General features: G+C 38.5%; 2 protein-coding genes and 1 long non-coding RNA gene across 8 annotated transcripts; 1 reads left to right on the forward strand and 2 right to left on the reverse strand.

Moving 5' to 3' along the window:
* Nucleotides 1-3,792: 3,792 nt before the first annotated feature.
* Nucleotides 3,793-6,286, reverse strand: LOC137036464 (uncharacterized). The gene is made up of 3 exons (XR_010897202.1): nt 6,127-6,286; nt 5,709-5,781; nt 3,793-4,543 (listed from the first exon to the last, which is right to left on the reverse strand). It is a non-coding gene; the product is annotated as an uncharacterized lncRNA (long non-coding RNA).
* Nucleotides 6,287-11,285: 4,999 nt separating this feature from the next.
* On the reverse strand, nt 11,286-39,409 carry fhip1b (FHF complex subunit HOOK interacting protein 1B). Its single transcript, XM_067408664.1, has 13 exons — nt 39,176-39,409; nt 24,775-25,243; nt 23,853-23,991; nt 22,186-22,448; nt 20,914-21,144; nt 18,099-18,344; nt 17,774-17,941; nt 17,566-17,645; nt 16,911-17,080; nt 15,484-16,788; nt 15,196-15,374; nt 14,574-14,736; nt 11,286-13,399 (listed from the first exon to the last, which is right to left on the reverse strand). The coding sequence occupies exons 2-13, from the start codon at nt 24,901-24,903 to the stop codon at nt 13,089-13,091; spliced, it is 3,384 nt and encodes a 1,127-aa protein (XP_067264765.1). The 5' UTR covers nt 24,904-25,243; nt 39,176-39,409; the 3' UTR covers nt 11,286-13,088.
* cnga4 (cyclic nucleotide gated channel subunit alpha 4) lies at nt 39,281-48,253 on the forward strand. 6 transcript variants are annotated; one of them, XM_067408668.1, is made up of 10 exons: nt 39,281-39,358; nt 40,472-40,607; nt 40,924-41,050; nt 41,194-41,289; nt 41,473-41,574; nt 41,861-41,967; nt 42,791-43,460; nt 46,106-46,265; nt 46,449-46,614; nt 47,371-48,253. In XM_067408668.1, exons 4-10 carry the CDS (start codon nt 41,213-41,215, stop codon nt 47,988-47,990), a joined length of 1,902 nt encoding a protein of 633 aa, XP_067264769.1. In that variant the 5' UTR covers nt 39,281-39,358; nt 40,472-40,607; nt 40,924-41,050; nt 41,194-41,212; the 3' UTR covers nt 47,991-48,253. The 6 variants fall into 6 exon arrangements, with proteins under 6 accessions (XP_067264769.1, XP_067264767.1, XP_067264771.1 ...); XM_067408666.1 differs by lacking the exon at nt 39,281-39,358 and adding an exon at nt 39,384-39,519; XM_067408669.1 differs by lacking the exon at nt 39,281-39,358 and adding an exon at nt 39,554-39,712.
* The last annotated feature ends 10,261 nt before the right edge of the window (nt 48,254-58,514 follow it).

The raw sequence follows: 58,514 nt of genomic DNA on the forward strand, positions 1-58,514 counted from the left end.
TATCTGCTATGAAAGTGTGTCTTAAACCACTGTTGAAGGTCATTCATTGCACATGAAAAGGGATGTGTGATGAGAACCTTAGTTAAATTAATTCCGGCTTCAGTCACACACAAAGACAAGGCTCTGCTTCCTGACAAGGAGACACCACATCCTCTGAGAGCATAAACAAGGGAGAGGAAAACATTTCTACTGAATAACAAACCATTTTTAGGGCACCGGAAGGATATCATGAAACATATTTCTATTTTTTTTTTTTTTTTTTCTGCATGAAATGAGTTGACAACTGTCTGCATGCTTATGTAGACCCTCCTAGTAAAGTAAACAGTTGTCATTTTGATTAGAGTATAGTCATCCTGCTCTTTGTGAAGAAGCCAAAAGAATGTGTTAAGCCTAAATTCAAACTGTAAAGATGTATCAGACTGGGTGTGTTTGTTAGTCAACATGCCCTTCAAAAGGCTTTCATTCATTCATCAAGTCATTATAGAACTCCGAGGATTCTTGAACTAGTAGGAAAAACATTCATAATTATTTTAAACATTCCAGTGGTTCTGGCTCACTTTTTAAGATTTCAGAGTCTTACCAAGAATATTTCACATTCAGTAGTTACATTCCTGTTGCTATTCTAAGTGTAAGCAGATTAATAGTGAACAGAAATGCTCAAACAGAAAGCTTCTTTAATGTTATATTTTAAGAACAGTAAAAGACACTAAACTATATGTAAATGTATATATTTTAGAAAGCATAAAATGTATAAATTTGATCAGGAGACTTGTCCATTATATGCATGTATTATGAATGGTTTCATTTACTTAAGCAGTTTTATTTTTAATTCCATTCTTCATTCATGAAAGATCCCAAAGCATTAAAAATGCATTAACACACTCTAAAAAATGCTGGGTTGTTTCAACCCAAGTTTGGGTCAAAAATGGACAAACCCAACAATTGGATTAAATTTTTTTATGCATTTTTTTAACCCAACGGTTGGGTTTGTCCATATTTGACCCAAATTTGGGTTGAAACAACCCAGCATTTTTTAGAGTGCATATTCATGTATCTTTACTGCCTCCTGCTGGTAAGGTTCCAGGTTGTCAATAGTATATACCTGTATAATTATCACAAAGTCATGTACTGTATTGTTAAAGAAATCGCAATAGAAGCAACCAGGGATTCAATGTCAATGCACAAACACAGGAAAATCTACATTTCTACGTGCAAAGGTCAGTCAACCTACTGCATTCTATCTGAGTTTTCAATTAAAAAAGTAAATAAAATATTTCCATGCCCTTTTGTGACAAAATGTGTGAAGTGTTTTGTGAAGCTATTACCCAGGTGTCAGCAAACATTTTTAACATCATGTATATATAAAGAAATACACATCACCTCCATCCCAACAAAATATCCCACAAAATAATACTCTGGTCAAAAACTGGTCACAAGTAAGTATGCATACTGAACTATCAAATGGGTCATGCAGCACAGTACACATGTACAGCTTCATTGCAACTAAGAGTGTTAGCTTTCCCATAGAGCTTGCTATAGGACAGGATGTATGACTAGGATTGCATTAAAAGGTTAATTGGTATGTATGGGATTTCAACGTTTTTTTCAACAATAAACAACTAACTTGTATTCATCTCTACTGTTATTGCTTATTGTAGGTTGTCAACCCTTGCTATATACCATGCAATATGATATTGCACTGGCAGCAAATAGTAAATTAAATATATATTGCCAAATACTCATCACATTCAGTGACTTCTTTCTTTTGAATCTTGAGCTTTGTGGTAACTATTCATTTGTACTGATAAATTTTAATGCAGTGGTGCATGCTATCTGACACAACCAGGAGATCATGGGGTAAAAGTGCCAGTCCACGAGGGCTGCTCAGTCCATCAGAAACAATCACTCGTCCTGCCCCATCAGAAGGATAAAGCAGCACTCTATGTTTTTCTCCCCAGTCTGCCACCAACACAGCCCCATCCTTATCAATGCAGAGGCCCCAGGGACAGGAGAGTACGGGACCTAAGCTGGAACAAACACCCAGGATTCGTAGGGTGTCCCATGCTGGTCCTAATATCTTCACACAAGGCTCCTGCCCCATTTCACTGCCTCGCTCAGACACTGCAACCAGACCAGAGTGCAGGCATGCTGCAACCAGATAAGGCCTGTGGAAACCAGTCACCACAGTGCGTTCCAATCTGGAACCGGTTTTAGGTTCAAGTTTCAGTGCAGTAAGAGTACCCTTTCGTATATCTGCAACTAGGAATTCATCTCTTTGGGTGACTGTCACTCCCCTCGGTGCTTCCAACTCATCTCGAGGCACTCCTGCAATGTAGGGTCCCCCTCCAAATGTTTGAAGGAGACGCCCATGCCGACTAAGGATCAGGAGAGCCCTCTCAGCTGCACAGCTCAGAGCAATCAGACCCTTGGCATTAACGGCCACATCAAAGTAATTGCGGCAGCGTCGCGAAGAGCCTCCTAAGTCGCTACTTGGTGAAGTCACTTGTTGTAGGACGTTGCCATGGGCATCAGTTACCTGGACACGAGCATTCCCACAATCCACAAGGAACAGTTGACCTTGCGGTGTCGCGTGGACACCACTGGGCAGCGTGAGATCAGCACGTCCTGAGCCTTGTTTACCAAACTGCCGGACAAGGCGCACCTCCTCTGGTGCCAATGATTCCTCATCCTCCTCTAACACTCGGAGGGCTGGCTCACTCTTCTCTCCCCGCAGTCTGTTCTCATTTAGAGAATTCTGCCGTCCGGTAAGGAGGTTCATTCTTTTCTGAGATGAGTTATCGATAACAGACATAGAAAGCGAACGAGACACTCTACTGGAGCAAGTAGGATGTTGTTGGGTGTTCTTTTGAGAGAAGTTACCATGACTGGGACAGGATTTAGTCCGTGACACCTCGCTTCTTTTTTGGAAGGTGGAGCTTGAGGACATATGAGTCTTAGAACCAGTCCATATGCTTGATTGCTGTGTTCTGGTTTCACTGAGGGGTCTGTTACAGTAGGAAAGGTCAGCAGCTGATCTGGAGAGGCGAGCAGTAGGACGCAAGGAGTTGGAGAAATCTCGTGGGGAGCTGACAATGAAAGTGTACCCAGAATCTACACTGTCTGCAGGGGATGGTGCACGGTTTTGTGGGTGGTCATCTGAGGATGCACTTAATTGGGAGCAAGACCTGCCACGATAGAAGTGGTTGTTGCTGCCTTGACTAGAGATTATCTCTCTGGGGCTTTGTGGTGATGAGTGTGTGCCATACCGTGATGTTTCTATTGATGATCCAGTCCTTCTGGCATGATTTTTATGGTCAAACTGATTCAAGAACCAGCCACCTTGTTCTTGGTGACCTTGCTCTGGAGACGGAGACAGATCTTTTTGCCTTCTTGCTCTCTGTGAAGCAAATTGTGTGATTGGTTCATTTTGTATACAAGCAAAATCCTCACCCTCTAACTCACCATGACTAAGTGATGGCACAGCTAAAAAGAGCTCATCTCCTTTGCATTCAGATGAAGGTGATTCACACTCATCCTCCTGTGATGAATCATGTTCACATGGGACCTGTTTAGGGGACCTGTGACGCAGTTGTGGGGACTGGCGTTTTACTTCTTCTCCTGATTCATCATCACTTCGGGCTGACAAACGGAGCTTCCGGACAACCCTCAAGTTCCCACAACTAGTTGATGAGTGCCTTGGATTAGGCCCAGGAGATAGGACTTGGTTCTGCCCAGGACTTGTTCCGTCAGGTGTGCTCTGGCCTCCTCCACTAACATGAGCCCCACTGCGTGCTTCAGTGGCATGGAGGGAACACATTTGCCCCTGCTGCCCACAGCCTCCAACAGGAAGCTGAACATTGTGATCTTGCACTTTGATCTCACCAAAGGTTACAGCGTTTGGTTGGGCACTTGGTTTAAAAGATACACGTTTGAGTGTAAGTGAGACTTCCCAAGGCTGGATCAGTTCTGTAACACCCCTAAGAAGCTGGTCCCGCTTCAGATCCCCCTCTCGATCTTTACTACCATCACCACCACAACTTTTTCTTATTAACTCTCGAAGTTTAATGACTTTATATAATCGCTGGTCCACTAATCTTTGTCCAACCCTTATGGCTGCTCCATTCTCCCTCTGCACCTGTTCCAGTCTGCGCTGTAGATCCCGGTGATCCTGTTCTACCCTTTCCAGTAGACGGTGCTCTTCCCTTTGTGCTCCAAGTAGTGCACGCTCCACACCTCGACCTACTGTCTGCGCTTCAGTCACTTGTTGCTCCCGTAGTCGCCTGAGGTCTGTTTCACATTTTGCCAAATCACATAGGGCCTGGGTAGCCCAGCATGGTAAGGAAAACGAAGATCCTACAGAAGTAGGCTTTGTGTTCTCATGACCTTCTATGTCTGACTGTGCTGATGGGCTTAGAGGAGGCTGTGGAGATGTACTAGGGGATGTCTTATTGCTCAGTGGAGAGCCAGCGGACATCTTTGCAGAGAATTTGTAGAAGCTATTTGCAGAGTAACTTGTAGACTTGTATCAAGGCCTATTTTTGACCTGTTAAGAGAGGTACAGAAAAAGAGGGATTAATACTAAAGACATCAAAAAAATTAGCTTCATTGCACTAAATTGTATTTAATATTAAAGCAATTATCATAAAAAAGATTATTATGGTAATCACATTAATTTAATTTCAATTTAATTATGTAACAATTGTCTACGGAATTCATCAAACGATCCTATCTCAGGTGAAAGAATCAATCTTATTTTTTTGGATATTAATTTGATCAATTGTACTGTAAAACAGGTTGCACATCAACACTCAAATTTTACAAACACACAAATTAGCAGATAATTTTAAAACTTTTAAGGAAGGAATGTGCTGATACACGTTCAATGTGATACTCAATTATTACCTCAACTATTACCTCAATTATTGCAAACAAAAGGCCTTAGGAGAAAAAGTTTTCATCTTACCCTTTTTAAATGTTATATCTAAGATGTTTCTTGGCGATAAAAAACAACACTCAGCCCATTGTTTCAGGCTGTTGTACTGACTGAAAGTAGGAAACCTTAAGCAGCTTACTTTGGTAATTTGATATGGTTTGCTGTCTTGCAGAACAGTTGCTGAACACATTGGAAACGAGACCAGAGAACAAAGAATGCACATTTTGTTTGTCTTCTCTGACTGTCTTTATATTATCAATGGATCAGCTATTATGGAAAATTTAGATGATTATGCTACTGATTTTTTATTTGCAGTTTATTATTATTATTTCTACTTATTACTTTGCCTATTTAAGAATTGCAAAGAAAACATTTCTTTCCCACTGACTGTACTGGTGTGTATGTGATAAAAAATAATAATAAAAATAAATTAAATAAAAACTTTGACCTTGACTGACAGATGGAAAGCTGAGAAACTCTGACAGAACTGAGGAATTGAGGGAACCAAGGGATGGCTAGAGAGACTGCTGGAAAACACACAGAGAAAGTGTGGCAGACAGAAAAATGCAAGCAAAGGAGAGGGAGAGACAGATAGAAGAAAGAGAGTCAGAATATTTCTAGCACTGAGGAGATAATTAGCATTTCAAATTCAGGGAGGCAGGCAGTGAACGAAAGAGGACAGCATATATGTGGGAGGCAAAAGACAGACTAAAACGAAAAGAAAAAAAAAATGTCATCACAAAACTGAGAAGTGCACTTGCTCTCCATTTCTCACTTGTATTCTCACTCTGCAGTCTTCTTTCTCAGATCTTCAGGCCCAGTGTGACATCAGGCACAACGCTCTAATACTTAATTCATGATGAGGTACAAAGTAGTCGAGTCCAAAGTGTGCATGTGTAGTGGAAGGAAGAGATATTGCAAGTAAAGAAAATTAGGTTATTATCAGAGGACATGAATTTTCATGCTGTGAATACACCGTTTGATAGCAGCATGTACTTGAGATGCATTTTAAGCATAATGCAGTTGCTCTAAGAATAATAATACATCTTACACACTATAAGTGGGATAAATGGGAATCTACAATGAACTAAAGAAAGTTTAACAACAAAATTTCCTCCTGTGTAATCTAGTACAATATTTTTCCCCCTCACACTTCACATTCATGTATTCATACAATTTGAGACAGAACCTACTTTGTGTAATGCTATTTTAATGGCACTTTTCCTGATTGGTTCTGTTCGAGAGACAGTGCTATAAAACAGAGGAGGGATATAGATGTCAGCAAGAATGCCAAGCAGAAAAATATCTAGAATAATGACATAAGGGACTGTTCACTGTCACCCTATTTGCCAAATCAGCAAAGTTGCCTCTGTGTGTAGTTTTGTATAAAAAAGGCCTAAAGTCTGACAAACAAAAGCTAAAGCTTTTTAAGCACTGGTGATATTCAAGTGATTTTTACATTTTATTTTTACTATTTGGGTGAAGATGTATAAATCTTTGAAAAAAGAGAAGTTGACTAAGGTTGCCACAGTCAAGGTAAATTAATGTAATGTAATGTAATTTTGTATGCTAATTTAGAAAACTGGAGAATACACCACTGCATTACAAATTTGAGCAGTCATTTGCATAATTGTAACAATACATGCTAAGTCATCTGATATGGTGCATGTGTTTATGTGTTCTCCAATGTCTTGTCTGTAGGTATCCTCTCATATTACTTCTTACATTATCTATGAAGGGTTGCTGCAGATACACTCTGCGTATTGGCTTTGCACAAGAAGGACAGTGAACAAAAGTAAAAGCAACTATTTTTAGTGTACAAACAACCATTACCAAACAAAATCTTTATCTTTAGGCAAAAGCAATCAAGTAAAAGGACTATTCCACTAAACAAACTGCAAACTGGCAGTGCCAGATAACAACATAAATAATTTCCATCTTATTATTTATAACAAAATAAACATGGTAACATTTTACAGTAAGGTTCATTAGTTAAACATTAGTTCATGTAACATGAACTAACCATGAGCAATACATTTATACTGTATTTATTCATCTTTGTTAACATCAATGAAAATACAGCCGTTCATTGTTTGTTCATGTTAGTTCACAGTGCATTAACTAATGTTAACAAGATTTTAACAATGAAATTAACATTAACAAAGATTAATAAATGCAGTATAAGTGCAGTTCATTATTAGTTCATGTTAACTAATGTAGTTATTATTGAACCTTATTGTAAAGTATTACCATAAACATAACGTAAGCAGTTCACAATTCTATTCATTAACTGCACTTTAAAAGCATTGTGAAACATTTAAATCCGTTGTATTTATGATAATTTACAATTTAATTGGTCATTAAAAGAAGAAAAATTAAAGTGTTGTTCAACCCAAAACCAACCAGGAAAAAAAAACTTGACTGTTTATTACGAATCAAAAGTGGTCTTCAATGATAAAAATTAAAGTTGTCTTACCTGTTTGTCTTTCACCTACTCTTTCACCACTGCCCTCCTGTCTCTCACGCAGTTTTTTTTCCCTCTTGCTAGTTGTCCCACTGTTGCTAGGAAACAGTACACAACTAATTCAATTAACTACCAGTAATCTTGGTGTCTGCAACGTGCCATTAAAAGAATTTCAGGCACTTAATGGAATCTGCATTGAATTTGAATGGCTATCATCAGTTAACAGTCTACACTTCTCCTGCACTTTATATGTTCATTTCGATACAGCAAAAATATATATTTCAAATACAGTGCCATTATTATTTTAAATTAAGTTTCATGTACTTTATAAACTTTAATTAATCATGCATTTATTTACATAAAAATTAGCAATGAAGTACTTATCTTTGCTCATGGAAATACAAATTTTCTCTTTTTTTCTTCGCTCTGTGAGTCACATGTCTAATCAATAAAAGGGCAATCATGTGGGAGTTTGAGGACCTTTGGTTGTTTATCAAAGTGTGCTCTTCACACTGTACATCTATGAAGTCATTTAACTAATCAAGACTTCTGATACAGCCCAGAGACTGTACAGGTCCATGGAAGAAACTGGTTGCTTCTACAGGTAGTTTATGCTTTATGCATATGTATATGGCACCTCAGGAAGCCAAAGATTGCAGAAATCTCTTGTATTATCTAAAGTCAGGGTTCATTAGTTACACTTAATAACATAAATAATCATGTACTAGATTACTTCAACATGAAATTATGGTTAATGAAGGTCAACAAGTTTATGAGATACAGCTGCAGTCACATATGAACAATGGCCACTTTAATTATCAAACGTACAAGTGTTATTAATTAACATGTATAAATAAATTAGCACAATTACAATTCATGTGAAGGGGCAAACCTTATCACTTTGATCAAATTCAGCTCCATCCAATTTTGTTCATTTTGAAACTGCAAATGGGTTTGAGAGCAAAAGTTGCAAAGGTGTGATGACTAAAATGGTTTAATTCACACGTCTTTGTTAAGGAACCCATCTGATCCAGTTGATCATACATGTCCTAAAGTGTAGCTCATAAGGTGGTTATTGTATGACTTTAGTCATAGCCATTGTTAGCATTTCAATAGATACTGATTAGTCTATGCCTTCATTCAACATTACATTATAGGTTGAATTACTTATTTCAGGTAGCCTATAGTACATGAATCTATAAATGAACCTGCAAGTGTTCATGAATACCAGAATTTCATATACACTACTGTTCAAACGTTTGAGGTAATGTTTTTGAAAGGAGTCTCTTTAAAGTAAATACAGTAAAAAGTTAAAATATTTTAAAATGTAATTTATGATGGCAAAGCAGAATTTTCAGCATCATTACTCCAGTTTTCAATGTCACATGATCCCTTAGAAATCCTTCTGATATGCTGATTCAAGAAACATTTCTTATTACTATCAATGTTGAAAACAGCTGAGCTGCATATTTATTTATTTAGTGAAAATGCTATACTTTTTTTTTCTTACTGACCCCAAACATTTGAACAGTTAGGGTGTACATCAAAAAAAAAAAAAATAATCTGGTGGGCTACTTGGAAAGCATGTAGGAAGTTAGACAAAAGAACATTTTATTACAATTGGGTAACAATGTTGTGCTTTTGCATTTAAAAAATAACTTTATTCTGCACTTATGTCTTAAATGTACTGGAAAAGTTTACTGTCACAGCATGAAAATGATGCAAAACAAAAGAAATACCTGAAAAACGCTGACGTAGACCAAATCTTGTGGTTAGAATCTTTGGATATCTTTACAACAGGGATTTTGTGGCATGACCCGGTGCTTATGAAAGACATGCAGTCTTTCTTTCCTTCCTATATCCTCTGTCTATGTTCCTTTTTACAGTGAAGAGGAGCAAGACTTCTATCAGAAGATGAAGAAGAGACAATAAATATAGTGGAAGGAACAGAACCCCATTAATGAGCATGGAGGCTCAGAGTGAACTGGGTCAATGTTCTGACAAGATAATATTTAATGTTTCTTCTAATCTGCAGCTTAAAACAAGTCTATGCACCATCAAAAGTGAACTTACTCAGTGTCATTTATTTTCGAAGACCAGATTCATCAAAGAAAAAATATTCTGATGAAGCCCATGCAACAGATCAGAGAAAGGATGAAGTGTATATTCAGGAAATGTGATTGTTTTGTTCATATTTCACATATTTTTTGACCATTTTGTCTAATGTATTCGCAATCAATTACATCATTTCAAACCATAAATAACAACACAGGATCTTGTCTACATAAACTCATGAGAAATAAAGACCAAGAAGCCAAAGGTATTGCCAGGTAAAACATTTATAAATTAATAAAAACATTCCCTTTTAGTGTTTGTTTGTCTTTGAAGGTTTGTATCGTTGATTTAAATCTCCATTCAGTTCCACTTTCCTCCTCCATTTTAAATATAGAAAAATATTTTGACAACATTCATTATTTTGCATGAGTTTCCATACAGTCCAGTAGATTATTGAATAGATACGGGATAAGTAAATTATTGAAGTGGGGTTCCAGATTGCAAATTTAGTTTGTTTGTTTAACCATCTTCACTTACTCTGAAACACAGAAACCAGTTTGCATAGATAACAAGTCGCAGAAGTCCTTGTCAACATCAACGCTTCATTCAAACAAATGGACAGAGTAAAATAAAAAGAGGAAACCAATTACAAAAAAAAAAAATAATAATAAAAAAAATCATCAACTTAAAAATTGTGCAATGTATATTGATCAAACAAACACTTTCCCAATAACAAGCTATCACAATCATTGAGCTCCTGATTTTTCCAAAATTCAAAATCATAAACATTTGAATATAAGTATGTATAAAAAGAAAAACATGCTATCTGCACCACATCAGGCATATAATTACATCCTCAAAACAAAGGGTGTTTCTTGTGCATTGGTATCTTATGACACACACAACTTGTTTAGGCCTATTTGATTTCTAACTTAGAACCTGTGTGTAATATCCACTGTCTCCATAGAGATAACTGAACACTAACATATACGTACCATTTCATCCTTCAACCTCTAGCTCTTTATCTTCCTTTTTCATCTTTCTCACCCACACAGACATTAGAGTGTTTCAGGGATGTGAGCACAAAGTATTTTTCTTGACACTAACACTGCCTAACATTATCCTTAAATATGGAATTTACATGCTAAACATTTCAGATATTGACAAAAGCAGAGAACCATCACACTAATGTCCCACACAGACCTGTGGACGGGTGGAGGGATGGGGAGGGGGGATGGATGGATTGACAATTCAGCAGCTAGAGGTAATCAGAAAAAAGTTTGACTTAAAGGGTTAGTTCACCCAAAAATGAAAATTCTGTCATTAAGTACTCACCCTCATGTCGTTCCACACCCGTAAGACAGTCTTATTTTTGATGAAATCCGATGGGCATATGACTCGTCCATAGACAGCAATATAATCAACACTTTCAAGGCCCAGAAAGGTACTAAAGACATCGTTAAAACAATCGACGTGACTGCAGTGAACACTTTGTGCGCAAAAACAAAACAAAAATAACGACTTTAATCAACAATCTCTTCTCTTCCGTCATTATCCTTATGCAGTGGCCGCAGTAAAGCACAGTGAAGGCTTCCGTATGATGCTGACGCAGGAGCCAGCCAATAATGAGTCAGAGTTGTGACGTAGAACCTGGAAGTGCTGGACGTAAACAATGTAAGAGAATGCCACAGAAGATATTGTTGAATAGTCGTTTTTTTTTTTTTTTCTGCACAAAAAGTATTCTCATCGCTTCATAAAATTAAGGTTGAACCACTGCAGTCACATCGACTGTTTTAACAATGTCTTTTGTACCTTTCTGGGCCTTGAAAGTGTTGATTATATTGCTGTCTATGGACCAGTCATATACCTCTCGGATTTCAGCAAAAATATCTTAATTTGTGTTCCGAAGATGAACGAAGGTCTTTCGGGTGAAGGTCTCAACGACATGAGGGTGAGTAATTAATGACAGAATTTTCATTTTCATTTTTGGGTGAACTAACCCTTTAAGTTGTCTGCTATTATCTATAAACTGATTGAAAATATGCTTTAAATGATATTTGATTGAACAGAATCATTGAAACTAACACAAGTGAAGCAGCAAGAATACCGCATGGAACGAAAATTAAGTAGCCTAACTGAGGTAATGTGCATATGGCTTGTACATGAAAAAAGAGCTCTTGAATGGATGATTTCAGATCAGCTTTTTTCTCTCTAACACACTTTTTCTAAGACATTTGGAACAAGGGGCAAAAACGATACCGTAAAATAATAATAACACACACACACGCACACACACTGTTAAAAACAAACACGCATGCATGTCCTTAACTTCCATTCTAAAAATTAAAGTGTCTGAAGTATTTTGGCAATAAACAAATCAAAAAGTTAAACGTCTTGTGGCAGTTTTTCCCACTATGCAGTATGCACACTTTACGGCTGATATCTTTCATACTCCATAACACTAGCAAAAACAAGTAATGAACAGAAAGAAAGAAAGAAAAAAAAAAAAAAAAAAAACTTTGTTTCAACACTAAGATGGCTTATGATTCACATAACTTGGATCACTCCTTAAAGGGACAGGTAATTATTAAGCAAGCTTCTCTTTGCTCATACCAGTCAAAAATTTAAGACATAAGCACCTAGTCAGACGCCAAAAGGGACGCTAACATCCAGTATAGGAGGAGATCTTTGTGGGCAGAAAAATCAGTGCCTTTCCAGAAACTGATGATATGTAATGTCATGCTGGGTGAATGTACCATATGCATTTCCAAAAAACAGCCAGAAACTCACCCTAAAATCTGTCCTAAAATAGGAGCTGCTGCACAGAGAATGAAAACTAAAATTTTAAAACACAAACTGTCCATCAATGCTAAATTTTATAGGGACAGAGGCTAGGGAAATGAACCCTCTACCCTATTTACAAGCTCTAACGTCACTCTAGCTGCTGGACTAAAAAAAGATGTGTGCTAGAGATTGGCAGAGCATGTTGGGTATTTTGTCAATTGTTGATTTTTGTCAGAGATGTATACATAAAGAGGCAATTTCTGCTGCAATACTGAGGACTTGTTGCCTCATCCTTTAAAAAAGGCCAGATGATTATTTCTGATATATTCTGGTGTGATCTTACAGACCTATACTCTATAAAAGACAAAATAACCATTCAACATTGCTAAAATGTAAATGGCACTTGTGCACCCATAAAAGTTTAAAAGAACTGTGTGTAGTGAGTCTACATTAGCTAGTCTCTGAAGTGACAGAAACGTAGGGAGTGCAAGTTTACGGCCAAATTCCTCCAGCTTAAAGGATGCAAGTCTCTGAGTGTACAAAAATCATTATGCACATAGATATTTTATATAGACTATATACAAGATTTATATGCACAATTTCCTAAAGCTTAATGGATAAATGGTCCTGTACAATTAAAAAAAAACAAAAACATTATGAACATGAGATTATTAACAAGAGATGACCTCTCATCACCTTTATGAGCAATTGATTTTCCTGTCTCTTTGAGTGCATCGTGTCCCTTGAAAAAAAAAAAAAGAAGACTGTTTGCTTGAAAAAGCTCAGGGATATATTAGTCTACAGGTCAGTGCCAGGAACAGTGGAAATTTGGAAACAAATTTTGTCCTGGTGTTATTCCTCAGTGCCTTGACTGGGTGGGAAGGGTAGGGCTACGGCATGCTCCTGTGCAAGAGCTGCGAGCTCTTTGAGAAACTCGGAGAAAATGACAGCACAGTAGACTGCATTTTTCACCCTTAGTGCCTCTGCCTGCTTCTCCAGGCCAGAGGCCCCACCGGCCGCGCCACCCCGGAACAAAGCACTGTGCAGGGACTGCCCTCCATCTCTTACGTGGGCCAAGGCCAACTGAGCTGCATGTCGAGCTCTCGTAGGACTGTTGGTGTGCCTCAAGATAAGATCGCCCAGAGATGGCTTTCGGCTTTTAACTGTGGGAGAGAAAGAGACATGAAGAGAAGGAAAGGAAAAAAAACAAGTTAAGATGCCTTATGCATTATTATACCTCTTCAGAATTTTACAAATGAGTTGAAAGGTATGTGAACCATCCCCATTAACCTGAAGACTGAATATAATAACAAAAATCCACAGGGTATCTACAGAGATTTTAAAATTCAAATTTCAAAATTTAAAATTCAAAATCTATACACTGTGACAGGTGGCCAGAGAGAAGCCACCTGAGAAGAGTTTATGTTGAAAAAAAAAAAAAAAAAAAAAAAAAAAAAAGATCTTATGCATAATGCAGGGCTTTTAATTATAAACAAGCCCAAAATAAACATGACTCTTATTTTGAAATGTATATGCTTTACTACTTCCAGCTGCTTATAAAAAAAAATAGGGAGACAAAATATGCACTCTTACAACAATCTACAACATATTACAATATAAAACCATAATGTAAACACTGTCATAATTCACCAAAAGACCATAAGCAATCATTTGGCATAAATGCGCGGTATTTGTCGGTATCGGCCAATACTAAGCTGGCATTCTGATGTAGAACCCGGAAGAGCTGCACTATGTTTACTACATGAACCGTGTAGGAGAAAGACATGAAAGAGAAGACAGACCTGCTGAATAAAGTCATTATTTTTGTTTGTTTTTTGCACACAAAAAGTATTCTCGATGCTTCATAACATTAAGGTTGAACCACTGTAGTCACATGGACTATTTTAACCAAGTCTTTAGTACTACCTTTCTGGTCCTTGAAAGTAGTAATAATGTTGCAGTCTATCAGAGGTCAGAAGCTCTCGCATTTCATCAAAAATATCTTAATTTGTGTTCCGATGATGAACGAAGGTTTGGAACGACATGAGGATCAGTAATTGATGACAGAATTCTCATTTTTGGGTGAACTAACACTTTAAGGCCTTAAATTTAATTAAACTTTAAAGTTAAGACAGTTTAAGGGCCCACGGGAACCCTGAATTCAAATTATTTTCAAGGTTTATATTGTGATAATGACCAACTGATTATTCATTATCCTTTACACAAGCAAATGTCACAAAAACATCACATCAAACATCTCAAACACAATAAACTCATTGATTTCAATGATTTCTCATTTTTGTTTCTGAGAGATTTCATTGCCTCTCATTCACCTACTTAATGAGTCTGATCGACGGAGGCTGGGCACTCCCATGGGTGAGTCGGACCAGTCTAACTTTCCTCTCGCAACCAGAAAGCGGCGAGCCTTTCTTAACATGGCAGGGAAATCTTCGTGCGTTGCTGCAAATGCCTCTATGCGATTTTTTACTGATCCCAGCACCTGAGGAGTGGAAAGAAAAGGAGTAAAGGTAAAATCAACATCTTGGATATTCCTTTTGATGCAATGGATTTAAGTTTCAGTCAAATTGTAAATTAATTACTTACTCAAACTATACCCAAGAACAATAAACATATTAAAATTATTTAATTATAAAAGAACAAAAAACAAACAAACAAAAATGCCAGAGGCAGTTAAATCAAAATAAAACAAGCAGTTTTTGAGATTTTCAGTCAACATAAAACAGAAAAAAATTGTGAGGTGAAGACGCTTATGAAAAAAGACTGTTTAAAACCAGGATAATGTTTTAAGAGAGTAAATAAAATCAGTTTTGATTTCCTGGTTCTGATCAGAAAATGTAGAAACCAATAAAAAGCGCAACTAAGAATGCTTCAATCACTGCATATTTCAAATCAAGCAGTCATGCTGATGGATTTGTCATATTTGTTCTTAATGCATTACCTGTATGAGTGATTTAACGCTGGGCTGAAACACCATGTTGGCGTTGAGGAGGAAAGAGCGTAGGAGTGGCTGAGGGTAACAGGCCAGCTGGAACACAACGCCCGTCAGCAAAATGTTCACATATAGGGAGTTCTGCATCATACTCTCCAGTTTACTGAACAGGACTGTTATAAATGGACCTACACAGAGGGAGAAGCGGAACCAGTGACTTATGGTTAGCTCTTGCTGAACTTGGACAAGTAACATAAGCACTCAAATCTTTAATTTGGTCATCTCTACATCGAGAACCTGTGTACGGTTGAGCAAGAGGTTGTCCGAGGGGTCGTGCGGGGCTAAATACCCCAGTGGTAGAGCTGTCAGGCTTTGTTTCACTGGAGCGCTGCTCAGTCTCCACTGGAAGACAGTCCTCATCCGTCAGGCTGGGAGCAGGAGCGGCACGGGATTCCCGAGAGGACTCCTCCGAGCTACGTGAAAGAACCCTTCTCTCTCTTACACGTTCCTCCAGCTCCCTCAGCTCTTGGTGGAAAGCCTCAATGCTGATTCCCTGGCATTTCGAGTCACCAGATAATGGCTCTGACGGCGCCCGCTCCAGCAACTCCTCAATCAGACGCTCAACGGACTCCGAACCCTTGCTGTCCCGGGCCACTGTGGTGGTCTCTGTCAAGCCAAGAACAGGAGACATTCTCTGGCTCTCGCTTTGCAGACACTCTTGGGCAGAGGAGGGCACAGAGGTTTGATGTTGCAGATGTGGCTTCAACTGCACCTGAGATGATTTCAGCGCCGACCCTACATGGAAATCATTGTAGTCGACTGGGCCCATACCCATTGACCCATTCATCCCCAGCTCAACCACGCTGCTATTTACATCTGACTCCCTCTTCACTTTCTTAACCTCCATTCTCTCATCCACACTGTCTGTGAACTCCACCTGCCCCATCCCATTGTAGAGTGCTGGGTGAGGTGCCGAATGAGAGTGTTGGGACACAGTTTCCACAGCACCTGATATTTCTGTAGAGACTGATGCAGAAGATGAAGATTGTAGGGGTACAGAGCTAGGAAGAAGGCTGCGTTTCTTACTGCGGGGTGTGAGACTGATACAGTTCTTGCTGATGGTAACATCCCACTCTCCACTATCTCGATCTGAACTGCTCCACTCGGCACGAGCTGCAGCCACCACTGCTGCCCTCTGCTGAGCGGGGTCCATTACAGAGAAATGCTCTGGTACCACACTGAGGGAGGGGTTGGACGTAGGAGGGGGAGGTGGAGGAGGAACAGAGTTTGGAGAGGGATTTTCTCCATCGTAAGGTGCCGACCAGTCTCGACAGGCCCAGGAGCAGAGCTCAATACCCTTCCGAGCATCACGCAGATACTCTAGGTAGCCAGTCTCTCCTTCTGAAGCATCTGGGAGTTGGTGCATGGGGCTGTCAGAAGAAAGAGGGGAAGAAACACTACCACGAGGAGAAGAGGGAGCATTTTCCGAGCCAGATGAGTTGGCTTGGCCTCCTGAGCTTTGCTGTCGAATAAAGAGAGCAAGGCGGGAAGGAGTGCTGGGTCTGGGGTGAACTGGTGACTCTGAAGTAGGACTACCCAACACTATAGGCAAAAACAGACAGAAAATACATTTTGGAGGTATGAACAGCAGCAATGTTTTTATCAGAAGTCTAAAAGCACATCTATTGTGTCCATAAATGTGCCTGACACATGCTTACTCTTACCCTTTCCCCAAAAAGCAGGTTCATCATCCCGCTCACTAGAGGGTGCTGAAGTGATTCTGCAGCATTCTGGTATGAGGGAAAGGAACTTGTCAGCTGATTTGCCATAGAGGTCTGTTTCTCTGACTGCCCTCCGCTGACTCAGCATTACATGTGTGCATGGCAACAGATACCTGGAGAGACACAAATCATAGCAGCTTTAAATAAAGCTTACAAATTAATTATTATTTTAATCTATTTCCCCCAAGTTTGAGCAATAGTGACACTTGCCTAATAAACCCACTAATAATACACTATAATCCTATCACATATGACATTTATACATGATCTACACTATATTGTATTTAATACAATTATTAATAATATAAGTTGAAATAACTGTTTTATATTTTAATATATTTTAAAATATAAAAACGATTCCTGTGATGGCAAAAGCTGAACTTTCAAAAAACCATTTCTAGTCTTGATAATCCAGAAATGATACCAATATGAACTAATACTAATAAACCATTTTAAAAGAAAAGCATGTATTTGAAATAGACGTATTTTGTAGCATTATAAATGTCTTTGCACTATCTACACAGCAAGGATGCATTCAATTTAATCAAAAGTGACAGTTTCTTGCAAAATGATTCACACACCCAAGCACACAAAATACCTGAGAACAAGCTGGAGCATGAGGTCTTCACAGTTGAGACTGAGCAATGTCTTGAACAGACTCAGAGAGACCATGCACAGCTTCAGAGAGAGGGAGGAAAAAGCAACTTTAGTAACAATGCTCCACATTCCCATAGCCAACAGCACTGACAAAACAGTGTCTTTTCCATCTATACATGCACCCCATATATAGCATGTGCAAAACTGACCCGTGAATTGCTGCTGATGCGTGTGAGTAATGTATCAAGGATGGTGTCGTTGTCATGGCGATGCAACAGAATGAAGCGCAGGAAGGTCTTAAGGAGGGAAGTTTCTGTGATACTGCGTAAAAACAAATCTAGATATGCCGTGCTTGCTATCATCTCATCCACCGACGACTGACAGAGGAACCATAAGAGACAGAGAGAAAAAGAGATAAAACAAAATAAGAAAAAATAAATTCCATTCAATAATCCATTCAAAACAATGTTGTATAGTGAATGAATATGGAAACAGCCATTTATACCAAACATGGCCCAGTTCATTGTGGTTCACCTTGTGCAGAGCGGGGCCCATGACTGGCACCAGGAAGCCGTTGTGGAGGTAGTCAAGGAGTTGGCAGCGCACAAGAGGGTGTGCCACCTGTACTACAGCATTGCAGAATTCAAGACTGTTCATGAACAGCACTAGAGAGGAGACGCCCATCCAGTCCTCCCTCCGCAGTGCATGCCAGTCATCGCCCCGTACCTCAATCTTCCGTGGCAGGGATGAATATAGTCCACTCAGCCCTGTCGCTAGCACCTGGGGGAAAAAAGAAGAGAGTAAAAATAAGTTGCCAACATTACATAAAGTTCACCAAGCAACCTCTGCCGTATAAACATCAGCTGGTGATAGATTTAAAGCCTGATTAAAGGGCTATTTCACCCAAAAATTAAAATTCTGTCATTTATTACTTACCCTCATGCCGTTCCACACCCGTAAGACCTTTGTTAATCTTCGGAACACAAATTAAGATATTTTTGATTAAATCCGATGGCTCCGTGAGGCCTCCATAGGGAGCAATGACACTTCCTCTCTCAAGATCCATTAATGTACTAAAAACATATTTAAATTGGTTCATGTGAGCTGTTCAATATTATTATAATAAAGCGACGAGAATATTTTTGGTGAAAAAAAAAAAAAGAAAAAAAAAAAAAAACCTGACTTATTTAGAGATGGCTGCTTTCAAAACACTGCTTCAGGGAGCATCGGATCATAAATGAATCAGTGTATCGAATCTGCTGTTCGTAGCGCCAAAGTCACGTGATTTCAGCCGTTGGCAGTTTGACACGCGATCGGAATCATGATTCGATACACTGATTCATTTGTGCTCCAATGCTTGAAGCAGTGAAGCAGTGTTTTGAAATCGGCCATCATTAAATAAGTCGTTATTTAGTTTTTTTTGGCGCACCAAAAATATTCTCGTCGCTTTATAATATTAATATTGAACCACTGTACTCACATGAACTGATTTAATTATGTTTTTAGTACCTTTATGGATCATGAGAGAGGAAATGTCTTTGCTCCCTATGAAGGCCTCACTGAGCCATAGGATTTCAACTAAAATATCTTAATTTGTGGTGCGAAGATTAACGAAGGTTTTACGGGTGTGGAACGGCATGAGGGTGAGTAATAAATGACAGAATTTTCATTTTTGGATGAACTAACCCTTTAAAATGTAAATACATTTGCTATTTGCACTTCTGAAGCCATGCAGCGAACGAAGCCTGTAAATTTTGCAAGTTGCAACAAACCTTTTCCACTAATAAACTGTATAATAAAGTTAGTGTTAATTTTATGGCTGCTTCACCTTGTGTAATAATACGGCTTAACTGTGGTACAATCACTATACTCTACTACAACAAAAAGTATGGTTCTTAGTCCAAGCACAGTTATTCGTACTCAAACATCTTTGGTCACATGTAAAAATTTGGCAAAATTTCCTCTGTCCGTTGTCAATAGTGTAGCAATTAGGGCTGGGCAGTATGACGGTATATAGTGTCTATCGTTAGAGATTTTACTATACAGATTATTTTGCTGTATGTAAATATATCCGCACAGCAGAGTACTACTAAAAGTTATATACATGTAAGAGTGATAAAGAAACATGCATGAATGAGAAAATAAAGAGTGGGATGTGCTTGATGTTGATCCCAATAAGCTGTGAAAAAGAACTTACTGCGGTTGGTGCTCACGCTGACTGACACAGCTAAAGCGTGCACATAGAAAGCCACCTCCTCTCAAACAGCATGCAATCGCAAATGTTTATAATTTGCTTTGTCATTTTAAATAAACAAAAAATAAAATAAAAATAGCTATGTTGAGATATATATCGTTATCATGACATACATTTTTTCATACAGTTAAATAAGATTTTGGTCATATTGCCCAACCCTAGTAGCAATGTATGAATCACAGCTCGCACAGAATTCACTTTCAAAGCAAGTAGCTTTCTGTTTGTCAGTGCGGCATATTCACGTGACCTTAAACCCTATGTGAATTTCCCAACTGTGTGGATTCTTATTGAAATGACTGGATTTCAAACATGAAAATTCACTGAACAATGGTAAATGTGACCACACCTTAATGCTCAAATATGTTGAAGAGCATCATTCATGTCAGGTCTGGTTTTATATGTGGAACTTGGCCATGTCTTCTAGACCCACAAAACAGGCCATAAAAGAAATTGCCAGCAAGACCTAATGGATCTCTGGCATAAAAATAGCTAAATGTGACAAAGTAGAAAAAGAAAGTAAGAGAGAGAAATGTTAAGAGACTGAGGCACTGCAGTAGCATGGAGTCCTGGATGAGACCTCCAGTTGTATGTGTTAAGTGGGTCACATGAAGGCTCATATATTATTCTCATGAGGAAAGAGGACAGAGGAGAGGAAAGCAGCACATCCACTGAACCAGCAGCAAGTCCAACACTGTAGTCACAGAGCACAACTACAGATGACAAATGGCCTTTTCATTCCACAGAAGCCAATAGAATGAAACCCAGAGAAAATACTACAGGACTTTATATCTCCACTGAAACAGCCCTAAAAGGCACATGTGAAATGAACAAGTGACATTCAAAAGGCATGGCACAGACAAAAAAAAAAAAAAAGCACAGCATGACATCAACAGAAAGGACATTCATAAAGACATGCTAACAGTGAGGAAAGAGAAGAACAGAAGGAATATACAAATTTAAGACTGCTTCTCTAACTCCTCTGTGCCCTTTAAATCATAATTAATCTAGGATACAAGCACATTTTCAAAAGCAAGAACAAAAACATAAGATCAGGTAAGCACACACACATACAACAACAAACACACTCATGCTTACTGGGCAGAAGTAGGAGTTCTCAGCAATGTAGCGTGCAACAGCGTGGTTGCTGGCAGAGGTTGCCATGACGAGGAGCAGCGCGTCACGGGCCTGCTGCCCCAGAGCGCCGTCTCGATGGATAAATGGCACCAACAGGGAGAAGATCAGCAGGTTAGTAGGACCCTGCTGTACCGGCCCACACCTAAATAACAACTCCAAAACGGCAGTTTCTTTCGCCATGGACACACATACCTGACACAAACACAAATTATTTACAGTTATAAAACACAAATTAATACCTAATTAATATGCATGAATTCATTGCTCGACAATTCTGGATAAATTGCGAATCATTATTTTTTAATTTCAAATAGAGATCATGAGTCTGAACAGACAACTAAACAAAATGTTTAATTTACCTGAGGTTCTGAAAAAATGTTAATTCATTGCACTTTGCTATTCAAAAATGTTTAATTATTTTGAATGAATAATTTAAAAAGAAAAATCGATTTGAATTAATGATTCAATGACTCACTCATAAAGACCACTTTTTTCATTACTGGATGAATCAGCATTTTGAATTAATCTCTTGAATGAGTGATTCAATGACAAATACATTTTTAACAGTCACTTGTCGCCACCTACTGGCTTCATGATGTAATTGATACAATCTATATTTGAAGCATCAAATAAGATGATTTACTCTTTTGATCACAACCGTAGACATCAGTTTTTATACCCGAACTATTAACATTTATTTCAGTACTTCTGTGATAATCTGAGTTAATGTAACAGAAATAATGATACTGTGTCGAAGGTCATTGAGGAATAAGATTGTGTGGGTGTTTGAATTGATATTGTGATCTTTTACCAATTAATTGCGCAGCTCTAGCTGATTGTAATAGCATGTCCTAATTTTGCAGAATGTTTTGTAGTTGGTGGATGTTTTGTAGTTAGTGTTGTCAGAAAAATAAGTTCTACCCACTGATCTATATAAATCTACAGATCAGTGGTTCTAACCCAATCCCTACCCCAGCCCAAAACTAAACAATAACCACCTAAACCATAAATTAAATGGAAACAATTCAGTGGTGTACAAGCCACTAACACAGCTGTAAACTCAACCCTAAAATCTGATTGGCTGTCAGGACAATTGCGAAATTCTGCAAAATTAATTTACATACGGGAAACTGTGTAAGTCTGAATTCTGTAGAAATCTGCTGAGCAGAATCTTTGCAGGCCTGGTGATGAGTAACTGATTCAAACAAGTGTCAGAATCTGCCTGTCAAACACCTGATTTAGCAGCAGTACGAGGCTGGACTCTAGGGCAGGAGGGCAGCCCAGCTGGGGATCCACACACGCTCCCAGCAGGCTTAGCAGCGGCTGCAGCACTGCACTGTGCAGGAGCAGTGGCTGATGTGACTGTCCGATCAGCATCTCAAACAGTTTCAACAGCTCTAGCTGGCTGTCCGGATCCAGACCACGGCGCACATGCCACTGTACCAACTCTTCCAGTATATTCTCTGCCACCACCATCTCCAGAATAGGACCCATTGCTGCAGACATTCCACAATTCATTGTCACATAAAAAAACTCTAATATATTATGCTAAACAGTAGGGATGAACGATTAATCGAATTTGTGATAATATCGCGATATGACAAAATGCGATTTTTTAACCGCAAAGGCTGCAATTACACGCTCGTCACGTGACATGCAGGAGCAGGCAGTCTTTATAGAAAGCATCAACTTGGCACGGTACGCATATGCCTGGCATACAGAAAAGCAGTTTATGTTCAATCTATCTAATGTTGTGTTGTTCATACTATACAATAGAGATGGGAGAAAAGATTCGCTCTCTAACAATTCTGGATCGATTCTGAGCTTAGTTTTTAACCACAGATGCGCGATGGCACTGCGTGTGCTCTAGGAACTTATTCTGCTTGCTTCCAATTGCTCTCTCTCTCTTTCTCCCTCTCTCTCTCTCACACACACACACACACACACACACACACACACACACACACACCACTCGAACCATCCACAAAATAATCTTTATAAAGTTCTGAAAGGTTGAAGAGAATTACAAGGACATTCGCGCGCTTCATTGCACAGGATGCGCTGTGAGAAACGCGTCCTTTGCTTACGCTTGCAGTGCGCCATCTCGCCCGCTGGTATTTTCCTTACAAATGCTCTATGAACTCTGCCTCAGTTATGTAGTTATGTCAATTTCAAATGCTGACGCGTGCTTTGTAAAGAGTGCTTGGTCATGTGGCTGTGCATGGCTCTGTGCATCTCAAAACGCTTTTATGACGATCCCGTGCTTTTATGCTTTTCCCCCGGTTACACGGACAAGACTTAAGCTAGTCCCAGACTAAAATAAATGTTTGAGCTGTCTTAACTGAAAGCAACTTGCACTGACATGTCTTAAAATATATCAGTGCCATTGTTTTGTCTCAAGATGCACACCAGTAAGGTCTTTTCTTTCTTTTCTAAGGTACGTACGTTAAACTAAGGCCTAATCCTGGCTTAATCTAAACCCTGTCTTATATTAGTTTATTTAAAATCATTAACATGCAATTGTTTTAATTACATTTTTAATGTGTAATTATTTTAAAAAGTACTTATAATTACATATTTAATTAAATAATAAAATGAGTTTTATTAATAAGACTAATGAATAAGAAAAAAAGATCAAGAATCGTTTTGGAATCGGACTGCGACTCCCAGAATCAGAATCGAATTGTGAGGTGCCTAAAGATTCCCACCCCTACAATAATTTATTGCTTCTCTTTGTTGAATAATACAGAAGAAAGAGCTTAAAAAAATAAATTGCATATTAAATCACAATCGCAATACTGGTAAAAATAATCGCAATTAGATTATTTTCCAAAATCGTTCAGCCCTACTAAACATTACAAATGTATGCTCCATGGAGCTCACAGGAGAGTGTTTTTAACCTGGTGATTCAACGTCTCCCCCTGCCGGTCTCTCTTCCGCTAGCAGGCACAGCATCTGATCTGTGTGATTGCGAACTGCTGTGAGATCATCGGCACAACCACCCACTGAAGACTCTCTCTGTTTCAACACACCTGACACCTGACAGGGAGACAGGGAACAATTAAATTCTATTTGTGTTAAAGCCATAGAGGAATAGGTGTCTATTGATGATACTGATGTAGCGGGAAACAAATAAGAGCATCAACGTGCAAGAAGGAAGAAAATCTGTTGATGTTTGTGTGGGTGTACTGTATGTACTATATTTAAGCATACTAAAAGGTTATTGAAAGACATAAATACCTTTTTACTTTTGCATTCACATAAAGCACACATTTAAAGAACATATCACAAATAAAACTGACTTATTATGAATAAGAAAAGACAATTTGTAGTTAAACCAGCATGCCGAGCATTCATTTAACCATATAAAGCCTACAGTATTATATCTGATAGATGAAGTTAAAGGCCTCTAAATTATCAACATGATCAAAACTTTGCTGAAAAACCTGTTGTTCATGATTGAGGTTTACTTTCTTAGTAAGTAAAGGCCTTTCAGAGTTACAGCAGTAACTCTAAAAATGTCTGCAAAATCTTTAACAATATAAATATTATTCTTATATTTACAGAAGGTTACTTTAAAATGATCCCTCATATGCAAAAAGCAATGATTACCATGTATTAATACCAATAATTTTTAACACCTCACTAAAATGTATATGTAAAAGGAATCCATTTATTTGAATGGTTCAAAAAGAGACAAATGCTGCATACATAGATAATTTATAGTCAGTGCTCAATATTCAATTTAAATGTCTGCAGTTGTGCTAAGGAGATTATTTGCACAAACAGCATGAGGGTAAATAAGCCTATACGGTGTCTCACCTGTCTCCAGTGGTTCTCAAACACCATAAGACAGGTCTCGGGGTCGGCAGTGCATGGGCTGGATGGGGCTGCATGTCGACCGGTCCGAGTGCCTGGACCCCTTGGATTTAAACGACTCAACCAACTCATCTTAGCTTACAGGCTGATCCAAATTCAATCAAGAGGTCAACAGGGAAAGAATAAAGGGGGAGAGAGGGAGTAGTGTAGAGAGGGAGAGAAAAGGGAAAAGGGGGGGAGGGGGGTAAGGTGACTCACAAAAGGTGTCCAAAAATCAAGAAATGAAGAGTCCAGCTTGATGAAATAAGAGGTAAAAGCATAGAGAGGATGGAATCCTGCTGATGTCTGCAGCAACAGTCACTGTACACCAGTGATCAGTGTGTGAGCATGTGTGGCTTGTCTGCGCTCCCTGTCATCCAGTTTGCTATCGGCACTATACTCCATACCGATACATAGACTCTTCCAAACACACCTGCAGGGACAGAGAAAGAGAGAGAAAAAGGTCAATGATGACACATTAACACCTGCAGGTAAAACACAAACAGTGCAGTCAGTGCAAAGGTTAGATTCTGTGGGAGTTTGAAATGACAAGGCAGAAGGCACAGCACATTCAAACTCCAAACTTCAACAATAATCATTTAACATGCATGTTAATATTATGAATATATTTTATAATATTATATTTTATTTTATATTTATATATTTTAACTGTTAAAAAATTGGGCAACTGGTCAAATGTATTGTAGTATTCATGAGAAAACGCATCACCTTAGTAGGACTTCAAAGTGCTTCAAAGCGCGCCTACCTAAATATGTTAGCATAAATAGCACCCTGAGTTAAAGAATTAATTCTTTGAAGTACAAAGGGGTAAAAGGTTTAGTCATAAACAAAGGATTCAGCACATAAGTATTAGGGATGGGCATTTTTCAAAATATTGTATTCGAATATTTGGGCTTTTAAAAAATGAATATTCGAAAATTCGTTTATTTAAATGAGGTTAAACGAGAAGGACGTTATTGTTTTATATTCATCAAGATTTTGTAACAATTTCTGAACAAGTTTACGATTAGGCAATACACAATAAACTTACATTATATAGGTTTTCTCAAAGCATTTAACAATATGTGTAAACAAAAAAATTAAAGAACAAAAGCATTTAAGCTCAAGCAGCGCGAATGGGAAAAACGCTTATAAAGCAGACAGTGCCAGTTATCGTACAAAACGTAAGGTACATAATACACTCGAGTCAGTATATGGTTATCGTGTTTATATTTTTTCACATGTTCATGTTGAGAAAAACAATATCCACATGCTCGGGTGAGAAAATGAGCTGCACTGACAGACGTTGCAGAGACAAAGATAACAATAATACATAACGGTGTGCTAAGCTAAGTTTCTAACAGCAGAACTTTGTTTTCTGTTCGTAAATATATCTCCCTCGACAAAACTTAAAGGAAACATATGTCTCAAAATCATTCTGCTATCAGATAAGTTATCATCTCAGCTTACTCTGGGATAATTTACAACTGAGCTTACCTGTCATGAATGTAGTGATTGACAGCTGTCTTTCCTCTCTGGTATTTAGATTTCATGTGCTTTCTCATTATTGTGTTGATATTATGATAACTCAGTTTCATTAATTCATTTGATCAAAAGTAATTCCATTCTGTAAGATCATTTTCATCCAAGTAATTCCAAACTTCGCGAGGCAGTCGACAACATTTTGTGACGATCAAATAAAATAAACTTGTTAAACACGCTCCACAGCACCACCCGATGCATTTAGTTATAACTGCGAGTTTTAGTGCTTAGGATTTATCATGGATTTACTGCATTTACGGCCAGCAAAGCAATAAAGTAAAATCTGAATAGTATTTTTAGTTTTCGAATATTAATTACAGGTCGAATATTCGAATATTCGTGCACACCCCTAATAAGTATTCCTCCATTTCAGATTCTCAGTCTAAACAGTTCAGTAAACAACTTTACCAATACCCATAATACAACAGGCAGAGGCGCACACAAAACTAAAACACTGGAAGTGGTGGCCTATGTTCATCTATGCATTCAGCTGGTTCTCTAGCATTTCTGAAAACTTACCTGCAGACAACATCTATATCAGTAGGCTTCCTGTGATGTTTTACGGTCCCACAACTCTTCCTGTGGTCTTAACGAATGCAACAACACTTCCTGTTTTATTATCAGAACCAGTGACAATTCATATTGTCTTAGCATTCTTTTGAGATGACTAGACTTTAATTTCAGTACAAACAAGTTCAGTACATGCGAAGATTTTAAAAAAAAAAAAAAAAAAACAGCAGAATAAAAAAACAGATTAAAGAGAAATTTGTCAAAAAAAATTCTAACAGAACATTCAAAAGCCCATTTTTAAGGAAGCTAGCACTGAACACACACTCCACCCTACCATTCATTAAAAACTTCCTTGACCATGACAAGAAGTAATTTTTCCTTCCCTTCCCTAGAACTCCCACAATCCAAGAAAGATAGTTCACAATTCCAATGACATAATGCTATAGAGGCTGTGTCTCGAGGAAGGGCCCCTGTACAAGGGAGGAACCATGTGTCACAAACTCAAGGGGATACAAAGGCTTCTTGGTACTGTGGATTGGTTACTATGAGTCACAGAAAATTTCAACTGCAGCAACGTCCCATGCTCCAGACCAACATGTCCAACAACATCTACTCACGAGTGTACAGTTTCTAGCCAGCAAAGAGGCGGTACGAAAGCTTGGCATAGTTTTCTTCTTTAATTAGTTTAGTGCACTCAGCCCAACTGACCTCTACTCCTCTCTGACACTCTCTCTCCCTCGTAGTCATTGCTTAAGTCAGTCATTCACTAGTAATGTCACTGCCAAAACATACTGTGCGGCAGCTGCAATGACTATTATCGTCAACACACGCACATTATATTTAACTCAAAACGACTGAATTGCTCCTCAGTAGGCATATGCAAAAAACAGTACCATTACATTTATAGTCTATAACATGTAAAAAATGTCCAGTTTATGATCAAGAGTTCACTAGTAGTAGTGTCAACAACAACAACAACAACAACAAAAAACACTCAGGCGCTATGCTCAAGAATATCATGAAGCTGTGGCTTTGGATATCATGCTAATAGCCTATGATCAATACAAAACCACTGGAAGGCAAGCCTGCAACCTTTAGCCATAAAAGCTTAACTGCTAATGCTCCAGCTCTGGCAGTACACATAGGCGTTTCCTCCGAGGAGGCAAGGGAGGCAGTGCCTCCTCAAAAAAAACTGTATGAGAAAATAATAGATATTTCAAAAATAAAACAACAAATGTTACAAAATTTAACATTAAAAAGTGTAAAAGTCACAAATTTTTCTAAAGAAACACTGCCAAACACTGACACCCACAGGTAAAATTTCAGCGGGGAGTCGCATCTCTGTGCCTCCCTTCAGCTCATAGAAATAAAGCAGAGCCTCTTTGAGTTATGATTGGATATGATTGGTTTTGATTGGTGCGATAAATCCCGCCTCTTGTTTTTGTGCGCAGTCTCGTATCGGCCTGTATGAAGACAGTGATGGCGTTAATGGGAAGACTAATTAAAAAGTAAGTAAACAACTGTCACATATCACCACTTTGCGTCGTTAAAATCAAACTCGAAATGGCCTGAAAACATGATGAATCTGGGTTTTTTTAGTGAGCAATCAGCGTGGTGAAATTAAAGGTACATCTTTGTGTCTGTGACCACTGTGTACGTACAAGCTTGATGACTGCTGAAAATAAATAGACTATTAAAAAGAAAAGCTGAATATTAGTTAATAATATATATATTGTTTAAATTGTTATTGCCTTTAGTTAGTAATTTGAAACAAATGTAAAAATGAGTAAAAACACTAACTTGATGAAATTTATACTGTTACTTACGTAACAGTCGGGGTGTACGCCCCCAATATTTGCATATGCCAGCCCATGTTCAATGCATTACACAAGGGCAGCCAGTATTAACGTCTGGATGTGCACAGCTGAATCATCAGACTAGGTAAGCAAGCAAGGACAATATTTTTAGTGATGTTTGTAAATTGTCTTTCTAAATGTTTCGTTAGCATGTTGCTAATGTACTGTTAAATGTGGTTAAAGTTACCATAGTTTCTTACTGTATTCACGGAGACAAGACTGTCATTATTTTAATTTTTTAAACACTTGCAGTCTGTGTAATGCATAAACAACTTTCTTTATAAATCTCTCCAACAGTGTGTATTGTTAGCATTAGCTACGGAGCACTATCAAACTCATTCAGAATCAAATGTAAACATCCAAATAAATACTATACTTATGTGATTAGACACGTTGCATGACGAACACTTTGTAAAGATCCATTTTGAGGGTTATATTAGCTGTGTGAACTTTGTTTATGGTGTTTAAGGCAAGCGTGATCTCTTGGGGTGTGGAGCACGAGATTTAAAGGGGCTGCGCACCCTGAATTGGCGCATTTATAATGATAGGCAGTTAAAAAAATTAATAAAAAAAAAAAAAACTATGGGGTATTTTAAGCTGAAACTTCACAGACACATTCAGGGGACACTTAAAGACTTATATTACATCTTTTGAAAACATGTTCTTCGGCACCTTTAACTTAAAATTGTGTAACAGGGACATAAATGAGGACTTTGCCTCCTCAATTTAAAACACGGCGCACACCACTGGCTGAGAGGTGCCGCACGTGATTAAGTTAGCTGTTACGCTTTCTCCAATGGCAGACCTGCCAACCTTGGAAAATTTTTTCAAGTACCAGTGTGACCAGTTAAAATTTTTCAAGTACCAGTTCAAATTTTAAAAATTTTATTTTTTAAAATTTTTGATAATACAATACACAAAGCACAAAAACCTATCTTCTTTAATCTAATTTTGACTGTTAAAGTTTTTTTTTAATTTGACAATTAAAAATTTTACTACACCTGCTCAAAAGCATTTTTTAATTCATGATTAATCTTGCATTGGATAATGTTCAATGTTTAATGTTTAAAGTAAATCACATTCATATATTTAATATGGACAAAATTTTTTGTTTGCAATTTCAAGAAGGCTATATTTACATACAACTAACCTGACAGTTGAGTCATACAGGTTTTGTAATGAAAACTAGTCTACAATTAAGAAACCCTTAGAAAATAGTAAACATTGAGTTTACATGTGATTCATTTAAAATACTTAATTTATTATTCCAATATCCAAATATGATACCAAATCCCACAGAAAAAAAGGGTTTCTATTTGTAGCGTGCTGTCTTTGAATTATAAACAAGACAAACATTCACTGAATAAAAGGTTAGCCAATACAAACATATTTATAGAAAACAGTTGACAATGAATAGAAAGGACCAATAAGAGCAAAACGCATCGAGTATTCAAGAATATCAAGAAGTTAGTCATATAACGAGGGGTTGTGTTAACTAAAGCGTCCGTCATTTACCGAATCTTAAAAACACGGGTGGATAATTAAAAATCTTTTCTGACAAAAAAAAATAACACAAGCAAGAACAAATTTTAAACCAAACACTGCAATTTTCATTTTACTTCTCTGTGCGCGCACGCGTTTGTGTTTATGAGAGAGGGCTCATTGAGACAACGGTCATTAAATGCAAGTAACTAACGTGCTAGTTTTCATACAAAATAAGTAGGCTATGTAACATAATTAGGTACTTTAGTTAGTATTAACACAATAACGCAACACATGTAGGCTATACGTTTCTGAACACTGAGAATAAATAAATAAACGCCTGTTTCTCCAGACTTGCGCTTGTCAGTCAGTCACACATCACAACATTTTCATAATCAGCAATTTCAATTTTATTTAGATTTGTTGTTCAACATTACTTGTGCATCTTATACTCGTTTACCTTAAGGTGTCAGAAGTACCATGACTGCTGCTGTATTTTCCTCGATTGAGAATTCAGTCACAGACGGCGGGAGTGGAAGGAGGGATCGAGCGGGATTTTGTATTGCTGTCATTTGCAGTCTCTTTTTATTGATAGGCTGTATGCATTTGTCAATCATCCCCTCTTGCTATTTAGGGAAATGAACCCAGTGCTCAGATTGGTCGAACTCTTTTGCTGGATTTGAGTAATAGGCGTGCACAGAGGAGTCACCGGGTTTTTGCGTAGTATAGAATGACAAATCGTACCATCGTACTTTGAGGTCAAAATGCGTACATGTTGGCAGGTCTGCAATGGTAAGAGATACAGACCCTCTCATCTCCCTATAAGGCCATCCTTAAAAATATTTTGGTTTGCAGTAACAGTAAAATAAAAAAAAAGGGGTCGGTAGGTCGGTCTATATATTTTTTTTTTTCAAGTTTCAATGTAAAAAAAAAAAAAAAAGTACAATTTTGGTGATGGTGATTACGTAGGTATGAATTTAAACAAATTAGCATATCGTGATGTCACTGACTGGGTCTTTCAACCCGTGCCTTCGTGCGCAGCAGTGTTTCCACTGTCGGGCCTAAAGCGGGCGTGCTAGTGCGTGCCAGGGCCAGTCGCGTTTCCACTGTCACTTCCGGGGCTTGATCGTGCCTCATCGGGGCTTCCCCGGGGCCCAACGGCCCGGGTTTTTCGGCCCGCCGAATACCTTGGTCCAAAGCGGGCCAGCTCGGGCTTGAGGAGGGAGTGGTTACGAACAAGGGTGGAGTTTATCTGTGTGTGGAGACGGAGGCGCCGATGATTACATGTAGGTTACCAGCTAACACCAGCATTAAAGACTTTTAAAATCATTTTAGCTCAAAACTCACTTTCAGACAGCAGCAAGTGTTTTAAATAACTTATGTTTGTGATCCGATGTGGATTCTGATCACCAAGACTATGCCCGCTATTACCATAGTAAACATGGTAAATACGACGGCTTGAAGAAATCAGAGAAATATACGTAGGCTATAACAATCATGTAATTATTTTATCTGTCAGCACGTATCGTCTCTCAATGGGTTGAGACGAAGCAAACGCACCGGCCATAGTGTGACATCCGTTAACCAATAGTGTAAACATTGATGACGGTTTTTATTTAAAAGAAAGAACGTAGCCTTCGTTTGTATGTAGGCCTAGGCTATTTATATATTTACAATACTTACTAAAATATAATTAATATTTTATTGCTTTTGTATTAGTTCTTTGAAGAGTAAAAAAAAAAAATTGGTCGGTCTTAACGCAAATTTACAACCGGCAAGTCGGTCGGACTTAAAGCAAAAAAAAAAAAAAAAAAAATTGAGTTAGTCCTAAATTGACAGGGTCGGTCGGGTTACGGCAAACAAGAATATTTTTAAGGATGGCCTAATATACAATCTCTGGATCAATATTAGTTGCCACACCAATGCAAAGAATAATTTCTGCACTTCCTGTTCTTAGTTTATTGACATTGTCACTTATCTGCTTCACACATTTCAAGATGAGTTTTTGGTAATACAAGAAAACAACTTCATCTGCAAGTTTCCACTCTAAGATAAATAATTCTGTAATGTTTTTTTTCCAAATTCTTTGCTGGCTACAACACTCCAGCATAACGCAACTAGTGGTCCATAATGGGTCTAGGGATGTGCACGAGTACTCGAATGTGACAGCAAAGTTCGGTTATGAAAACGATGATCACTGTGACTTTAAAAATATATATTTATTTTTTTCTGATTGGTTATAGTGGCATTTTGGGCAGTACCCGAGGTCAGATTGTTTAGCTTTAGAAGGGTTCCAGTTTGCATTTTGCAAACTTTTTTCCTGCTGGTGCGAGTAAATTTTGAGTATCCACACTGGTGCGGTGACTGACAGCAAACATTAGATTCATCCGCGCTGACAAGCTGTGCCGAAGCACAATGCACGTACAGATAACTGTTCCACATATGACTGCAATTGCAGGTTTCAAACAGAGATGGCAACAAAGAGGAAAAACTGCGGACAGCAGCTTTAAGTTTTTTTTTTACATGAAGAGGGCTTTTGTGTATAGGACATGTTTTGTCCCTTATCTCAAGAATCAGTGACATATCTGATTAATCTCATATAAGATGCATTTGGTTGAGTTTATCAACCCGCTAGCAAAGCCCTTCAGTTTACTGGTGTTCATTAACTCTTCAGCGTTGGCTCAAACAGCATTATTGACTATGATAGTATATTCATCTGCACACTTTTACACGTTTGTCAGTGGTGTGTTCTTAGTTTTACGTCATCAAATTGCGAACGGTTTGTGAGATCGGCCAAATTTAGTGACTACCGATCGAGTCACAGAATGTGATTATCGGCCGTTACAGATCTGCATCCCTTACAGTGTTATTATTTTCAACAGTAGGCCTATGATTTAATTAAAAAAACAATTTTGTGATGGAAAATGTACAGGGATGTCTGGAATCACTTGACAAAGTGAAAAGTAGGTTATGCCTTAGTAGTGTTGCACGATATACCGGTACTAGAAATGTATCGCGATACCCTGCTTTTAAAAATGTTTAATTTTATTAGTACCGGTACTTTGAGTGCCAGCTGTATTTCCTAATGTGTGACAGCAAGGGGCAATGTGTGTGCAGTGCACTGCTTCTAATGCACATTGAATGCGTCTTTATTCCTCTCAACTGCGCAACCTTTTATGGTGACGAAACGAGAGGTGTGGTTGCATATACAGGTGCTCTTGCAGACCGTCCACAAATTGTTGAGAAAGCAGATGCACGAAGCGAAATATGGCATTATTTTGCTTACATTGCCGACAGCCAGGGCAAGCCCACGGACACCACAAAGCCCATCTGCAAAAGATGTCACAAAATAACGCAAGCGAAGGGAGTCAAAAGCATCTTGCCGTCAAACATCCCGATTTGTACAGAGAATTTAAAGAGCGACAGGTTAGTGAATGTGATACCAGCATTATGTTTATGCTCTCAAACATTAAATGAGTGTTTATTTTACTCGTGCAAGCAGACCTGAGGTGTATTATTGAGTCTAAGTTTATTAAGTGATATCTGGTTACAAAAATAAAATTAATTTAAAAATACATAAATATGTGAAGGGTATATACAGATATACAGATAAACCAATGTATGCTTTAATAACATTGCTCTAATTATTTACAGTAATATAATTTTTTACAATAATATTACTGTCAAAAAAAAAAAGATATAAAAAAAAGCATAACAGCAAAGAATTTACAATTTTATTGAGCATGAAAATAATAAACATTAAAAATTATATTAAATCTAACTCTGTAACTTCACGGCAATGATGCTCAAATCCAGAATTATCAGCCTGCACACTGGTGAAGAAAGAAGTTTTGTCATAAGTTATTTATTTACTTTTCCTGCTGTTTTAGGTTTTTGCCATAGTATCGTTTAAGTATCGGTATTGTGATATTTAAGTTGGGTATCGTATCGAAGTCAAAATTTTGGTATTGTGACAACACTATGCCTTAGGCGAAAAACGAGACAGTGTACTGGATCTTTGAATTATGTCTTAAAGGGACAACAGACAAAGCACGAAGAAATCACTCTTGATTGAATAGCTTTTGTAACTTCAATAATGTTTTATCTTTATTTAACTATTCAAAGAAGTTTATATGCCGTGTTATTTTATATTTGATTACTTTATTCAATTTCTGAACCTGAAAGCTGTTAGATACCTGAAAAACCTGTAAAGCATTGTTTATTTTATTTGTATCTTAGCTCTCATGTATTTATTTGTGCTGTTTCTTGTAGTTAGATTATTTGTTTTTATTTTCTTTATCTTTATTTGACAATCATCCTATTTTTTACTGAACATAGCACATACCGAACTGTACCGAAACCGTTAGTTCAAGTACACTTGCATCCACAAGACATAAAAATGCCCATCCCTAAATATGGGACTAAACAGCGAAGATTATCTGAGTAGTCCAGAGAGTCAGTCAGCTCTGCTTGCTTACTGACTGCTTAATGCCCCAGGGAGAACAGACAGCTCCTTGTGTTTCACTGTGATTTCTTTATCGACCCTGCAACCACAAACACCACAGATGCACACTACTGGCATATCAAGATTCAGATCTACATGACTTAAAACATTAACAAACACAAACAGTTGTGACTCACAAAACAGTCATATGCAAATCTTTCAGAAACTGCTTTTTAGAAGTAACTGTAAGAATCAATAAATCATTGGTGAGAACAACAGTGCTGAACCACAAGCATTCACAAACATTAAGGACACATAGAGGAGGCACCTGCATCATGTGCATAAACATGCACTCATAGAAGTCATTAATGCAAATGTGTACTGCATACTCTGACTCATACACTCCAGGGCTTGACAGTAAGGAGAGAGGTTCAGGCCTTCCCTTGTCCAATTGGGTGATTGTTGCATACATGTATGCTGTCAATTCACATGTGTTCTAGCATTCAAAAACAGCTAGACAGTATAGAATATAACATAAAGCTTGTCTTTTAAGTCACCTTAAGAACGCAATGTTCATGTGTAGAGGTACTTAGAAAAATATAAAAAAATTTTAAACAATCAAAAATGCCAGAAGATAAAAATGAATTTAAAGCGAAATTGAAACTACTGACATGTGGGAAATATGGTATATAATTATTTTGGGCATACCTCTTTCATTCAGCATGAATCAAAACATTAATTGCATTATATACATCGCTTTCTTAATAAAAGTTGCAGCCTGTTTCAGATGATAAAAACACAACTTGTTCCAGGAAATACAGTGTTTGTCTATACAAAGCATATTTACAGATTAAAATTTTGTAGTAAATAATATTTTAAAATAAAACACATTACAGCACATTTCTGCCAAATTAACTGGAAATTGTGGAAAATAATTGTTATGGCAATGACTTTGCATATTGACCTATATTGCAGTGCAAGGCTGTTTGAGGGAAGGGAAAAAGGGGTGGAGAGAAAAAGAAAGATCTCTCTCTATTTCTCTCTCTTTCTTATTTGCACTGAGGTCAGTGAATCATTAGCCAGGTGTCTGTCTTGGCAGCTCACAGGTAAAGTCTTAATGGTATGTTAGCAGATCAGGAGAAGGTAAATGGGCAAGTGTAATGACTAGAATCACATCAGTGCATTCTTTTAGCTGATGCTAACCTAATAGTTATGGATCTGTGCTGCTACCACTAAAGCCAGGTGCACACTGTGCGATTTATAATAGTCCTTTACGATTATTGCTTGTCAGATTGTACGAACATGATCCTCATGTCACACTGTGGGATCTCAGCTGTCATTATGTCAGACTGTACAACAGTGGACAATGGACGTGTGCAGGAAAACTTTTTTTTACGTCAATCCATACACGTTCGGTGACTGTGAGCTGCATTACACGCAATGGTGAAATGGTGGCTAACAATGAAATCTCTAGTGTTAATTTTGATCATGGCATGTCTTGAAAAACAATTTGACGGTCTTCGTAGGAGAAGTCACACTGCAGGATATGTGCGCCAAATCTTCTGACAAAGCCAGAATTTCGTCTGAGGTAAAATTTGATCGCAACGGTCATTACTCGGCTGTCGTCGAACATGTCAAACTAATGACCAAAGACTACAGATTTTAGCCTAGGATCTGAGGAATATTTAAGGATTTTCAAAATTTGTCTCAGACAACCAGATCGTGGCCAAAATCGTACAGTGAACCTTGCACAAAAGACCCTACCCCGTCCATTTCTGCTTAATAATGAACAAGTCTGTATTTTCCAAGATTCACATTACTCTCTAAATCTGAGGTTATTCAAAGGAAAGGACATCTGAAACATTTCTTTACCACCAAATGCTTGTACTTCCTTACGATTAAATTTTCAGGCCACACATTTAGTTTTCTGTTAGCATGTTTCATATTTATGCCAAAGAAGGTAAAAAAAAAAAAAGGAAAAAAAGGAAAAAGTGAATCATAAGAAACTATAAATGACTAACTGCATGGGAATCAACAGAACAGAGCAAGAGAAAGAGAGAGAAAGAACGAGAGCAAGTTTGTTTGCACTACAGGTCACATTCATTCCTTGGGTTTTAATCACTGAGTTCAAAGTTCAGTCATTCTGACACTAAAATGAGTTTAGGATTGCTGTGGCATTTGCTGAAGGGGAATAAACCTGAACAAAATGGGTCAAAATGACTCCAGCAAGTGTGTGCCTGCACAGACGAAAGACAGGGGAAGAGAGTTTAAAGTACAACTTCACCACAGCACAAAAGTTGGTAAGGATTTATGGCATAAAAATGTTGCTTTAGCAGCTATATGTTATAGACTTTATGGGGCAAAAGTATGATTGAATTAGGGATATTGTAATTAACTAAAACCATAAAAAATAAAACATTTCTGTTACATGAAATAAAGTAGATGTTAACTAAAATAAAATATTTAAAAAAATATGTTTTACTTTGGTTGTCAAGGAAGCATTTTGTGTGTGTGTGTGTGTGTGTATTTTATATATTATTATATATATATATTCATTCACACACAACAAAATAACTACAACTTAAAATAAAAATGAATTGAAAATGGAAAAAATAAAAACATTGAAAATACTAATAAAAATTAGAATAGCATCTCAATAATACTAAAATATCACTGAGTTGAGTTATAAACCATTAGCCTTTCCAAGTAAAAATGTTTGCAAAGATGGGCTTTAACACTTTAACAATTTGTTACAATAAAATGATGATGACTATCTAATATATTGTCTGCAATAAAAGTGATGAATAATGGGTAGCTGAAAGCACCTACACCTAAAACAACCAAATTCTAAGCCAAACCCAGTTAAATGTTAAAGCGGAATTCAGTAAGATTGGCGAAGCTCCCCCTACAGGTTCCTTCAGTGAATCACACTGTCGTAAATATTCCAAGCGCAGCTCTGGACTACAACGACTACAACGCTCACCAGCACAGTAGTTTTGCAGATACAGTACAAGAAATCTCGATGGAGGTGGGTAATTTTCGAAACTGTCTTATACAGTCATTGTTTTTGAATTACCGTAAAGCATTTTGTCACTCTCGCATGAACGTGAACATGAGGCGAGATTGTGTCGGGTCGGCGCAGCTCAACTTGCAAGTGCTGTTTTCTGGCGTAGACGTGCCAGAGGGGGTTAGTGCTCGCCTCAAACACACCACTACAAGTCAATTAACCATTGTAAGGACTTAGAAAACTATTTATGAAGGTAAAAAAAGTTACTTAGGTTTTGTATTGTTTAAAGCAGAACTATCAACAGAGACAAGGCTGAGAACCTATTTAATCATTATTACTTTTCTGCAGACCCTTCAAGTCAAGTCAAGTCACCTTTATTTATATAGCGCTTTTTACAATGCGGATTGTGTCAAAGCAGCTTTACATTGATAACTGGTACATAATTGTTGGCTGCACAGCAGCTCTTAAAGAATAGTGTCAATGCAGGCAGATCAGAAGCAGTGTTGAATAATGTCAAGAATACTTCAAAATCTCCACTTCCAGTCATTACCCTGTCATAATCACCCATTATAAAATGTAGAGCATATTCAACCCAGGAACCCTCAAAAAGCCAAAAACTTATACTGTCTACTCTTTACATTTGAAAAATAAAGCAACATTTAGCTCAACAGGCTTTTATATTAATGACACAAGCCAACACTCAAATGAGCAGCTGCCCGCCAAAGCTGTTGCCATAATCATATTCATAAGAGATTGTTTTCAACCATAGATCACATCTGTATTGCATAAGCAGACTTTGACAGTTTAGAGTCACAAAGGACAGACCACATGATTATATATGTTCTGGACTGAAATTATGCACAAAAATACAGACAAGTTGAGTACTCGACATTTAAAGTCTGGGGTTTATCACTTTTGACAACTAATATTTTACCAGTCAAATTTGGGATCGACACCACATGACTTATTACATTATAACGTTACTGTAACTGTGCAGGTCAAAAGACACTTAAAACAGAACAGTAAACAACATCACAAAAGAATCGTTTTACTGCCTCATACCAAGAAGAAGATGACCTACAAATACCTAACCAGCTGTCAATCACATATTCAAGTTTATTTCAATGCAGCTCTCTCTTTCTCACTTTCAACACGACTATGTGTCATGATACACATTCCCACGCAGTGATGTGTCGTTTTAAACACACACTGGGCACTGAACGGTTAAGAACCGTTATTCTATGAGATTAACGTCAAGAGGGATAACACAAAACTAACCGAATTTTGTCGCTTCCAACATTATCGTGGTTTAAAGGGTGTACGCATACTTTCTTTCACTGGCGGTTAACGTTATATTTCTAGTCTCATCTGTTAGGAGTTTCGCCGTTAACCGCACGGAGAGCTCGCAACGGGTCAGATTTGATTTGACGCCGTCCGTTGAGCTCGCGAGCCGAGCGGGAAACGAACGGTGACGACGCGACACAGCGCGATTCAACCGATAAAAACTGAGGGAAAAATACTTACGCGAGCGAGTGCTGATTTCCGTTTCGTCCTCCGCCGTAACCTGTTTATCCTCAAACAGTGAATCTGAGATTTGTCAACCTCTCCCTTCGTCCCGCAGCCATCTTTCTCCTCAGATTGCACGGACACACCCACGCGCACGGGACGCTGTGACGTTACATTGGAGGGTGGCGGCCAAGGCGAGAGGTGTGTTGTTTTGCTCGGAGCGCCACCGCAGGCGAAAATGGTGAATTGATGTAGTGGAGTATGAATATTAATGTTTATCACGTCGACGTTGAGTTGGTTTGTAACCTTTAAGTAGCGGCCAGACAAGACACGTAATTAATATTGATGAGTTGGCCATCATGGTAAGTAAAATTCGTCCACTGCTGTGCAGAAAAACACAACTTTGATATAGGGTGAATTAAGAGTGATTGGGACAGTTTTTGAATTTCCGCCTTGTGCGAGGTTTCTTGTCATAAATGAAAAACATAATCTTAACACATGATACATTTCTGTAATACTGAAGATGTTAACTATCCATTTGAGGAGAAAACAATGGTATATTATAATGAAAGGATGTGTGACATACACTTTTCTAAAAAAAAAATTGGTAACATTTGGGTGATTGGGACAGCACATCTTTCCATTGATTTAGGGTAGCGTAAGCATACAGTATTTACTATATTGCACATGTGCATACTTTGATATAATTTTATATGCAGTATTTTGTTTTCTGTTCATCATCATTAAGAGTCCAGTTTTATGTTTGTTCAACTCTATTTCTCAGTTTGTAAATCCATCCACAAAAAAAGGCTTTCAGTCCAAAAGTCTTTGAAAACATTTAAAAATCAAGTAAACAAGTAAAATTAAAAATTAAAAAATGCTATAGGTCCAAAATTCATACAAAAAAAAAAGGAAAAAAAAGTAATCTGATCCAAAACCTTTTTTGGTAAAATTTGGATGAGAGGTTGGATGGGCCCATGACCAATTAACTGTTTGACAAACACATTTAACCTGCAAAAACAATGGTTCTCTGTTGCAAGGCAAATAATTTTCTTAAGTAGCAAAGCCTTTAAGCACTGTTCCAATCACCCAAAATTATACTGTCCCATCCACCCAAATTGTGTTTGGGTGGATGGGACAAAATAAAAACAACCTAATTCTGAAAATAGAAACATGATATTAACAATTTTTTACTGATTTTTTAGCTGTAGTGCATCATATTCGTGCTTCTATCAAAAGTTTGTACAATATAGTAGCTATGACAATTTTAGGACCTTATTATGAAAACTAACAAAAGCTTGTCATTTTCCTTAGTTCATGCATTTCAGGTCAACTTCCTGTTTGATGCATGCCCCACCCACCTACATGATGTTAGACCAATGAGGGCATCCCATTTTAATTAAGTGGTCTCACAGCTAGGGCTTAGCACATTTTTGTTTTCACTTATCAGGTGAGAAAATAAATTCTATATAGTTATACTGTCCCATTTGACCTTATGACCTTATATCACCCTTAATTCAACCTAAATGCTGCCACCAGGTGGTGATTACATTTTTTTACCTCCCTGATATAATAAATGAAAAAACAAGAATAATTCACTTTCAAAATATTTTATTGACAATATGTCATATTTTACATACTGAATACACTATAGTTTATAGAACATTGTAATTATAAAGATTGTCTATGTTTTTAAGTCCGAGATAGATACTTGATATATTACTTTGGAAGTAGCATACTAAAAAACTATTTTTACCTTTCCTCAGTTACCCTATTCCTCTCTCTAGAGGTTTAGAAATCACACAGATTGCTGAGCCAGGAGGAAACTGCTTACCTGGATCCTCTGGAGAAATGTTGTCATGGCAATGGGCATCATGTACCTGTGTTATATGGGTGGGGTTACTTGTTGTTATGACACAGCTATGTGGTCAAACAATGGTTGTGTTTCTTTCATCTTTCTTGTAAAGTTGTTATAAATTCACTTACCTTCATATTCTTTTGTAAATACTAAACATGAACACAAATCGCTGGACAAGGCTTTTGGCACGGCAACGCATGAACAAGAATGCTGATGAGGAAGAGAATAAGGGAGAAGAATCAAATAAGAAGAAAGAGGAGACTCCAAAAATAAAGTGAGTTTTAGTTAAAACAGTTTGTCACATTTGTTACTGTAATGTTGTATTATAAAAACTTTATGAAGTTTAAGTCTGACAAGAAATAATTACAGTTCTTTGTTATTTTAAGGGGTTTTTGGATTAAAAAAGTAGGCCATATATAAAGACACTAACACAAAATGTTCTATATGTCTCTCTCAGCTGGAAGGAATGGATAATTGATCCATCTGAAGAGTTTTACTACACATGGTTGCAAATTATGATACTCCCTATCTGCTACAACTGGGTCATCATAATATGCAGGTAGGAGAACATTAAGGTTTGACTACTTTACATCTGTACCAATTTATGCAGTACACTTTCTTTTATTTCATTTTACCTTTTGAAAAGAACAATATATTAAAATAAAATTGTTACTGTAAAATGGCAACATTAACTGTGAGTGTCTGTGAAATGAAGACACTAAAATTTAAGTTCTAAAGTTATTACAAATATGAAGGAATAATTTGGATTAGTAGTTAATTTGCTTAGAAATCATTATTCTTGTGTACCGGGAGAACTGATTTTAAAAGATCTATGTTGTTAAAAGGACATGTTTCTATGCAATTGAAGAGACATATCTGGCAGCATGGCTCACCTTGGATTATATATGTGACTTGATCTTTGTGCTTGACACAGTTATTGGGTTTCGCACAGGTAAGTGTGCATCTTGTCTCTTTATTTGTTTGTTTATTGCAAGTATCCTAACTTTGAACTTAATTTTGAATTTTGCTGTACAGATTGACTTTACCCTAGATTAAAGGTGCTAAAGAGGATGTTTTGTTTTATACATTTTTGCAATATTACTTGAAACTGTCTTTACTAACTGATAAAAGACTATTTATTAGGTGCACTGAAAGGAATAATATTAATATACATCATCTGTGCACGAGGTAGGGCCTTGAAAACATCAGCCAATCGTTGGACCTCTGGCTTGTCAATCACTGCCATGACGTTCCTTGTGAGAGACAAGCACGGCTGCGCGCTCCAGTAACTTTCCACACTCCACAGGCGCCGCATGCAATGTTTTTGTCAGGAGACAGGAGTAACAACTGCAGATTATGAGTTATCTGCGGTGAGTCCGACATAATGAATCCACGAACACGACACAGAGAATGCCGGTGGTAAACAAACACTCGTGTTCCGATACTCGTGCACGAGTTTTGGGAGGCGTTCCCTTGAAATGAGCTGTGAAGGAGGGAGGTTGTTCTTATGTATGCAATCATTTCAAAAACTCACTAACAGTCTTTGGTTTCTCAGTCAACGAAAAGATCCTCTTTAGCACCTTTAATATAAATAAATAAATATTTAAAATTAATTAAATTTTTTGTCATATCTTTTTAGAATTTTTTAAAGCATCAAATTGATTGTTTATTTCTTCTTCTTCTGTGTTGTCACTGTACAAATGTTCCCCAGATCACCACATTGGCCTTCTGGAAAACATATACACACCCTTTTAAAAAAGGCTTTCTCTTCACAGGTTTTCTGGAGCAGGGTATCATGGTGCGAGACTTGTCCCGTTTGAAAACACGTTACATACGCTCCTCTCGATTCAAATGGGACATTGCCTCTCTGTTGCCAACTGATCTGCTCTATCTGAAACTGGGGATACACACACCTCTAGTCCGGGTCAACCGCTTCCTGCGCACGGGCCGTTTGAACGAGGCCTTGGACCGCATGGAAACGCGAACATCCTATCCGAACACCTTCCGCGTTGCCAAACTCATGCTGTATATCTTCGTGCTCATCCACTGGAATGCCTGCATCTACTTCTCCCTGTCTAATTACATAGGCTTTGGTGCAGATCCCTGGGTCTATCCCAACATCTCCGACCCGGACTTTGCTTCCACGAGACGCCAATACTTCTACTGCTTCTGGTTTTCCACTCTCATCCTCACCACAGTGGGTGACACTCCGACACCCGAACGTGAAGAAGAATATCTCTTTCTGATCGCAGACATGTTGATCGCCGTGCTGGTGTTTGCATCCGTTGTGGGGAGCATGGGGGACGTGATATCAAGCTTACGTGATCGTGACAACGTGTTTTTTCCCAATCACGAGCTGGTGAAGGGTTATCTGCGCAGCCGGCGCATCAGCAAAGAACTGCAGAAACGCGTCAACGACTGGTACCAGCATCTGCACATCAACAAGTGGGTCTTTCTATAGTCTGTGAGCCCAAACAGCAGTATTTAAAGACGCCAAAGCCTCATCTACACTAATGTTTAAAAGTCTGGGGTCAGCAGGGCCAGATTTATAGGCATGTGCCTATGCTCACACGTCCAGGGGGCCCAATTACGATCAGGAGAAATATATAGGCTATATTTAAATTATAATTATTATTTCACTCTAATGTTAAAACGCTGTAAGACGATTACTATATAAATTAAAGCTGCAAGCAGCATTTACCCGGGTTCAAGCACTTTAAGGCCTTCAAGCACATAAAAAGTTATTACATCTTATTCAGCAAGCATGTAAACATTTAGATCATAGACGGAAAAGACCATTTACAGCCAAGACAGGCAAATCAGTAAGGAAAAACATGTTTTTTAAAGGTTTTTTTGACAGTTATAGCGCCATCTGTTGCCCGATCTCCACCCCTTTTTTTGGGTGTCCTCAGAGTGTGCCCATACATATGTGTGCCAAATTTGGTTAAAATATCTCATTTCGTTTTGAACTTATAGACACTTATATAAGAGAGCATAAAAAAATGACCAATTTTTGCCACTTCCTATCAAAATTTTGACATTTGGCTTTAATGTTTAGTAAACCAACTTATGTTCCGTGTTCCCCAAACTGGTTTCATCTCGATCGGACTAACTGTTTCGAAGATATTCGCAAAAGTTTTTTAAGCGCTAAATCACAACGTAGCACAAACCATAAGGCAAAACCAACCATATTTGGTATCGGTAGGCTTGGCAAGGATTCAGGAGTCTAAAGACGTGATTCCCATGAAAATAAGTCAGACACATCCCAAGTTATATATATTTACATCTAAAACCATTAAAAACATATGTTTTTTAAAGTTTTTTCACAATTATAACGCCAGCTATTGTCCGATTTACACGAAAGTTGTCGATTTCTTTCAAAATTCTTACAGACCTCTAGGTCCATGAGTCGAATATGCCCATTGAGTTTCGTTCCGATCGGCCTCCGTTAATGTTGTCTAATAGGTGCTCAAACTTCATTGGCCGATGGCGGCCATGTTTTTTGAGATACGCCAATGTCCTCATAGACTATCATGCCTCCTTGGACCAAGACACTGCATGCCAAATTCAATCGGACCAACGGTTTTTACGTTTTTTTCAAGTTATAGCGCCACCTAGTGTCCAATCGACACAATTTTTTATCCTGACCAAAGAATGAGCCCCTACACATGTACCGAGTTTGGTGCAAATATCTCATGTCGTTCTCGAGTTATAGCCATTTTAGTAAAAGTGGCTCTGCTCTTAACAAACATTTTGGCGCCCCTTAGCGACTGTGAATCAAAATTTCAACTTTTTTTGATAATTATTGATATTCAGACTCCAGAGAACATTTCTGCACTGGTTTGGTTCCGATCGGGCGAAAAACCTAGGACTAGTTTGCAAAACAAAATGGCGGAAAATTTTTCCAGGTGCAAATAAAATCGGAGATATACGTTTTGTCCGTCTTGAGCCAATTAGACTTGATCTAGGACAAACGGTCTAGGAGTTATTATATTAGCGATTTAATACTTTTGATTGCTGTAGCGCCACCTATGGGCCAATCGGGGTCATACTCTCTGAACCTCTCCTCGATTTTTGTACTACCATCTGGCAAAGTTTCAAGTCTCTAGCACTTACGGTTTGGGCTGCACGATGCGTTTTATGGCACAAGAAAAATAATAAAAATCCTAACAATTAAAATAGGGTTTCAGCACTTCGTGCTTGAACCCCTAATTAATTAACACAATTTAAAATATATAGTTTAGTTTGTAAGCTACCATAAATTAATTATAATGCATCGTTCCACATCCAGATCACATTAGAACAATTTAGCAGTTTTGTTTGCTGTTTTGGGGAGGTAATATTATAGCAAATGTTATATGGCAAATACAGCTAATTTCAAAGAATTTCCAAACCTGTATGAATTTCTTTCTTCTTCTGAACACAAAAGAAGATATTTTGAAGAATGTTGGTAACCAAACAGTTAATGGGCCCCATTGATTTCCATAGTATATGGGGAATAAATACTATGGAAGTCAATGGGGCCCATCAAATATTTTGTTACCGACCTTCTTTGAAATATCTTCTTTTGTGTTCAGAAGAAGAAAGAAATTCATACAAGTTTGGAATAACTTGAGGGTGAGTAAATAATGACAATTTTCATTTTTGGGTGAACTATCTCTTTATTCCAACCCTGGGGTCAGAACAATGTTTAAAGAAATTTATACTTTTATTCAGCTTTGCCATCACAGGAATAAAATACATTTTAAAATATAATAAAATAGGAAACAGTTCTTTTAAATTGCAATAATATCTCAAAATATTTCTGTTACTTTATTTCTGATCAAATAAATTCAGCATTGGTAAGCAAGAGACTTCTTTTAACGAACCCAGATTTTTGAACTGTAGTGTAAATGTAAAAAATTGCTAAATTGCAAAAGAAAACAAAATATTACATGAAGTGTCATCTGCAAAAAACACTGCTAGATTCTCTCAGAACCAAAGCATATCCATTTTGTTCTTAGCCATACTTTTAACCAATATTCCCAAGATTATTTAATTTTTTTTTTTGTTTAATCTTTGTTTCCACCCAAATTATGTGCCTGGAACAGAAAGATCACACGGGAAAACGAGATTCTTCAACATCTTCCAATCACACTTCAGACTGCAACCGCCGTGAGCGTGCATCTGCCCACTCTGTCTAAAGTCACCATCTTTCAGAACTGTGAGAAAAGTCTGTTGGAGCAGCTGGTACTTAAACTCACCCCACAGGTTAGAAAACAGGTGGCACACCTGGACAGGATTAAGTCTAACATTAGAGTCAGTGGAACCGAGTCTCGCATGTTGTACTTGACCTCAGTGATATTTTTTATGTTTGCTGTTGTCATTATTGGACTGTATAGTTTGCTAGTAAATCTTGCAGTATTATACCTGAATCTCTTCTATCCTCTTTAGGTGTATAGCCCGGGAGAGTACGTATGCAAGAAGGGTGATGTAGGTCATGAGATGTACATCATTAAAGAGGGGAAGCTGGCAGTGGTTGCAGATGATGGAGTCACTCAGTTTGCTGTTCTGGGGGATGGAAACTTCTTTGGAGAAATCAGTATTCTGAATATCAAAGGTATGAAATGCTAAAGACCAGTACAGTATTCACTACATTCAGCATAATCATATTCCTCATAATTAGTATGCACTACAATAACAACATACTGTATATCCATCAACATGGTTAAAACACCTTCTACAACAACAACAACAAAAATGCTTTTTATTGTTGTGGAAATATAGAAAGTGTTCTCGAGACTTTCCTTTGAGGGCTTAAAGTAATTCCCTTCTTCTATGCATGATAGTTGACCTGACATTAAACATTCTCCACAAAGTTTAAATAGAACCTAATAATTGACCTTAATATTTTTTATTTTACTTACCCACATGCTGTTATTTTCATTATTCCATGAAACACAAAAGGAGAGCAGAATGTCAAAGCTACTGTTTTCCATACAAGAAATGTGGATGTTAATGTATACAACAAAAAATAATCCATACAAATTCCGTATCTACTATATTTTACTAAAATAGTCTTCTGAATCCATATAATAACAATAACTTTTGTTTTCCCTCATTTGTTATCCACTATCAAATTTCTTCAGAAGACTTTGCATGGATGGATTACATTTATGGAGCTTTAGTGTGTCTTTTAGTGCTTTTGTTGTATGGAAAAAAAAGAAGCTTGAGCTGAAAATCAAATTTTTTGTAATAAAATAAAATGGGATTCGAACAGCATGTCTACAAAAAGAAAAGCAAATTTAGCTCTATTATAACATAATAAATCACCTTAAATATCACATAATTCATCACAACTCTCATTAATGCACAGGTAACAAATCAGGAAACAGACGAACAGCCAACATTCGCAGCATTGGTTACTCGGATCTGTTCAGCCTATCGAAAGAGGACCTGACTGAAACACTTCTTGAGTACCCTGCTGCCAAGCGCCTGTTGGAGGAGAAAGGTCGTCAGATCCTGACAAAGATGGGGATGCTGGAAGAGACAGATGAAGGGGAGGGAGCGGTGGAGAAAACAGAGGACAAGGTTAACCGTTTAGAGGCCTGCCTAGAGACGCTGCAGACCAAACTGGCTCGGCTGATAGCTGAACTGGAGTCTAGTGCCCGCAAAATGATGCAAAGAGTGGAACAATTAGAACTGCAGACAGAAGGATGGGAAGGCATCGTGGCCGAGGGTGCACAGGGAGAAATAGAAGAGCGGGAAAAGGTAAAAGAGAGGGAGGTTGGGGATGGGAAAGGAGAAGGAGAGAAGGAAGATGAAGAGGAGCCAGTGGTTGAAGGAGAGAGAGGAGAGGGTGATGGAGGAGAGGAGAGCCTGGGAGAAAAGAAGAATGTAAAAGAAAATGAAATAAGTGAAAAGGAGAAAGAAGAGACAGAGGAAGAGCTAGTAAAAACAGAAACACATCAGGATCAGAAAAGAGATGAAAAGTAGGTAGAAAATATATGTAAAATATACACTACCATTCACAAGTTTGGGGTCAGTAAGATTAAAAATTAAAAAATGATTCAGTAAGGATGCATTAAAAGTGACAATAAAGACTTTTACAATGTTACTTTTTTTTACTTCAAATAAATGCTGTTCTTTCATCAAAGAATCCTTTGTTATGGTTTTTAACAAAATAAATTCACTACTTAAACAGTAGTGAATATCAGTGTACCATAATATGCATTTAATAAAATTCTGGCATTTAGATACAAAATACAGTCTGTACTGTTATAAATGTATACCTTTTGAAGTGATACATTAAAGGAAGGTTTATTACCATTTGAGAGCATTGTTTTTTATTTAACAAAGACAAATTAACATTATTTTTTTACATATTATATAAAATTATATCATTATCTTTGATATATTAAGTTAATTAATTTTTATAAAGTTAATATATTATATATATTTCAATATTAATATATTAAACATATAAATATAATACTTAAACTGCAGCAAACATCTCTGGAAATCAAAGCTACATTATATGCTCCCACTAATAGCGTTGCTTGGCTCCATTCAGACGCTAGGTGGCAGCACATACTCCAGTTTCACAGATTCATCAAAACATGAAACCAGAGGACATCAGTTTGGCGGTATATGTCTCATACAATTTCTAAATGAATTTAGCAACTAGAGATCCATCTTAAAATTCTTCAAAAAAGAGGATTTACTGAAAAAAAGTTTTGTTTTTTCATGAAATAACACCTCTACAGAGTGGCCATGGTGGGAACTCCAGTAATATACGGCCCACCTAAAGAGTCCTATGGCCCTCCTTACATGTCAGCCTGGTTCTCATGGTGTGAAATTTCCTACCATGCAGAGTTCATTGTTTGTTAAAGTCCATACCACATTCTTCTGCATTGGTAAAGAAAATTGTAAAATGTAAGAATTCAATGCTGTTTATCTTTGCTCAGTGTGCTTCTGTGATTGCATACTCCATTGGAAAAGAGAAAGCTGCAGTCAGCAATCAATATACTGCAGTGCAGTTTATTCTAATCATCGCACCCTCTTAATTGAGTAAGTCTGATAATGTTCTTCTTCAATTAAGCAACAAATTAAGAATACTAATTACGTCGGCTCAAGTTAACTATTATGCATGCCTAAATATTTTGTATATTATCCAGTTAAATTGTTGGTATTGACATGACTTTCAGCTTGGTTCACTCTCACACTCTTGCCTTGGGCTGACGCACCAAAGAAATCCCTAGAGAGTTTGTTTTAAACACATTACAGAGCATGTGCATGTCTTATCTTGCTTAATAACAAATCAAGTGAAATCAAATACAGAAACAGCTTTTTCTTCTCTCTTTTCCTCTGTTTGCTTCTCTGTGCGGTGGTGGTGTATCAGGGGCCTGTCTCAACTACACTCCTGCGCCGAGTCCTGCTGTGGTAGCAAATTACTGGGCCTACCACTGGGTGATAGTGTTACCCACTAGAGCTGATCGCTGTTGTCCTCAGGTTAGTGTCTTAAAGATTATGACTGGACAAACAGCAAAATGAGAGACTTTAGTTCTCATATAACTGGAAAAAAAGATATGAGGTCATTAAAATGATTAAGTGGAAAAGTATAACACTCAGGTATACACTTTATTTTTAATGTAAGAGCAGGCAATGCTAATTTGAATGTGCAAGGCTTCTAGTGTCATTTGCTTCCAGTTATTTTACCTGTACAAATACGGTCTGTTTTGTTGCTTGATATTGCAAACTGGTATTTGTTATGTTATTTTAAATTATTATCGTCATCATAAACACAGGATTTGTTGTGCAAATAGTTACACTTGGTTTTTCTTGTTATTTACCTATAGTGGCTAAAGAATCAGAAGTCTTGCACATTCAAAGAAAATAGCTTACTTCCATGTTACAAAATAAGGTGGATATGTTACACAGAATGCATACTTAGTATTCTTAATAGAGTGGTGCAGGGATGATGTCAAAACCTGAAAGACTAATTTGCCACTGATTCCTTGATTTTCCTATGGGTTTTTAAAATGGGGTTTTTCAATTACTAAGATCTATGGTAAACATAAGTTGACGATACTTGGACGTTTTGTTCTACAATCAAAAACGCATTTTGAAGCTGTTTTGTTTATTTATTTACTTTTTAAAAAAACTTATGTTTCTAATAAGTAACTAGATAAGAATGTTTGGGGTGTGAGTGTGTGCAGTTTACGTTGTAGAACAAACTGTCCAAGTATCGTCAACTTATGTTTACCACAGACTTTATTTTAAAGCACAGACTCCATTATAAAAGCCCATAGGAAAATCTTCAAATTAGTTTCCCGGGTTTTGACGTCGTCCCTGCACCACTCTATAGATCTTATGCACCAGCATGCAGCCATCTTTAAAATTTTGTGTTTGAACTTCCGTTTTAGTGGTAGCTCCGTATATTTCTTTGGCATCACAGTCGAAGAGGAATTAGCTGGTGAAGTGGATTTGTTTATTGTAGAGTTAATGAAAGTTGTGTTATGACAACTCTTGGAGTGTTTGGCATGGTAATGGGTATGACAATGTTGATATGTTTGGTCTTTGCGGAATGGATCTGCTTTATTGCTGCTGTAGGTTATTGCTGCTGCTGCTGCTGCTTTAATGCTGCTGTAGGTTATTCTTGCTGCTGCTTTATTGCTGCTGTAGGTTATTCTTGCTGCTGCTTTATTGCTGCTGTAGGTTATTCTTGCTGCTGCTTTATTGCTGCTGTAGGTTATTGCTGCTGCTGCTTTATTGCTGCTGTAGGTTATTCTTGCTGCTGCTTTATTGCTGCTGTAGGTTATTGCTGCTGCTGCTTTATTGCTGCTGTAGGTTATTCTTGCTGCTGCAGGTTATTGCTGCTGCTGCTGCTTTATTGCTGCTGTAGGTTATTGCTGCTGCTGCTGCTTTATTGCTGCTATAGGTTATTCTTGCTGCTGCTGCTGCTTTATTGCTGCTGTAGGTTATTCTTGCTGCTGCTGCTGTAGGTTATTGCTGCTGCTGCTGCTGCTTTATTACTGCTGTAGGTTATTGCTGCTGCTGCTGCTGCTTTATTGCTGCTGTAGGTTATTGCTGCTGCTGCTGCTGCTGCTGCTTTATTGCTGCTGTAGGTTATTCTTGCTGCTGCTGCTGCTTTATTGCTGCTATAGGTTATTCTTGCTGCTGCTGCTGCTGTAGGTTATTGTTGCTGCTGCTGCTGCTTTATTGCTGCTGTAGGTTATTGCTGCTGCTGCTTTATTGCTGCTATATGTTATTCTTGCTGCTGCTGCTGCTTTATTGCTGCTGTAGGTTATTCTTGCTGCTGCTGCTGCTGCTTTATTGCTGCTGTAGGTTATTGCTGCTGCTGCTGCTGCTGCTTTATTGCTGCTATAGGTTATTCTTGCTGCTGCTGCTGCTTTATTGCTGCTGTAGGTTATTCTTGCTGCTGCTTTATTGCTGCTGTAGGTTATTCTTGCTGCTGCTGCTTTATTGCTGCTGTAGGTTATTCTTGCTGCTGCAGGTTATTGCTGCTGCTGCTGCTGCTGCTGCTTTATTGCTGCTATAGGTTATTCTTGCTGCTGCTGCTGCTTTATTGCTGCTGTAGGTTATTCTTGCTGCTGCTGCTGCTGCTTTATTGCTGCTGTAGGTTATTGCTGCTGCTGCTGCTGCTGTAGGTTATTGCTGCTGCTGCTTTATTGCTGCTGTAGGTTATTGCTGCTACTGCTGCTTTATTGCTGCTATAGGTTATTCTTGCTGCTGCTGCTGCTGCTTTATTGCTGCTGTAGGTTATTGCTGCTACTGCTGCTTTATTGCTGCTATAGGTTATTCTTGCTGCTGCTGCTGCTGCTTTATTGCTGCTGTAGGTTATTCTTGCTGCTGCTGCTGCTGTAGGTTATTGCTGCTGCTGCTGCTTTATTGCTGCTGTAGGTTATTCTTGCTGCTGCTGTAGGTTATTGCTGCTGCTGCTGCTGCTTTATTGCTGCTGTAGGTTATTCTTATTGCTGCTGCTGCTTTATTGCTGCTATAGGTTATTCTTGCTGCTGCTGCTGCTGCTTTATTGCTGCTGTAGGTTATTCTTGCTGCTGCTGCTGCTGTAGGTTATTGCTGCTGCTGCTGCTTTATTGCTGCTGTAGGTTATTCTTGCTGCTGCTGTAGGTTATTGCTGCTACTGCTGCTTTATTGCTGCTATAGGTTATTCTTGCTGCTGCTGCTGCTGCTTTATTGCTGCTGTAGGTTATTCTTGCTGCTGCTGCTGCTGTAGGTTATTGCTGCTGCTGCTGCTTTATTGCTGCTGTAGGTTATTCTTGCTGCTGCTGTAGGTTATTGCTGCTGCTGCTGCTGCTTTATTGCTGCTGTAGGTTATTCTTATTGCTGCTGCTGCTTTATTGCTGCTGTAGGTTATTCTTGCTGCTGCTGCTTTATTGCTGCTGTAGGTTATTCTTGCTGCTGCTGCTTTATTACTGCTGTAGGTTATTCTTGCTGCTGCTGCTGCTGCTGCTGCTTTATTGCTGCTGTAGGTTATTCTTGCTGCTGCTGCTTTATTGCTGCTGTAGGTTATTCTTGCTGCTGCTGCTGCTGCTGTAGGTTATTGCTGCTGCTGCTTTATTGCTGCTGTAGGTTATTCTTGCTGCTGCTGCTTTATTGCTGCTGTAGGTTATTCTTACTGCTGTAGGTTATTGCTGCTGCTGCTGCTGCTTTAATGCTGCTATAGGTTATTCTTGCCGCTGCTGCTGCTTTATTGCTGCTGTAGGTTATTCTTACTGCTGCTGCTGTAGGTTATTGCTGCTGCTGCTGCTGCTTTAATGCTGCTATAGGTTATTCTTGCCGCTGCTGCTGCTTTATTGCTCCTGTAGGTTATTGCTGCTGCTGCTGCTTTATTACTGCTGTAGGTTATTCTTGCTGCTGCTGCTGCTGCTGTAGGTTATTGCTGCTGCTGCTTTATTGCTGCTGTAGGTTATTGCTGCTGCTGCTTTATTGCTGCTGTAGGTTATTCTTGCTGCTGCTGCTTTATTGCTGCTGTAGGTTATTCTTGCTGCTGCTGCTGTAGGTTATTGCTGCTGCTGCTGCTGCTTTAATGCTGCTATAGGTTATTCTTGCCGCTGCTGCTGCTTTATTGCTGCTGTAGGTTATTCTTACTGCTGCTGCTGTAGGTTATTGCTGCTGCTGCTGCTTTAATGCTGCTATAGGTTATTCTTGCCGCTGCTGCTGCTTTATTGCTGCTGTAGGTTATTGCTGCTGCTGCTGCTGCTGCTTTATTGCTGCTGTAGGTTATTCTTGCTGCTGCTGCTGCTTTATTGCTGCTATAGGTTATTCTTGCTGCTGCTGCTGCTGTAGGTTATTGTTGCTGCTGCTGCTGCTTTATTGCTGCTGTAGGTTATTGCTGCTGCTGCTTTATTGCTGCTATATGTTATTCTTGCTGCTGCTGCTGCTTTATTGCTGCTGTAGGTTATTCTTGCTGCTGCTGCTGCTGCTTTATTGCTGCTGTAGGTTATTGCTGCTGCTGCTGCTGCTGCTTTATTGCTGCTATAGGTTATTCTTGCTGCTGCTGCTGCTTTATTGCTGCTGTAGGTTATTCTTGCTGCTGCTTTATTGCTGCTGTAGGTTATTCTTGCTGCTGCTGCTTTATTGCTGCTGTAGGTTATTCTTGCTGCTGCAGGTTATTGCTGCTGCTGCTGCTGCTGCTGCTGCTTTATTGCTGCTATAGGTTATTCTTGCTGCTGCTGCTGCTTTATTGCTGCTGTAGGTTATTCTTGCTGCTGCTGCTGCTGCTTTATTGCTGCTGTAGGTTATTGCTGCTGCTGCTGCTGCTGTAGGTTATTGCTGCTGCTGCTTTATTGCTGCTGTAGGTTATTGCTGCTACTGCTGCTTTATTGCTGCTATAGGTTATTCTTGCTGCTGCTGCTGCTGCTTTATTGCTGCTGTAGGTTATTCTTGCTGCTGCTGCTGCTGTAGGTTATTGCTGCTGCTGCTGCTTTATTGCTGCTGTAGGTTATTCTTGCTGCTGCTGTAGGTTATTGCTGCTGCTGCTGCTGCTTTATTGCTGCTGTAGGTTATTCTTATTGCTGCTGCTGCTTTATTGCTGCTGTAGGTTATTCTTGCTGCTGCTGCTTTATTGCTGCTGTAGGTTATTCTTGCTGCTGCTGCTTTATTACTGCTGTAGGTTATTCTTGCTGCTGCTGCTGCTGCTGCTGCTTTATTGCTGCTGTAGGTTATTCTTGCTGCTGCTGCTTTATTGCTGCTGTAGGTTATTCTTGCTGCTGCTGCTGCTGCTGTAGGTTATTGCTGCTGCTGCTTTATTGCTGCTGTAGGTTATTCTTGCTGCTGCTGCTTTATTGCTGCTGTAGGTTATTCTTACTGCTGTAGGTTATTGCTGCTGCTGCTGCTGCTTTAATGCTGCTATAGGTTATTCTTGCCGCTGCTGCTGCTTTATTGCTGCTGTAGGTTATTCTTACTGCTGCTGCTGTAGGTTATTGCTGCTGCTGCTGCTGCTTTAATGCTGCTATAGGTTATTCTTGCCGCTGCTGCTGCTTTATTGCTCCTGTAGGTTATTGCTGCTGCTGCTGCTTTATTACTGCTGTAGGTTATTCTTGCTGCTGCTGCTGCTGCTGTAGGTTATTGCTGCTGCTGCTTTATTGCTGCTGTAGGTTATTGCTGCTGCTGCTTTATTGCTGCTGTAGGTTATTCTTGCTGCTGCTGCTTTATTGCTGCTGTAGGTTATTCTTGCTGCTGCTGCTGTAGGTTATTGCTGCTGCTGCTGCTGCTTTAATGCTGCTATAGGTTATTCTTGCCGCTGCTGCTGCTTTATTGCTGCTGTAGGTTATTCTTACTGCTGCTGCTGTAGGTTATTGCTGCTGCTGCTGCTTTAATGCTGCTATAGGTTATTCTTGCCGCTGCTGCTGCTTTATTGCTGCTGTAGGTTATTGCTGCTGCTGCTGCTGCTTTAATGCTGCTATAGGTTATTCTTGCCGCTGCTGCTGCTTTATTGCTGCTGTAGGTTATTCTTACTGCTGCTGCTGTAGGTTATTGCTGCTGCTGCTGCTGCTTTAATGCTGCTATAGGTTATTCTTGCCGCTGCTGCTGCTTTATTGCTGCTGTAGGTTATTCTTGCTGCTGCTGCTGCTGCTTTATTGCTGCTGTAGGTTATTCTTGCTGCTGCTGCTGTAGGTTATTGCTGCTGTAGGTTATTGCTGCTGCTGCTTTATTGCTGCTGTAGGTTATTCTTGCTGCTGCTGCTGTAGGTTATTGCTTTATTGCTGCTGTAGGTTATTCTTGCTGCTGCTGCTGCTTTATTGCTGTAGGTTATTGCTGCTGCTGCTGCTTTATTGCTGCTGTAGGTTATTCTTGCTGCTGCTGCTGCTGCTGTAGGTTATTGCTGCTGTAGGTTATTGCTGCTGCTGCTGCTGCTTTATTGCTGCTATAGGTTATTCTTGCTGCTGCTGCTATTTTGCTGCTATAGGTTATTCTTGCTGCTGCTGCTGCTGCTTTATTGCTGCTGTAGGTTATTCTTGCTGCTGCTGTAGGTTATTGCTGCTGCTGCTGCTGCTTTATTGCTGCTGTAGGTTATTCTTGCTGCTGCTGCTGCTGCTGTAGGTTATTGCTGCTGCTGCTGCTTTATTGCTGCTGTAGGTTATTGCTGCTGCTTTATTGCTGCTGTAGGTTATTCTTGCTGCTGCTGCTGCTGCTTTATTGCTGCTGTAGGTTATTCTTGCTGCTGCTGCTGCTGCTGCTGTAGGTTATTGCTGCTGCTGCTGCTTTATTGCTGCTGTAGGTTATTGCTGCTGCTGCTTTATTGCTGCTGTAGGTTATTCTTGCTGCTGCTGCTTTATTGCTGCTGTAGGTTATTCTTGCTGCTGCTGCTGCTGCTTTATTGCTGCTGTAGGTTATTCTTGCTGCTGCTGCTGTAGGTTATTGCTGCTGTAGGTTATTCTTACTGCTGCTGCTGTAGGTTATTGCTGCTGCTGCTGCTGCTTTAATGCTGCTATAGGTTATTCTTGCCGCTGCTGCTGCTTTATTGCTGCTGTAGGTTATTCTTGCTGCTGCTGCTGCTGCTTTATTGCTGCTGTAGGTTATTCTTGCTGCTGCTGCTGTAGGTTATTGCTGCTGTAGGTTATTGCTGCTGCTGCTTTATTGCTGCTGTAGGTTATTCTTGCTGCTGCTGCTGTAGGTTATTGCTTTATTGCTGCTGTAGGTTATTCTTGCTGCTGCTGCTGCTTTATTGCTGTAGGTTATTGCTGCTGCTGCTGCTTTATTGCTGCTGTAGGTTATTCTTGCTGCTGCTGCTGCTGCTGTAGGTTATTGCTGCTGTAGGTTATTGCTGCTGCTGCTGCTGCTTTATTGCTGCTATAGGTTATTCTTGCTGCTGCTGCTGCTGCTTTATTGCTGCTGTAGGTTATTCTTGCTGCTGCTGTAGGTTATTGCTGCTGCTGCTGCTGCTTTATTGCTGCTGTAGGTTATTCTTGCTGCTGCTGCTGCTGTAGGTTATTGCTGCTGCTGCTGCTTTATTGCTGCTGTAGGTTATTGCTGCTGCTTTATTGCTGCTGTAGGTTATTCTTGCTGCTGCTGCTGCTTTATTGCTGCTGTAGGTTATTCTTGCTGCTGCTGCTGCTGCTGTAGGTTATTGCTGCTGCTGCTGCTTTATTGCTGCTGTAGGTTATTGCTGCTGCTGCTTTATTGCTGCTGTAGGTTATTCTTGCTGCTGCTGCTTTATTGCTGCTGTAGGTTATTCTTGCTGCTGCTGCTGCTTTATTGCTGCTGTAGGTTATTCTTGCTGCTGCTGCTGTAGGTTATTGCTGCTGTAGGTTATTGCTGCTGCTGCTTTATTGCTGCTGTAGGTTATTCTTGCTGCTGCTGCTGTAGGTTATTGCTTCTGTAGGTTATTGCTTTATTGCTGCTGTAGGTTATTCTTGCTGCTGCTGCTGCTTTATTGCTGCTGTAGGTTATTCTTGCTGCTGCTGCTGCTGCTTTATTGCTGCTGTAGGTTATTCTTGCTGCTGCTGCTGTAGGTTATTGCTGCTGCTGCTATTTTGCTGCTATAGGTTATTCTTGCTGCTGCTGCTGCTGCTTTATTGCTGCTGTAGGTTATTCTTGCTGCTGCTGCTGCTGCTTTATTGCTGCTGTAGGTTATTCTTGCTGCTGCTGCTGCTGCTGCTTTAATGCTGCTATAGGTTATTCTTGCCGCTGCTGCTGCTTTATTGCTGCTGTAGGTTATTCTTGCTGCTGCTGCTGAGCAAGTACGGGACTTGCTACTGCCAATACATACACGACTCGCTGCTGCGAGCAAGTAAGACATGCTGCTGCTGTAAATATAGCATACATGAATTACCTGTAACAGATCTATAGAGGTGGAGCTGGGGAAGGTGAGGGGTTTCTGAAAGCGCGCTGCACTGCTAAGGCAAATGCTACTCATGTATTTAAAGGTTGAGCACCGCAAGCTCATTGGCTACTACACTAAAAAAAATAACTTGTTGGTCTAACTTAATTCAATTATGACACCTATTTCCACACAGTTGAACTGATTTATTTGAACTTAAGCTAGGTTAATTGTACTAATGAGTGAAATTCATCCTAATTGAATGAGATCACACCAGTTTCATTTGACGTATTCTGTGTATGTTTCCTGAACATAATTCATTCTTGTTGATCCAACCAGTGCTTTTTTTTTTGTTTTTTTTGTTACCATCATGGTGAAGATGTGCGCTTGTGCTTAGTTTTTGAGTAGCTGTTGTACACAGACATAAATGTTTCATGACCATTGAGAGGGGAAGAGCTGATGACCATATGGAGACTGTGTAAATTTTGTGCTGGCCCTCAAACTAATTTATTTATATTTCTATAAAAACTAAACTAAAATAACACTTATTCATATGCTAAGTAACATTTATAGCATGCAAATAATGATCAGATAAAGAACTTCTCATTACTGGCTTGAGCACAGTTAATGCTCGTTGAGAACAATATAAATTTGTTTTACGTAGCCACCTAGAGCCTAACCACAAGGTCTACACTTCAGCATAATGGTAACCTCAAAAAATCGACATAACATAAACTCTTTTAAATGTCAAATATAACTGAACTTCAGACTTTAAAAGGTATTTCCCTTTACTAAAAAACACATTAAACAGCACTTAAGTTCAACATTTACTGTCCCAATCTTTCCCTACGCAAAGCATGCTGGGAACTAGAAATCCACTGCCCAGGTTCAATCAATGCAACATAAATGATTCATGTAGTCCCAACACAAATGGTTTAGGTTGACCTAACATTTTGCAAATTTAATTTCATTTAACATAATACAATTGAGTGCGAATGCCAATTAAGTAAAAAACTAAAGATTTGTGTTGGTTCAGCTTATTTTATTTAAATAAACTGAACAAGCAGCTAGAATAATTTTTTTGAGTGTAATACAGCAGGAACAAATCAGCTGCGCCCTATAGATAACGATGTGATTACTAGCAGGTTGAGTTAAAGGACCCATTAGCCTGCACCATCTAGACAGAACTTTGTATTTATTACGATCATTGTAAA

This window comes from Chanodichthys erythropterus, chromosome 14, assembly GCF_024489055.1.
Source record: "Chanodichthys erythropterus isolate Z2021 chromosome 14, ASM2448905v1, whole genome shotgun sequence".
In the NCBI taxonomy this organism is placed as follows: domain Eukaryota; kingdom Metazoa; phylum Chordata; class Actinopteri; order Cypriniformes; family Xenocyprididae; genus Chanodichthys; species Chanodichthys erythropterus.

Coding starts and splice junctions, on each gene's coding strand:
- cnga4 (XM_067408665.1), top strand. CDS start 41,171: ATGAACACAAATCGCTGGACAAGGCTTTTGGCACGGCAACGCATGAAC. Junction 41,290..41,472: donor GAGGAGACTCCAAAAATAAA/GTGAGTTTTAGT, acceptor TGTCTCTCTCAG/CTGGAAGGAATGGATAATTG. Junction 46,615..47,370: donor CAGTATTCTGAATATCAAAG/GTATGAAATGCT, acceptor ATTAATGCACAG/GTAACAAATCAGGAAACAGA.
- fhip1b (XM_067408664.1), bottom strand. CDS start 24,903: ATGAGTTGGTTGAGTCGTTTAAATCCAAGGGGTCCAGGCACTCGGACC. Junction 18,345..20,913: donor AGAACTCCTACTTCTGCCCA/GTAAGCATGAGT, acceptor TTTTTCCCCCAG/GTGCTAGCGACAGGGCTGAG. Junction 16,789..16,910: donor ACCTGCTTTTTGGGGAAAGG/GTAAGAGTAAGC, acceptor TTTTGCCTATAG/TGTTGGGTAGTCCTACTTCA.